Source organism: Cololabis saira, chromosome 9 (assembly GCF_033807715.1).
Source record: "Cololabis saira isolate AMF1-May2022 chromosome 9, fColSai1.1, whole genome shotgun sequence".
Classification (NCBI taxonomy): Eukaryota; Metazoa; Chordata; class Actinopteri; order Beloniformes; family Belonidae; genus Cololabis; species Cololabis saira.
In genome coordinates, this window is record NC_084595.1 from 2,589,598 (window position 1) to 2,661,686 (window position 72,089).

Here is a 72,089-nt window from a genome sequence, read left to right on the forward strand (position 1 = left end):
TGCTTTACATCATCATTTGCAGACTGAATAAAACAAAAAAACATGGCGGACATTTCTCATTTTTTAGGGAATAAAATCAATGTTTTGAGTTAGTTTCTGCATAAAAATGCATTTTGATTACATTTCTAGCGAGAAATATATATTTTACTTTCATAATATTCACTCAGTGAATGTACATAATCACTCGTTTGCCCGTTGTTGCGTTGTATCTTCAGATCTCGCCAGAATAAAGGCTGATTTATGGTTCCGCGTTACACCAACGCAGAGCCTATGGCGTAGGGTACGGGTCGATTTAACCCGGAACCATAATACAGGCTTAACGTCCCACCGTGCCTGTCACCTGTAAACCTGCTTGTTACGAGTTTCTCCACATGGCGCGGCTTGAATGGCCTAGATATTGTAGATTGATAATAGTATTTAAAAAAATGTTAAGTTTCCTTATGTGTTTGCGTGTTTTTGCCCACCTTCTATGTGAAGCTGCAACGTAAACCACGCAGTGACGTATTAAGTGGTGTCCCAATGAATAAATGAATGAAAAAAAATGTATTGGTCACCACCAAGCATGTACACTTAGGTCACGACCAAAGGGGTAGGGCTGAAGCCTCGGCTTATGAATGCACCCCCTTCTTACATTTGAATATAAATAAATACAACAAAGGAATAATAGCTAACAACAACAAAAAACATATGCATATTTACATGCATACCTATCTACTTACGTACGTACATACGTACCTACACATATATCCATACATGTACATACATACATATATACAAGCGCATTACATATCCACATACATATGTACACTACACATGCTTACACTTACATACATGCATGTATCTGCACACACATATGTTATAAATATGTTATAATACTCAATACTCAACCCATCCTTTTGTTTCCTTTCTTTATGCCATCATTCCATTACCCGGGAACAAGTCTGTACTTATCCATCATCATGTCTTTATACATTTTTTTTTTTAAATTCAACACATTTTTGCTATATTTTAATTCGTCCGGTAATGCATTCAATAACCTCACGCCACAGACAGAAATGCACCTACTTTTGCAACTGTATTCCAGATCGGTTGTTTCCAGTTGAATTGGTCTCTGAGGGCATAACCCCCCCTCTCTCTCTAAACATGGTTTGTATGCCATGTATTTCTGATCTACCAGGTCCATGAATTTGAGTGCTTTTGACCTGATGAATAATAAATTGGTGTGATCATAAAAACCAACATTATTCACCATTCCTATTGCTCTTTTTTGTATTGTGCAAACTTTCTGTAGTGTGGTCTTGCAGGCATTACCCCAGATTTCAACACAGTAAGTCAAGTAAGGTAGAATAAGCGTGCAGTATAGAGTATTCATAGATCTAAAGTTAAAAAAAATGTCTGACTTTGCTCAACACTCCGATACTTCTGGGAATTTTTAATCTTACCTGACTTACCTGTGGTTTCCAACTGAATTTATGGTCTATTATTATACCCAAAAAGGTGTTCTCATATACTCTTTCTAAATCAACTTTTTCTATTCTTAAACCTACCTGAGTTGTTAAATGTGTTTTACGGTTTCCAAAAATCATAAATTTGGTTTTGTTTAAATTCAAAGATAATTTGTTGACATCACACCACATTTTCAGTTTGCCTAGTCCAGCTGTTCCTTCTCCATTAGCCTCTGTAAACAATCATCTGAACAGAAGACAGTTGTATCATCTGCAAAAATTACATATTTCAAAATGTTCAGCACTTTACAGATGTCATTTATGTACATAATAAATCATTTTGGTCCAACTATCGACCCTTGTGGCACTCCACGTGATGTCTGCTGGCATGGACATGGCATCCCCCACCTGAACATACTGGTTCCTATGTCTAATGTAGCTCTTCAGCCATCCCAGTCCCATCCCTCTGACTCCAGACCTTTCCATCTTTTCCAAAATAATATCATGGTTTATTGTATCGAATGCTTTCTTCAGATCTATGAAAACCCCCACTGCAAACTTTTTCTCATCAACTGCACTTGCAAGCTCTTTTATAAGCTCCATCAAAGCCATCTACGTTGATCTACTTTCTCTAAAACCATATTGACAATCAATTAATAATTTATGTTTTTCAACAAAGCTGTCCAGTCTGGCAACAAAAAGTTTTTCAAGTATCTTTGAAAATTGGGATAAAAGAGAAACTGGTCTATAATTTGTGTTTTAACTTTTTATCTACAGCTTTGAACAGTGGAATTACTTTCGCTACTTTCATTTTATCTAGGAATTGAAAAGCTAGGTTACAGATGCATGTCATAGGCACTACAATAACTGAGATTACTTCTTTTACTATAGACATGTCAATCCCATTCCAGTCAGTAGATTTTCCCAATCCCTAGGGAAGATTACAAAGCCGTACCCCTTGTGGCTTCATTTTGAGGCTGAAGTGGTAGTGGGTGGGGGCTAGTGGTAGTGAGTAGGGTGAACATTGGGATTGGCTCTAAATCTCTGCATCTTTATGAGTGTGACACCGTCATGGAGGAGCGACGGCTGAGAGGACGAGGAGGAGCTCAGTCCTGTTAAAGGTCCAGGGTTTCACCAGGAGAAACATGTTCTAACGTACCTGCTGACTCTCACTAACACAAACCACCAAGAGAAACATGTTCTAACGCAGTGTTTCCCAACCATGGTCCTTGAGGCACCCCTATCCTGCATGTTAGATGTTTCCCTTCATCATCACACCTGATTCTAATTAATGGTCCTAATTAGCTTGTCATCAAGGTCTTGACACTTCTGTTGATGACACAGCCACTTGTATCACGGTGTGCTGAAGCAGGGAAACATCTAAAACATGCAGGATAGGGGTGCCTCGAGGACCAGGGTTGGGAAACACTGTTCTAACGTACCTGCTGATTCTAACACAAACCACCAGGAGAAACATGTTCTAACGTACCTGCTGACTCTAACACAAACCACCAGGAGAAACATGTTCTAACGTACCTGCTGACTCTAACACAAACCACCAGGAGAAACATGTTCTAACGTACCTGCTGATTCTAACACAAACCACCAGGAGAAACATGTTTAACGTACCTGCCGACTCTCATACCAGCCGTAGCGCATCCCAGTGGCGAAGTGTTGACAGTTGTAGATCACCGGGTCGTACACCATTTCTGTGTCCACCAGTGAACAGGCCTTATTCACGATATCATCAGCTGGACGACATTCGTATTTATAATCCAGGAGATTGCTGACTCTCCACTTGTTCTTCTTCACCACGTCCTGCAGTTTCTCTTTCAACACAACGCCCTTAATAGCCAACAACCCTAAAAGGATGAACCATGAAGAAAAGTGTTTGAGCTGCAGCTCACTGAGATGATGCTGACACCTAAAGATGCTGACATGGTTCTACGTCTGCTCTGTTGCTGATTCACACTGTTGAGCAGATGAGAACAACCTGAAACCTTGTTTGGTTTTGTTTCAGTCTGACATGTTGGAGGAACGAGGAAACTCACTGGCTGGTACGAAGTGAACGACGTTTCCACCACCAACATAAACAGCCCAGTGCTTAAAACAACCACGGGAGATCTTGATCAGGTCACCACCTTTGGCCTCCTTTTGATTAAAAAAAAAAAAATCAAGCAATCAATTCAATTCAATACAATTTTATTTGCATAGCATCTATTACAACAGAAGTTGGGATGATAAGTGGAAGAGGAGAAGTGAAGAAGGGTGAAGATCCTGCCCAGTGGATCTTGTCGGTGCAGCAGAGGCCTATAGCAGCGTATCTACCACCAAGCTGTTTGAGACTCACTAGTATAGTACATGAAAAGATTGTGTGACTACAACTGAAGGAAGCACAAATAGAAAATGAAATTTACAAACCGTGTCAAAGATTTTTTCTTTTTTCACGTCTGCTCCTTCATGTAATCTAAATCTCTGGATCTTTATGAGTGTGACACCGTCATGGAGGAGACGGCTGAGAGGACGAGGAGGAGCTCAGTCCTGTTAAAGGTCCAGGATTTCACCCCGGACCCTCACTAACACAAACCACCAGGAGAAACATGTTTTAACGTACCTGCTGACTCTAACACAAACCACCAGGAGAAACATGTTCTAACGTACCTGCTGACTCTAACACAAACCACCAGGAGAAACATGTTCTAACGTACCTGCTGATTCTAACACAAACCACCAGGAGAAACATGTTCTAACGTACCTGCTGACTCTAACACAAACCACCAGGAGAAACATGTTCTAACGTACCTGCTGACTCTAACACAAACCACCAGGAGAAACATGTTCTAACGTACCTGCTGACTCTCACTAACACAAACCACCAGGAGAAACATGTTCTAACGTACCTGCTGACTCTCACTAACACAAACCACCAGGAGAAACATGTTCTAACATACCTGCTGACTCTCAGGGCTGCCGTAGCGCAGCTCAGTGGCAAAGTGTTCAGAGTTGTACTTCAACAGGTGGTACTTCGTCTCTGCATCCACCAGTGAACAGGCATCTCTCACGATATCATCAGCTGGACGAGGTGTGTATTTATAATCCAGGAGATTTTTGACTCTCCACTTGTTCTTCTTCACCACATCCTGCAGTTTCTCTTTCAACACAACGCCCGTACCAGCCCACGACTCTAAAAGGATGAACCAAGAAGAAAAGTTTTTCAGAACAACCTGAAATGTTGTTTGGTTTTGTTTCAGTCTGACATGTTGGAGGATCGAGGAAACTCACCGAGTGTTACGAGGTGAACGATGTCTCCATCACCAACATAAACAGCCCAGTGCTGATAACCATCACGGGGGAACGTGATCAGGTCTCCAGGTTTGGCCTCCTTTTTATCCTTCAGTTAGAATAACAACATTCAATCAATCAATGATTAATTTAAGAATAGAGAGAAGACTGGTTATTGACTTCCATACAGAAGACCCCCCCCAAGCAAGGTAAAAAGAAAAATGAAATTTACAAACCATGACCGTGAATTTCCTGTTTGAAGCGGCTGAGCGCCTAGAAGCTGGAAGAAAAACAGAATCAGACACCAAAAGTGAGTTCAGAACATCAAACACATCTTTTAAGTTTGTGACCTCCAAAAACTTCTTTGCTATCAAAATATCAGATATATTTCTTTCCACACATTTGTGCATTCGTATGGTATATGCAAAAAAATTATATGTACATACAAACATATTTTGAGTTTTAAAGTTAACTAGAATTTTTCAGGAAATTTTGATATGGACATGCCCTACTGCCCATTCGTCCCCTCTTGCTGCTTTGGTTTGGGGCTGTATTGGTTGTGTAGTGGTTGTGTTTAAGGTTGTATTGGTTGTGTTCGGGGTGGTTCTATGTCAGTTTGAGGTGTTTACGGTTGTTTTGCATTAATTCCTGTGCTCCCCGCAGGGGGTGTGGTTTAGGGTTGTTAATAAACCACAGCCCCTGCTTTGGAGTTGTGTGGGTTAGGGTGATTAATAATGGCCAAGAAGTAGTTTAGGGTTGTTTATAGGGTGTTTAATGTTGTTGATAAACCTTTGGGGATGGGCCCATTTGGCAGGCCTTTTGACATAAGATTTATGTAAATCACAGCTTCATGAAATTTGAATATGTTGTAGGCCGCAGCGAGGCGAGTTTTGAAACATTTGAATCATGTCCCCTAACCTGTTGCCTAGCAACAAGTGTCCAAAGTCAAATTGACTTTTTTTTTAATTGAACGTTTAATCTTTTAAAAACTGTAATAATTGGCATGAATAGGGTGAAAGATCTTTTGCTCCGAAGTGAAACAAGTCGGGAAACATTTGAATGATGTCGCTACGATAAAGTTTGGCCGAGCAATAAGCGTCCGAATTTTCGCCTTTTTTTTGCTTTTTGGCATCTAGCGTTGCCACGGTATCACTTTTTGACTGAGAAATAGTAATGCCCATCGAGGCACGATGGAGATGCATCCAACGATGTATGCCATGCATTGGTACACGTTCCGGTTCAGGCTACGTTAACGGATAGGTTTTTTTTTCACCATGGTAAAAAACCCCATCCGAATGAATGGGGCCATTTGGCATGGATTTTGACATAAAATTTCCTTAAAATCACAGCTTCATGACATTTGAATATGTTGAAGTCCACAGCGTTCTGAGTCTGGGAACATTTGTACGATGTCTCTACGACAACCTGTTGCCTAGCAACAAGCGTCCAAATTAAAATGGAAATTATTTTCAAAATTGAAAGTGAAATATCGCAAAAAACATAATAATGTACATACATACATACATACATACATACATACATACATACATACATACATACATACATACATACATACATACATACATACATACATACATACATACATACATACATACATGACAAACAATAATTTAGTTTAGTTTCTGAACTCTTCAGAGATAATGACTTTAGTTCAGTGAGAGTTTAGTTTGGTCTAGACCAGCGGTCTCCAACCCAGGTCCTGGTTCCACCGTCCTGCATGTTCTAGATGTTTCCTGCTTCAGAACAGCCTGATACAAGCGACTGTGTCGTTAACAGACTTGTTCAGACCTTGATTACTGGCTAATGATGAATGAATTAGAATCAGGTGTTTGAGTGTAAAACATGCAGGACAGCAGCCGAGGACCAGGTTGGGACCGCTGGTCTGGATCACTCAGGGAACATTTATTCCCCAAATAAAAACAGAACGCAGTCCCTTTTAACAAATGATCAACAAAACCCTTCAAAATAAAACAGAACAATACAGGAATTAAATTAAGAATACATATTTGTACACTTACAAGACATGATGAAGCGGACGATTCAGGCCGGCTGCAACTGCTGGACTGACTGACCTGAAAGTAAGATCGTGCTCTTTATAACTCAAACAACATTCTTCCTTTTGATTACGTAAAATCATAAAATCCCCCGGATGCTCAGCCATATCCACACCCACATGTTTAAATTGTGTAAACCTTAGTGTGTTTGTGTGTGTGTGTGTGTGTGTGTGTGTGTGTGTGTGTGTGTGTGTGTGTGTGTGTGGGGGGGGGGGGGGGCTTTAATAAGTTTTATGTTTTTTAACGTTTTATGTAAAGCACTTTGTGTTGCATTTTTGTTGGAATAATTCTGTATGTAGATATAGATATATGTTGAAGTTATCGTTTGTCATGATAATGCCATAACTTTGAACTTATATATATATCTTATGCTTATTGCTTTATATGTGTTAACTGAAGCTGCTGAGAAACAGCAGCTTCAGTTTCACATCACCGCAGAGGAATGTGGGAGTAGAGCACGTCCTCTTATCAATCATTAGTTATCTTATCAATCATTATTGTGTGAACGTGTTGTTTCAAGCAGGGAAGCAACAGCCAGCGGAAGGGGAGGCCTGATTGCATCCTGGACTGGATATATTAACTTACTGCTAGTATTCTTCCATCGGATTCAAATGCTATCAGTCCACTGAATAGGAATTTATCATGTGTAATCACAGCCTTGAATGGTGTGAGTAGATGGGATACTGTCTACCCGGTAGATTTTTGACATTATTCTTTGGGTTGATAATGGCTTTCCCAGCTACTGCTGTTGAAAACGAAACTTGGGCTCAGTAGATGTTTTGTAGATGTTTTGTCACTAAAACCTAACCCTCACCCTAAACCTAACCTTAACCTTAACCTAAACCAAATTATAGCCCAGAACTGTATGCATGATTTTGTGAGGGAACACAAAAACATGGGGAGAACACGCAAACTCCACACAGAAAGGCCCTTTCACCAACTCCACCCAGGGTGTGGGCACCATGGTCATGGGGGATCTAACATACATCGCTTATGGTTTTAATTCTCATTTAAAAATACGAGACTGGCTACTGGTCAGGACAATCAAGGAAAAGGCGTGGCACTCACCCAGGTGGGAGGGATCACATCAGGTCCTATTGACCACACCAACTGCAGTCCGGATAGCTGAACCAAACACTGCAAAAAGGTGCTCTCCACCAAGTAAGGCTGGAGGACAAGTCTGGTAATAGGGTGGACTCGGACGGGTAGACCCGAAATCCAGGCACAGTTCATCAAAACAAGCGCCGCAGCCTTTGTGGCGCTCGAACCCGGAGACCGTGTTTGGGGGCTGATAAGAGGGGAGCCGGGGAAGGCGTTGAGAATGAGGGAGGTGTGGTTATCAGCAAATGTGTGTGTGTGAGAGGTAAGTCTGTGAACTTTGCCCCAGAGCTGCTCCTCAGCCATCACCCTTGATGTTATCAGACAGCCCGGTACAGTTCTGATCCAGGTCCACAGGTGTCCTGGGGGGGTGGAGGCTAGTGGGGGCAGAGCGTCTTGTTTTTATTCCTCCAGGGAGATTGTGACTGGAGCGGCCTGCCAAGCCGCTCTGCCAAGGTCAGATTAAAGAATCAACAATTGTATTTAGGACAGGCAGACTCCAGTAATTTTCTGTCTGCCTTAAGTCTCTGGTTCATCAATGGCGACTCCAAACAGACTAATTCGTGGTCAATTCCCGCCCAGCTGAGCTTCCAACTTCTCCAAGGTCTTTTCCATCCTACAAACAAGCTCAAAAACCGCAGCCAGTCTGCGATTCTGTTCAAGAATCGCATCCAGCTTGCGGTTTTGCTCCCCAACCTTTCAGTCTGACTATTGGTCGCAGAGCTTATCCCTTAAGCCACGCCGGGCAGCTCTGAGAGGACCAGAACAGCTGTCGACGACTTACGCATTAGTCCAATTATGAAGCATCTTCAACATCCTCGACCGCAAGTATGGACAGAAACACGAATCTCCACGTCTTCCAGGAGTCAATCATGTATCCAGCAGCAAACGTCCCGTCGGGGCAGGAGGGCTCTCTGTTGCCTCGACTTCTCGTCGAGAAATTTTTCAGAGGCTGTAAAAAGAGAAGCTCTAAGAGTGACAAGACAAAAAGCAGCAGCAGGTCAGATGGGAAGGGAGCGGAGCCTTCACCGAGAGCTGGAAGAAGAATCTGCATCAGAGCAGACGTAGAACCATGCATCTTTAGGTGTCAGCATCATCTCACACTTTTCCTCATGCTTTCATCCTTTTAGGGGGAGGATCAATCAGGACCCAACATCTCCACCAGCTCCAGCCGTGGTGGCAGTGTTAGTGTTGTTGGTGCGGACATCGTGTTGAAAGAGAAACTGGAGGAGGTGGAGAAGAAGGGCAGTTAGAAAGTCAACAATCTCTTGGATCATAAATACCAGCCTTGTCCAGCTGATGATATCGTGAGAGATGCCTGTTCACTGGTGGATAAAAACCTGCAGTACAACCTGTTGACGTACAACTCTGAACAGTTCGCCACTGAGATGTGCTACGGCTGGTATGACAGTCGGCAGGTACGACAGTCGGTAGGTACGTTAAAACATGTTTCTCCTGGTGGTTTGTGTTAGTGAGGGTCCGGGGTGAAACCCTGGACCTTTAACAGGACTGAGCTCCTCCTCGTCCTCTCAGCCGTCTCTCCTCCATGACTGTGTCACACAAGGATCCAAAGATTTAAATCAGCAGACGTGGTTCCAGCACCACTCTGGTCTGCTGCCTCTTATCTTCACATGAAAAGAAGAAGTGTTGCACATAAATGTTCAGAGTTGTGGATTGTTTCTGAAGGACATGAATCATCTTATCTTGTGTAAAACATGTTCTTGTTCCTCCTGCAGGTGAAGCAGCAGCAGGAATAACAGCAAATGTGTGTGTGTGAGCGGTAAGTCTGTGAACTTTGCCCCAGAGCTGCTCCTCAGCCATCACCCTTGATGTTATCAGACAGCCCGGTACAGTTCTGATCCAGGTCCACAGGTGTCCTGGGGGGGTGGAGGCTAGTGGGGGCAGAGCGTCTTGTTTTTATTCCTCCAGGGAGATTGTGACTGGAGCGGCCTGCCAAGCCGCTCTGCCAAGGTCAGATTAAAGAATCAACAATTGTATTTAGGACAGGCAGACTCCAGTAATTTTCTGTCTGCCTTAAGTCTCTGGTTCATCAATGGCGACTCCAAACAGACTAATTCGTGGTCAATTCCCGCCCAGCTGAGCTTCCAACTTCTCCAAGGTCTTTTCCATCCTACAAACAAGCTCAAAAACCGCAGCCAGTCTGCGATTCTGTTCAAGAATCGCATCCAGCTTGCGGTTTTGCTCCCCAACCTTTCAGTCTGACTATTGGTCGCAGAGCTTATCCCTTAAGCCACGCCGGGCAGCTCTGAGAGGACCAGAACAGCTGTCGACGACTTACGCATTAGTCCAATTATGAAGCATCTTCAACATCCTCGACCGCAAGTATGGACAGAAACACGAATCTCCACGTCTTCCAGGAGTCAATCATGTATCCAGCAGCAAACGTCCCGTCGGGGCAGGAGGGCTCTCTGTTGCCTCGACTTCTCGTCGAGAAATTTTTCAGAGGCTGTAAAAAGAGAAGCTCTAAGAGTGACAAGACAAAAAGCAGCAGCAGGTCAGATGGGAAGGGAGCGGAGCCTTCACCGAGAGCTGGAAGAAGAATCTGCATCAGAGCAGACGTAGAACCATGCATCTTTAGGTGTCAGCATCATCTCACACTTTTCCTCATGCTTTCATCCTTTTAGGGGGAGGATCAATCAGGACCCAACATCTCCACCAGCTCCAGCCGTGGTGGCAGTGTTAGTGTTGTTGGTGCGGACATCGTGTTGAAAGAGAAACTGGAGGAGGTGGAGAAGAAGGGCAGTTAGAAAGTCAACAATCTCTTGGATCATAAATACCAGCCTTGTCCAGCTGATGATATCGTGAGAGATGCCTGTTCACTGGTGGATAAAAACCTGCAGTACAACCTGTTGACGTACAACTCTGAACAGTTCGCCACTGAGATGTGCTACGGCTGGTATGACAGTCGGCAGGTACGACAGTCGGCAGGTACGTTAAAACATGTTTCTCCTGGTGGTTTGTGTTAGTGAGGGTCCGGGGTGAAACCCTGGACCTTTAACAGGACTGAGCTCCTCCTCGTCCTCTCAGCCGTCTCTCCTCCATGACTGTGTCACACAAGGATCCAAAGATTTAAATCAGCAGACGTGGTTCCAGCACCACTCTGGTCTGCTGCCTCTTATCTTCACATGAAAAGAAGAAGTGTTGCACATAAATGTTCAGAGTTGTGGATTGTTTCTGAAGGACATGAATCATCTTATCTTGTGTAAAACATGTTCTTGTTCCTCCTGCAGGTGAAGCAGCAGCAGGAATAGCAGCAGCAGGAGCAGGAGCAGCCTTGCACATTTAGTTCATGATCGTCGTGTGAAATGTGCTATATAAATAAATTTGCCTTGCCTTGCCTTGCCTTGCCTTGCCTTGCCTTGGGGAATGCAGCTGTGGGACTGCAGGTTCTATGAAAAGCTAACTTGCATATCAATCCATGGTTTGGTCAAATCCACATGATCTCTTTTCAGAAATGAAGCCGCCAGTTCAGACTTATTAGAAACTGTCATGGTTGGTCCTCCGGCCTTCAGTACTTTTCAGCTCACCTCTCTCCTGCTCACCCCAACTGCCAACCACGCCCACCTGGTTAGTCACGCCCACTTTGTCAGTCATCCATTCACCTGCTCACCCAGCTGCAGCTCCTCAGCAATCAAGACAGTATAAAAGCTCCACTCTCCTGCACACTCACGGCCAGATCGTTCCTTGCTCCCATGCAAGACCTTCAAGCATTCACCCTTCGTCTGATCTCCCGGTTTCAATCCTGCTTGCTCCTTACCTGCCACAACTGTCTTTGACTCCGAACCAGCCTCACCACTTCCTCTTCCTTCTCAGCTGTGCTCATCTGCTTCTGCTGACAATAAAAGTAATTACCAATCTTTCTCGTCCAGTTGGTTCTGCTCTTGGGTCCAAAACATCAGCCCTTACAAGAAACAACTTAAACAATCATCCAGGTCCCCCCCCTTAATATCCAGGTCCTGGTCTAAGTTTCTTTCCCCCTTATGATCCAGGTCCTGGTCCAGGTTTCTACCCCGCCTTATGATCCAGGTTTTTCCTCCCCTTATGATCCAGGTCCCGGTCCAGGTTTCTCCCCCCTTATCATCCAGGTCCTGGTCCAGTTCTCTTCCCTCCTAAAGGGGAGTTTTTCCTTGCCCCTGTTTGGCTTAAGGTTTTTCTCCTTTTCCTATTATAAATTGCAGAAATTCACCTCATACTGGGTAAACTAGGTCAACTACGTCACGCTCCATAGGCCTGATTATATTTTCTCAAGTCAATGATTGTTATGTTGAAAAGATCACTCCCTACTTGTACATTGTTGTTTTTGGTGGTTAGTCTTTCTTTTCATTATTTGGACATAAAACAAAAATATTATTCTGACATTTAGGACAGACAACAGATGTAAGATGTACGCATACATGAGACTTTACCCAAGTTTGGAACTTAAGGGCTTTGGGTTCCGGGAACCTAAAGTAAACCAGACCGGGTCTGGGGGCACTTAGGGCCTATGAAATACTAAGACAGGTGGAGTAAGGAGAAGTTTGTGTTTTGTCTGTTAATGTCTGGCATAACAATTTTGACTGTCCGGAGACCAAAAAAAAATTAATTTTGAAAAATAATTAAAGTTGGAATCCGGTTAAATTAAAGGGTAAATTCAAATTGAAATTTAGCAGTGCTACTCTTTTCTTTTCTTTAAAACAGAAAATAATCTGAATTGTGGTTATTCTAAAATCAAATCTAAATATATTGTGCTTAAAGATTTTAAGAAATCTCAATTCTATAGTGAGTAAAGTAAAAACTAAACCTTGAGTGGCCTACTGTTTTCCTTTTGTGAAAATCAAACTTGGAAACGTCTGAGAGAATCAACCATGGGAACAAGATTAGGCGAACCCTCTGATAGTAATCCTTCCGAGGGACCAGATTTGGAAGCCCCAAATGTAAGATACATGATAGTTAACTGTGGAAAAGAATCCATATCTCAATGTGATCTGTGGGTCAGACAACTTAAATTTCCAAAAACAGGAAGCCTGAGCGTTAAACAGCTGGAGGCTTTGCAGGTGAGACTTCAGATGACTGAGGACCAGTTAGCACTCACTAAATATAAAAATAAAAAAACTAATTGGGATAGATTGGAAAGCCTTTGAAATGTGGCTGAGTAAGGCAAAGCATAGACAGGCTCCCAAACAGTCCACGCCCCAGTGTGTGAAGCTGGACCCGGACTTGGACTCTGCCCCAACTGCCCCAACAGCCTGTTGACATTGTTGTTAAAATGATACAAATAACTGGCTTCTTGATGTGGTGTGGTCTGTGTTTGATTGATGCAATTACTTTTGTGGTACTATATTTGACCTGGATCGTATGGAAATGGGATTCTTGCCATTGCGAGTATGAGCTGTGTATGATTGGGTTGACTGTGACACAAGCGTGAAACATATCAATCATTTTTCTTTGTTTTGTCTGTCGTGAAGTCACGTACTATCACCAGAGATTAATGCGTTAAAGCTACTCTGGCTCTTTTGGCCCATTTGGCTGAACAGGGGCATAAAGCCAACCTGTCCAAACTGCAGTTTGCTGCCACAGAGGTTACGTTTCTGGGTCATGTCATTTCGGGGAAGGCCAAATTCCTCTCACCAAGCAGAATTGAGGCCACTCAAAAAATGCCTAAACCGGTCACTAAGAAACAAGTGATGTCATTTCTGGGCGTCACCAGTTATTGTCGACAGTGGGTCCTGCATAATGCTGAAATTGAGGCACCATTGGCAGCAATTGCCCATGGAAAAGGCCTAAAAGCATCAGACCCTGTTACCTGGACTGACAAGGCTGACAAAGCTTTCATTGACCTGAAACTGACGTTACAGAAGCCTCCGACACTTGGACTGCCTGACTGTTCATGACCTTTCACCCAGACTGAGGACGAAAAGGGGGGGTTACATGACTTCAGTGTTACTACAAGACCATGGGGGAAAATTGAGGCCTGTAGCTTATTTCTCATCCAAGCTTGACATTGTGGCTTCAGGCCTGCCTCACTGCCTCTGAGCTGTAGCTGCAGCAGAGAAAGCAGTTATGGCATCACGTGATATTGTGGCATACACAGATTTTACCTTGCTCGTCCTACATGCAGTATCTCTCATCCTCCTCGAGCAGAAAACCTCACATTTGTCTCCTGCGAGGTGGTTGCGTTACAATGCTGTTCTGTTGGAACTGCCAAATGTGAAGGTAAAAAGATGCACTGTTCTTAACCCTGCTACCCTTTTGCCAACAGCTGAGAGCGGAGAACCACACGACTGTGTGGCGACGATAACATCCATTTGTTCCCCAAGATCTGATTTGAGTGATGTTGCAATTGACAATACTGACTTTGATCTTTGTCTTGATGGTTCTGCTTCCAGGGATCCTGCTACGGGCAGTAACATGTGCTAAAGTAACTATGCAGTAACTATGCTAAATTGACACACGGATTGGACCATGTGTCAAAGGGGGGTATGGTGAGTGAAATACGAAGACACTGGTTCACGAGAGGTTTCACAGCTTACGCTACTGATATTTGCAAAAGATGTGTGATCTGTTCCACAAACAATGTGGGGAGGGGGTTAAAGGTACCACAGGCTGCTCACCCTCCACCAGACAGACAGTTTCAACATTTGCAGATGGATTTTATTGAACTTACACCCAGTGAAGGCAAAAAGTTTGTTTTGGTTATCGTTTGCATGTTTTCCAAATGGATTGAAGCTTTCCCCACAACAAAACCGGAATCCGCTGCAGTGGCAAAGGCTTTGATGCACCTGATAATTTCCAGATGGGGAATTCAAACAAACATCCTCAGACAAGGGCACTTCTTTTGTGAGTGCTGCACTGAATCTGGTTGGTGAGTATATGGGCATTGACATGAGGGCGCGCCAGAGAAGCAGAAATGGCCTGAGCCCCTTTGAGATCCTATTTGGGAGGCCTTTAAACACAGGGATTGTGCCCTTTAAGAGACAGCTGCCAAACACTGGCCTTTGTGAAGATAAAATGTTACGATATTGTGCAACCTTGTTGTCTGTTTTGTCTGATATTCACAAACAGGTTAAGGCTGCCCTCCACAAACCGGCAGAGACAAAACTCCATGACCTCGGAGTTGGAGACCACATTGTGGTGAAAGACTTCAGACGTAAACACTGGAAAGCTCGGAGGTGGAACGGACCGTTCCAAGTGCTTCTGGTGACGGTGACAGCAGTCAAGGTTGCAGAGAGAGCCACGTGGATTCACGCCAGCCACTGCCGACGGGTCCCTGATCCACACGCACGCCATGTACCTGATCGAGAGGCCACAGCCGTACCATCCCCGGATGCGGCCTAAGGGTGGGGACCAGCGTCCTGCTGGACATCTCCATATATTCTGCATTAACCATTCCTCAAGCTGATGTTTTCATTGATGCTGTTCTGAACTGTATTGAGTTGTTATGTCCTGTTGAAGAAATGAGAGGGAATCAAGCATTAGCCCTGTGTTACGAAGGGTTAATACATGGACAGTTGTGCCAGGACATATGGAGAGTTTTATTACTTCTACTGATGTAATCGTTTTGGGTTTTTTTATGATTTTACTTTTTCTCTCACGTTTTATCCTTACTGCTTGGTCACACAGTGCTTTTGATTTTTTTCTCTCTTTCCTTCATGGACTATTGTGCTAAATGTGATTTGGTTTGTTACTGCATATTGTTTGACGTAGATTAGTTTATATTTCATTATGGGACTTTTTTCCTCATCATATTGGAGGTTTTTCCCTTTCTTTTAGGTTAAGTGTAGCTACAAGGATGAGTCTTTTACCCTCCTCTTGTCAAGTGAGGGGAGGGGTTTTGGCTCTTCTGTACCTGTGACCTGTGATTTTCTGCCCGGGGTCTGTAACTCCCAAGTTGGAGGCTGGGTGTGCTAGCGTTTGGCTGGTGCGGGGCAGGGCACTGGGGGTCATGGGTTAGAACAGTACAAAATTTCCTATTTTATTATGGTTTAGCATAAAAATGCTAAAAAGGGTGGAATGTAATGGGAAAGTTTGGTATAACATAGTATGCTTTAAGACTGACTAATGCACAATCCTGTTTTCAAGTGAACATTCCTTTGCTGACAATTTATGTGGCCTTATCAGGGGCAGGAAGAAATATCCACACAGCATGCCTGAGGTCAAGGACCCGAAGGATCTCCTTTCACACAGTGCCTGTGGAGTTTACCAGTCATGGTTGTCAGGGTGAATTATAAGTTGTCTTTTGTTCCCAGCCTTGCTGAACTATAAGATAGTGTGTCTCTAAACATCTTCACCTCACTCACTCAATGACTGCTTCTTGTGATCAGTTGCACTGTGTGATCTCCATTCATGAATGCCTTTTATCAAAACTCCAGAAAGACAGCCGACGTGTCAAGACATTCTTTTTTTAACACTTTATTGAACGAACAACAATTTTTGCCACCACAATATTTACTGGTATAATCATGTATTTTGGACTAAATACTTTACTGGATTGTATCTACTGGACCTTTTTGACTGTAACCAGACCATCTTTGTGGGAATATTTTTGATCGGACATGTTCTATGAGGCTTCACCGGTAAGTTGTGTCAGGTTTGCAAATGTTTGTAGTGTTGATATGTACCAGCTGCTATAATTATATCCTGAAATGGTTTATATTGCTGGAATCACAAAAATCCTAGCTTTCTAAGCAAGATTTGTAAGGTTTGTACAGTGTGCACCAAATATGGACTGGACGGCAACAGGCTAATAGAGCCGTACTTTTTTTTTAGAGCCGTGCTTATTAAGGAAGTCAATATCCTGCTTATCCTGATCTGCAACCTGGGTTTTCCCACTAGCAATGACTGCATTTGGGATTGTAATACCCGTCCTTTGTGCAAAATCCATATTGGACGTAATTTCAGTATTGATATTCAAACTAACTGGCTCCTGGCTGGCTCGCCAATTCTGTAACCGTTTTTACAAAGTAGCAACAGAGCACAGGTAAATAATGTTCAATATAAATAACTGGACCAGTATCAGAAGACCTAAGTTTTTAAGAGCCAGTATGTTGAACATCAATAATGACACAGACAGCAATGGTTTTTGTGGCCACTTATTATTGCAGGTTGACAGGACAGTAAACAATACAATAACTTGTTAGAAAACAGTGTATGGAAAATAAGAAAGTCAGCTTTTTCACAACTTTTAAAAGCTTCAACGGATTAATGACATGTACTCCAAATTATATTTTCAGATAAACACTGTGGTGACAAAAATTGTTGTTCATTCAATAAAGTGTTCAAAAAAGAATGTCAGGACACGTTAGCTGTCTTTCTGGAGTTTTAATAAAAGCATTCATGAATGGAGATCACACAGTGCAGCCGATCAGACGAGCAGTCAGCCCTGAGTGAGCTGAAGATGTTTAGAGACACCCTATCTTATAGTTCCAGCAAGCTTAAAACAATGAGACAAAATTTGGCCCCCTGACACTCAACCCGGCTCCACCGCCTGATAGTGAGAAATTCCACAGGCATCGTGTCAGAGGAGCTTGACCTCGGGCTACATAAATTGTCAGCATAGTAATGTTCACTTGAAAACAGGATTTGTGCTTTAGTCTTAAAGCATACAAGACAAAATATGTTATACCAACATTTCCCATTAAAAAGGCAGTTTTTTCACAACTTTTAAAAGCTTTAACAGATGAACGACATGTTCTCCAAATTATATTTTTAGATACAAATATAAATTAAAATGAATTATTTGTTTACTTCCAAATAAAATTGATTGTTTTAAGGATTTTAATGACTAGTTTACTGTGCAAATAAAATAAACTATTTTAAAGGGACAGTTCTTATATTAAAAGGGTATCATTATAGAGCCTGGGCTACACTGGCATTGCATTGTTATTTCACTGGTGTTGCAGTAGCACTGCACTGGTGTTGCACTGGTGTTGCACTGGTATTCCACTGGTCTTGTACAAGTACTGCACTGACATTACAAGTATACTGCACTGGTACTGGACTGCTATTGCATTGGTATTTCACTGGTATTGCACTGGTGTTGCACTGGTACTGCTCTGGTAGCGACCTGATACTGAAATGGTACTGAACTGTTACTAAACTGGTATTTCACTAGTATTACACTGGTACTGAATTGGTCTGAAAATGGTATTAAAATTGTATTTCACTGGTACTAACTGTATAACTGAAATACAAGCACAAACATCACGAAATACACAAGTTCATCTTTTAATAAACCTCTAACAAGACAAACATGAAAAAAGTACATGTTTGTTTCCCAGGTCAACAATGAGCTCTCAAAAATAACAAGAACATCCTTTAAGTTGAAGTGTAACAAATAAAAGACAAAAACCTAATGTTCAGTTTAATACAATTAAACTTAAAAACAAGGATCTTTCAAATGCTGCTTTAGCAGACATTTCCTTTCTGTTGGTTTTTTTTCCAAAGACAGTTCTAGTCTTTAGTCATGCACATAAAGGAAATAACAGCATCACAGACCTGCAGCAGAGAAAACCACCGGAACATGTGGTTGTTTTTAAAAGTTGGTCTGATGTTGTAACTTTATCTCCGTATTAGTCCAGGATGGAAACATGTTGACTTTATTCCATCTTCTGGGTGTTTTTATGTTAAAGATGAGCTGATTGTTCCTCCATAACGTCTCAAAGGGGTTCAGCAGGTGTCACGTTCAAACAAGCAGAAGTTTCTGTTTCTGAGAACATAAATCAGAATCAAGAAAGTTTTGCTCTTTTTCAAAATTATTATTATTTTATTGGAAACCAAATCTATCATTCAAATCAAATCCACCTCAAGGGTCAACTGAAATGTAACAAAAGTAAATCTTCAACAGAAACACCTTTGCATGTTCACTTTTAAACAATTCAGGGTTGTTTCCTGTAACTTTGACTTGTTTTCATGTATTTCAGGAAACAAAGACACGTCAGGGTCGGAGTGGTTACTTTAAAGATGGTTTTAGTGGTTAAGTTGCCCAGAAACAGGAAGGGCCACCATAACGAACAGACCTGCAGCAGAGAGAAGCATCATTTCATCCAGCAGAGACAGAATGACACCACGACTGCAGCTCTTCATCACTTTACTGCTTCACTTTGAAGGTAAAGATCAACTCTGACTCATGTTTTAGGGTTTAATTTGATTTAAAAAGACTGTAAAAACCACTCTGAAGTTGTTGTGTACCGTTGAACGTTGCTGTTTCACTAAATGTGTTTTCTTTAATAAAACTCACCTCTGTTACAATCAGACCACTTAAAGATAACGTTACATAACTCTGAATGAATCACCAGAGATTATGTGTGTTGAAGTCTCTTCTCTGTGCTGTAAACCTAAATATGTAGGTTAAATATTTTTCTAGAGTCAGGTTGATGTGTGAAATGTAAAACTTTTCTCCAACTGTTTTTCTCTGCAGCAGGAATCAGTTATGTAATCGTTCTCCATCACAGAGCTGGAGATGACCTCGTTTTACCGGCTAACTTTGGTTCTTCATATTACCAATGTTCTGATGTTGACTGGATTCTGGATCAGTACACCGATCGATATGAAAGAGACATCATTCTTCATGGAAATATTGATAAGACGTCACCTGGAGCTGACAGGAGGAGTTTGAGCAGTAACTGCTCTCTGATCATCAACAACATCACTGCTGAAGATGCTGGTTATTACACCTGTAGAATTAAAAATATTGTTGGTCAATATCACACATATGTGTATCTGAATATATTAACAGGTGAGTGTTTTGACTTAATAACATCCAGACTGTCAGTTTGAATACTCCTCATCAACTCTGAGTGAAACGCTGTTAAAAGCTTGTGTGGATTTGTCAGCGACATGAACGTCTGGTGTGTTTGGGATCGTCCTCAACATGATGGATCCTCTCAGAGGAACTGGACCACAAACACCTGACGTTTATTTACACATTTAAATATTTGATTTTCCATCAGACAATCACTCAGTAAAACTGGATCAGTAAAATGAGGAGTTCCTCATATTCAAGTGGCTGAAATAACAGTTATTTGTCTTCTTCCAGTCTCTCCATCTCCACCAGATGTGGATCCAGGAAGGGATGGAGATGTGACATTACGCTGTTCTCTGGTGAGAGACCGTTACTGTAAGCAGAACAGCATCATCTGGGTGGATGAGACAGGAAGTGTGCTGCTTGGTGAAGGGGATGGGTTTGTGTCTGGAGGACAGAACAACTGTGTTTCTGATCTGATGGTGAAACATCAGAGACACTCCAAGAGAAGATTCACCTGCCAGGTTGTTGAAGAAGACAGAGTGAAGATAGATGCTGAATACACGCTGGACTTTACAGGTAAGACCCTGAAATCATGGAGACAATAAAAACTGGATGTCATCATTCAGACTTTACACTTTTATCAGTTAAAGTGTTAATATTAACTTTCTGATCATTTTGATGACTCATTTGGTTCCAGATTCCAGTCTGATCAATGCCAGATTGATTATTGGATGGGTGGTCCGGGGGCTGATGGTGGTTCTGGTCAGCATCGCTGCGTTCCTCATCATTTACAGGATGAAAGTTAAAAGGAACAACCCCATAAATCAAACAGGTGTGTTTGACCTGCCTGTCAGGTTGTTATTTAGTTTCTGAAGTTAGATTGAGTTAAACTCTGAAACAAAATAAAAAAACAGTGTGTTCTCAAACTGGAATAAAGCAGTTAAAGATGTGATTGTTTGTGAAAATGGCGTGGAGACTGGTGGACGACGTCCTCTGGATCTAGAAGTAGAAACTATTAGAAAGAAGTAGAAAAATGAGAAGTAGAAGTAGAAACTAGTACAAACTATTTCTTCCCTCCAGCATCACTGGAAATGTAACATACGTGACTTATTAATGAACAAGTTAATCAGAAGTTATATTATTATTAATAATAATGATAGAATAAAGATAATAAATGTGTTATCTTGTCAACTAACTCTAAGAATTTAACATTCTTTGTTCCAGATGTTCAGTTGCCAATGCAGCAGTATGTGAGTATCTTCACTAATATTTAATATTTTATATATATCTACCTTTAAAATATAAATATGTATGGAATATCCATGTTCATCTAATGTTTCCTGTTTGTCCATTTCCATCAACATTTGCTGCTGATTATTCTTGATTTTCTGTTAATAAACCTAAACACCAGAGAGTCAATCATTATTGTGGTCTTAGTTGACTAACAAGACGTTAAATAAACATTTATAGCTGATAACTTTCAAAAATGTTACTAATGGATGATTTTCGGGTTTTCATTCAGATATTGATATTAAAAGAGTTTATAATTGCAGATCAATTTCATAGGAACCATTAAGAACAGTCCATTATCATGTAAATATGATATGTATCTCCCTCTGGTGGTGAAAACATGAATTACAAGAACATTGTATGTTTCCACAGGTGAACAGGGATGAAGATGAAGATGAAGATTATGATGATGTGGTGAACTAGGAAAACGATGAAGACCTGCCTGCTTCTGTCCGATCCACAGATCAATAAATCAGCTGTTTGTGATGGAAACATTAGCGTTAGCCTGGCTACAGAGCAGCACATCGATGTTTGGTCTCTGAAAGCTCAGCCCTGTTTATGACAATCCTAGTGTTTAGTCTTCATCATTTTATGATCTTCAAAAATACTATGCAGCTTTTCCTCGGTGTCACTCCTGCATCGCCTGATGGATGTTTGACCCGCTAGCATGCTAACGATGTATTAAATCTCCTAAACTGGGATCATCTCTCTTCATTCCTGATAGTCTCATGCATATATTAATCATGTTTGTAAAATATGCTCTCAGTTCAGCCCAGACTGAACTGGTACTGAACTGGTATTAAACTGGTACTGAACTGGTATTAAACTGGTACTGAACCGGTATTGAACTTGTACTGAACTGGTATTAAACTGGTACTGAACTGGTATTAAACTGTTATTAAACTGGACTGCAATGGTGTTGCAAATTTGTTATTGAAAATATAAACTGTTAAAATTATGTCTGTAAAAAAGGCTGTGAGTGTTTTAAAACGCTGGGATCAGATAAGCAGGTTTAATAATAATAATTAAAGCTGTGATCAGATATCCCCAATATATTGTTTCTCACCTCAGTGTCAAGCCAGTTATTTATTTATTTATTTATTTATTTATTTATTTATTTATTTATTTATTTATTTATTTATTTATTTATTTATTTATTTATTTATTTATTTATTTATTTATTATGTTTATCTATGATGTTCATGATTATGTTTTAATGCCTAGTTTTGAGCTAATCTATTCAAATCTCTAGGAGGACTTTGTTAAAGTACGAGGCCTGGAAATGACCAAAATTGAGAAAAATGCCATTTTCTGTTCAAAATGCTGGACTTCCTGTATGAGATAGAGCATGGGTCCAAGAGACCTTTTTGTAGGTCTTTGTCTGATAAAATAGACACAGAAATGTCATTGCGGTAGGTCAAAGTATATTGTGGGGCTCGTCAAAAAACTTTAAGTAGGTGGCGCTATCAAGCCCAATTTTGTACACCCATGCCCGTCGCGCCCAAAATATGTCATTCTACGTGACACCTGAAGCGTGTGCAAAATTTGGTGAGTTTTCAAGCATGTTAAGGCCTCCAAAAAAGCAATTCATTTATTGGAATAATAATAATAATTAAAGCTGCAAGCAGCGATGAACGGGACCTCGCACCCATGTGCACGTTCAGGCTGCCGTGGAAGCTTGTATGACTTGCATGTAGATTCTTCAGGCCTGGACATTTAGCGGATGACACCACCCACAAGTCTTTATGTCATACCTTTCAAAAGTTATTGCAGAAAATAGGATCTATCAAATATCGACCAATCAGAAGAAGGGACTGGGCTAATTCAGGCCAATGAAGGTCAAGTCCTCAATACCGAGTCCGATGACACCACCCACATGCCTTTATCACAACCCGTTCAAAGGTTATGGCAGAAATGGTAAATGGTAAATGGATTACACTTATATAGCGCTTTCCAGCTGTACTCCTATAGCCCCAAAGCGCTTTACACTGTAAACATTCACCCACACACGCACACATCCACACACCGCTGGCCGGGGGATTCAGTGTCTTGCCCAAGGACATTTTGGTTTTGGTGGACACAGGAGGAACTAGGGAGGAACCACTGACCTTCAGGTTCATGGGCGAACGTTCTACCAACTGAGCCACCTTCCACCAGAAAGCCACCAGAAAGTAGGAACTAAAGAATATGGACCAATCAGATGAAGGGGGGAGCGCACTTTTTGGCATCTATCGTCGCCACGGTAACGCTTTTGTTTGACTGAGAAAAGTAATGGGGGTTGTTGCAGGATGGAGACTCAGATTTTGATGTATAACACACCTGGGTGCACGTTACGGTTCGCGCTGTATTAACGGCCGAAGACATGGCATAAATTGCGGAAAAAATTACAGGATTAATTCAAAATGGCCGACTTCCTGTTTGGTTTCGGCCATAGCGCCAAGAGACTTTTCTTTAAGTTGCGACATGATACAGGTGTGTACCGATTTTCGTGCACGTACATCAAACCGTATTGTGGGGCTTGAGGCACAAAGTTTTCTAGGGGGCGCTGTTGAGCCATTAGGCCATGCCCATTAATGCAAACCATTAAATATCAAATTTTTCACCAAGCCTGGCTTAAGTACAAAATTTGGTGACTTTTGGGGCACGTTTAGGGGGAAAAAGGCCCTCCTTTCGTCAGAAGAAGGAAAATAAAAATAACAACAAAAATTCCTACAGATACAATAGGGCCTTCGCACTGTAAGTGCTCGGGCCCTAATTAAATTAAATTAAAGCGTTTATCAGGCCTTGGCACTTATGACGGAGATTATAACACACAACCCTCTTAAAACACACACACACACACACACACACACACACACACACACATATAAGCACATACGTATACACACACCCTTCCCTGTTAAATCCTACAGTGAAACGTCTCTGTCTTCCTTTTTACTGCAGAGCTTAAGTCTAAAGATTGAATTAAGTAAATTGTTTTAATGGTAGAATCACGGATAAACATGTTCAAATCTGTGTGTAAGCCTGGCTAAATTAATGTCTTCATTCAGAAATTAGAATATAAATCATTTTGGGGAAAAAAGATTTGATATGGGTATATGAATAAAAGGTACATGAAAGACAGTTAAAATGCTTAAATATGGGTAAAATGTATTCAAATGTAAGATTCATATTCTTTACAGTTCAAAGATAACAAATGAAGTGCAGTTAAATGATTATAGTTTGCTTGATGTGTACATGAGCCAGACTCAGCCTAACTATTACCAACCTCATGTGTCAAAAACACTGTTATCTTTGCTTTCATTAGATGTCCTCACGGTTTCAGTCTGGGTCTCAGAACTGTATATTTCTATATTAAATTGATTAATATTCAGTTAAAAATATTGTTATACATTCATAAGCATAAATTAAAATTGCTCTAATTAAATTAATTAACTTTGTAAAACCTTTCTATAACTCTCAGTAAAATCATTCAATTGCCTTGTCAAGTCAAGTCAAGTCAAGTCAGATTTATTTGTATAGCACAATTCGTGCACACAGCAGCTCAAAGTGCTTTACATAAAAACGTTCCAATACAATCAACAATGAATTGCAATCAACATCATACAGAACACAATAAAAACATTAACAGTTGGATTAAAAAATAAAGTTAAAAATTTAAATAGAAGTAAGAAGTAAAAAGTGCTGCGGTTTAGCAGCAGTTAAAAGCAGAAGTAAACATAAGGGTCTTTAGCTTAGTTTTAAAAATAGGCAAAGTTGGGGCAGATCTAAGGTCTTCCGGGAGCTTATTCCAGCTATAAGTGGCGTAGTAGCAGAAAGCGGCTTGGCCATGCTTGGTTTTGGTCCTAGGAACAGTTAGCAGACCAGTCCCTGATGATCTTAGAGGTCTAGGGGGTTCATAGTGTAAAAGCATATCAGAGATGTACTTTGGGCCTAACCTGTTGAGGGATTTGTACACTAACAGGAGTATTTTAAAATCTATTCTATGACACACTGGTAGCCAATGCAGAGATTTAAGAATGGGTGTAATATGTTCAGCTTTCTTGGTTCTTGTTAAAACTCTAGCAGCAGCATTCTGAATGAGCTGAAGTTGTTTAATGGCTTTTTTAGGGAGGCCTGAGAAGAGACTATTGCAGTAGTCTAACCTGCTAGAAATGAAAGCATGAATAAGTTTTTCCAGGTCTTGTTTGGACATATAGCCTCTAATTCTTGCTATATTTTTCAGATGATAAAAGGCAGATTTTCTTATAGACTTTATGTGGGAGTTAAAGTTCAGATCAGAGTCGATTATAACACCAATATTTTTTACCTGATCCTTTGGCTTCAGAGATAAGGATTCAAGATGTGCAGTAACTTTGAGCCTTTCTTCTTTAGCACCAAAGGCAATTATCTCCGTTTTGTCGTTATTTAGTTGGAGGAAGTTCTGGCACATCCAGTCATTTATCTGCTTGATGCACTGACACAGTGAGTCTATGGGAGCATAGTCATCCGATGAGAGGGCTATGTATAATTGGGTGTCGTCTGCGTAGTTATGGTAAGCTATTCTGTTTTTTTGCATAATTAGGCCAAGTGGGAGCATGTAGAGATTAAATAAGACAGGGCCTAGGATTGAAGCTTGGGGAACTCCGCATGTCATATTGGTTGGGTCAGATGTGTAATTGCCGATGGAAACAAAGTAGTCCCTGTCTTGCAGATAGGATCTGAACCACTCTAAGACCGTGTCTGAAAGCCCAACCCAGTTTTCCAGTCTATCCAATAAAATTTCATGGTCAACCGTATCAAAAGCAGCGCTAAGATCAAGTATGTCAAAGAATGAATATAGAATTTATAGATAAATAATGAATAGATAAATAAAAATTAAGAATTATAAATGTCTTGTTTAAAAGTGTTTCCATTTCTATTTATACCTCTCAGCACAGGATTACATAATGTCTGTTTTGGGATAATGTGGGTGCAGTACCAATAAATGACCACAGGGGGACTAGAGAGCAAAAAGTGTGTGAAATGGCCGGGTGGTTTTCAGGGGCCCAAACTCATATTCGTCCAAAAGTGAGGACTTCAGAGAAAAACAGAGTAAAGCATCTAGAAAACCTCAGGTTTTGATTGGAAAGAAAACAAAGAGAAGACCAAAATGTCCTCACTTCCCAAAAAAGACCTCACTCTGTTGGTTAAAAACTTGCATCGGTCCTCACTAAGTAGTAAGTACAAACTCCCACACACACATGTATGCTTGTTAACCTACGTCGCAGGGCCCTAAAGTTTTTCACCAAATTATGGGATCCAACCTTTGTAGTGAGTCTACAGCTATGAAAAAAATCAGACAAGACTAAAAAAAAATCCTGATAATTAAGAGGATTTTAGATGAGGATAAATAAAAAGATAAAATGTTATGGTAAGTTTTTCTGTCAGTTGTGAGGTCTGTGTCTAACATTCACCAATTACGGGCCCTCTTCACACAACCCCAGTATTTTGGTCATCTTTGGGGTCTGGAAGGCAGGAAGGAAGGCAGGAAGGAAGGAAGGAAGGAAGGAAGGAAGGAAGGAAGGAAGGAAGGAAGGAAGGAAGGAAGGAAGGAAGGAAGGAAGGAAGGAAGGAAGGAAGGAAGGAAGGAAGGAAGGAAGGAAGGAAGGAAGGAAGGAAGGAAGGAAGGAAGGAAGGAAGGGTCTGCCTCCAACAATCAGTCATGTGAGGTCCGTGTTCACACACATTACAATATTTCCAGATTCTTAGCAGGGGACAATAGAGTTAGTGTTTTAACTTTTACCTTGTAAAAACTGCAACCCAGGAAAAAAGGTTTACAACCAATTAATTTACAAATATATATATATATATATATATATATATATATATATATATATATATATATATATATATATATATATATATATACAACATAAGACATGTTTAAGAGTTTAAGAGAACCCACAACACTAACAAAACCACTGTTTCTCCATAGTCTGATTTTATATTCTCTGATATCCAAAGTAACAGTCAGACAAAAGTAATATATATTACTATATAGTAATATATATATATATATATATATATATATATATATATATATATATAGTAATATATATATATATATATATATATATATATATATATATATATATATATATATATATATATATATATATATATATATATATATATATAATTCCCAACACATCTCCTAATGCATCAACAAATAAAAGTAGAAGAAAGGACCAGCCTTGTGTTTAGTCTCTGTTTATTAAAGTTCTTTCACTATTATTTCCGTTTCAAAGCAGTAATTTGATTTTTAATGAAGAACTTAACTGCTTTCCAGTCTCAGGTTCCTAGAACTTGAGGTTCTGCAGCGATGCAGTCCTCACAGTCTCTCTTACCAGGTACTTGGTGCATCACAATGAATTTTCTTAAATGTTTTTCCACTGCAGCACACTCTTCTGGTCTCCAGCTTCTTCTGACAGTCTGTTTTACTATGGTAAAGAGAAAAAACATATGACACGTTTCAGAACTTAGAATCTCACTCATGCCCCCTATGATAGAACATTCGGAGAGCAGCAGATTAGTTTATTGCTCGCCAAATTTCTGTGATGATGTACTTTAATATCAAAAAGTGGTGTAGAGAACCTTGAAAATTAAAGGGTGCTGAACCAAATAGAAAAAAATAGGCTTTCTAATACTTCTATGTTGTGCTCAAAGTTCCCCTTATTTCTAATATAATCTAATTGTGCATGTCTTTCTTTAGAGTTTTTTGGAAAGGTTAAAGCTTTTGCAACATCGACTTTATCGCCGTGTTTACGCAACAGATGTCTTGACATTTTCTGAACAACCTTTCCACAATATAAGCAGTGATGTTTCTTGTTGTAACTTCTTGAGCCACCCTCTGAACTGACAAAGACAGAAGACTGTTCTTCAGAAGGTGCTGGTTCATCTTCATTAACAACACTTGTCCCACTTAGAAATCTTTGAGGGGAATCTTGTCCAGTTTGAGAGCCAATCTTCTGAATAGAGCCACAATTACTGTGACTTGAAGACTTGGTACTTCTCTGTTGAGCAGATGCAAGCGTTTTCTTTTGCTTTTTTCTTTAAAAGATTTTTTTAAAAATTGAACACATTTACCCTCCATAGGAGCATTAAGTTAATTCAATACTTCCATTCCAAGGTTATTTCAAAATATAAATCTACATTCAATAACTATATTAAGCATTTGGCATTAATAATAATTAAAGTTAAAGGATAAAAAAGAAGCTTTCTGGCAGATAATAACTAAAATGTTTTGGGGGATAATGCTGAAAAAATAATGACAATATAAAAACAAGCACAGCACAAGATAGCGCAGACTGAACTATCCAAGATTCAATTCAATTCAATTCAATTTTATTTGTATAGCGTCTAATACAACAGATGTTGTCTCTAGACGCTTTCAGAGACCCAGAACATGAACCCCCAAGCAATTATTACATAAACTGCACAGGGGTTTGGGGTTTGACCGCTGGCCAGCACGCAGCTCCCGAAGCTCTGGCCTGCAAACATGCACAAAAGTGCACGTGAGACCAGTGTCTCCATAACTCTGTGTGCATGTGTGTGTGTGACTTGCCGCATGAGCCAATAAGAAACCACCGACTCACAGTGTACCTTCTGAATGAGCCAATTATATATTTATATTGTTTTTTTTTTGTTTTTGTTTTCCTCTTGTCTGCACACATATTAATGATTGATACCATGACGGTAGAAACCAAAGGGGTATATATGTGCATTCTTACTATATTTGATATATATACATATATATACTCATACATATGCATACACATACATAAATATAGTGTATAATATAGGGGAGGGGTAAAACATTAAAAAATATATATAATTACGAAATATAGACAGTATCTATAGTACATTGCAATGGAAATAAAAGTAGTGCGAAAGAAAAAAAAACGGTGCAAAAAAAGCAGGTAGAATGAGTGTGAGGTAACAGACAGATATTGGACATATTGTTATTATTATTGCACGTGTTATTATTGTCCGTTAACTACTGAGATCAGCCTGGTTGTTCAGTCTGATGGCAGCAGGGAGGAAGGACCTGCTGGAGCTCTCCATGGTCATGATGGATCTCTCCAGGGTTCTGACAGTCTCATGAAGGGTGTGGGAGACATTGTCCATGATGGATGACAACTTTGCCACCATCCTCCTCTCCCCCACCACCTCCACAGGATGGAGACTGCAATACAGGACAGAGCTAGTACTACTACTACAGTACAGGACAGAGCTAGTACTACTACTACAGTACAGGACAGAGCTAGTACTACTACAGTACAGGACACAGCTAGTACTACTACTACAGTACAGGACAGAGCTAGTACTACTACTACAGTACAGGACAGAGCTAGTACTACTACAGTACAGTACAGAGCTAGTACTACTACTACAGTACAGGACAGAGCTAGTACTACTACTACAGTACAGGACAGAGCTAGTACTACTACTACAGTACAGGACAGAGCTAGTACTACTACAGTACAGGACAGAGCTAGTACTACTACTACAGTACAGGACAGAGCTAGTACTACTACTACAGTACAGGACAGAGCTAGTACTACTACTACAGCCCAGGACAGAGCTAGTACTACTACTACAGCCCAGGACAGAGCTAGTACTACTACTACAGTACAGGACAGAGCTAGTACTACTACTACAGTACAGGACAGACCTAGTACTACTACTACAGTACAGGACAGAGCCAGTAGTACTACTACTACAGTACAGGACAGAGCTAGTACTACTACTACAGTACAGGACAGAGCTAGTACTACTACTACAGTACAGTACAGAGCTAGTACTAATACTACAGTACAGGACAGACCTAGTACTACTACTACAGTCCAGGACAGACCTAGTACTACTACTACAGTACAGGCCAGACCTAGTACTACTACTACAGTACAGAGCTAGTACTACTACTGCAGTACAGGACAGAGCTAGTACTACTACTACAGGACAGGACAGAGCTAGTACTACTACTACAGTACAGAGCTAGTACTACTACTACAGTACAGGACAGAGCTAGTACTACTACTACAGTACAGGACAGAGCTAGTACTACTACTACAGTACAGAGCTAGTACTACTACTGCAGTACAGGACAGAGCTAGTACTACTACTACAGGACAGAGCTAGTACTACTACTACAGGACAGGACAGAGCTAGTACTACTACTACAGTACAGAGCTAGTACTACTACTACAGTACAGGACAGAGCTAGTACTACTACTACAGTACAGGACAGAGCTAGTACTACTACTACAGTACAGGACAGAGCTAGTACTACTACTACAGTACAGGACAGAGCTAGTACTACTACTACAGGACAGAGCTAGTACTACTACTGCAGTACAGGACAGAGCTAGTACTACTACTACAGGACAGGACAGAGCTAGTACTACTACTACAGGACAGGACAGAGCTAGTACTACTACTACAGGACAGAGCTAGTACTACTACTGCAGTACAGGACAGAGCTAGTACTACTACTACTACTACTACAGGACAGGACAGAGCTAGTACTACTACTACAGGACAGAGCTAGTACTACTACTGCAGTACAGGACAGAGCTAGTACTACTACTACAGTACAGGACAGAGCTAGTACTACTACTACAGGACAGAGCTAGTACTACTACTGCAGTACAGGACAGAGCTAGTACTACTACTACTACTACTACAGGACAGGACAGAGCTAGTACTACTACAGGACAGGACAGAGCTAGTACTACTACTACAGGACAGAGCTAGTACTACTACTGCAGTACAGGACAGAGCTAGTACTACTACTACAGTACAGGACAGAGCTAGTACTACTACTACACTACAGGACAGAGATGGTACTACTACTACAGTACAGGACAGAGCTAGTACTACTACTACACTACAGGACAGAGATGGTACTACTACTACAGTACAGCACAGAGCTAGTACTACTACAGTACAGGACAGAGCTAGTACTACTACAGTACAGGACAGAGCTAGTACTACTACTACAGTACAGGACAGAGCCAGTAGTACTACTACTACAGTACAGGACAGAGCTAGTACTACTACTACAGTACAGGACAGAGCTAGTACTACTACTACAGTACAGTACAGAGCTAGTACTAATACTACAGTACAGGACAGACCTAGTACTACTACTACAGTACAGGCCAGACCTAGTACTACTACTACAGTACAGAGCTAGTACTACTACTGCAGTACAGGACAGAGCTAGTACTACTACTACAGGACAGGACAGAGCTAGTACTACTACTACAGTACAGAGCTAGTACTACTACTACAGTACAGGACAGAGCTAGTACTACTACTACAGTACAGGACAGAGCTAGTACTACTACTACAGTACAGAGCTAGTACTACTACTGCAGTACAGGACAGAGCTAGTACTACTACTACAGGACAGAGCTAGTACTACTACTACAGGACAGGACAGAGCTAGTACTACTACTACAGTACAGAGCTAGTACTACTACTACAGTACAGGACAGAGCTAGTACTACTACTACAGTACAGGACAGAGCTAGTACTACTACTACAGTACAGAGCTAGTACTACTACTGCAGTACAGGACAGAGCTAGTACTACTACTACAGGACAGGACAGAGCTAGTACTACTACTACAGTACAGAGCTAGTACTACTACTACAGTACAGGACAGAGCTAGTACTACTACTACAGTACAGGACAGAGCTAGTACTACTACTACAGTACAGGACAGAGCTAGTACTACTACTACAGTACAGGACAGAGCTAGTACTACTACTACAGGACAGAGCTAGTACTACTACTGCAGTACAGGACAGAGCTAGTACTACTACTACAGGACAGGACAGAGCTAGTACTACTACTACAGGACAGGACAGAGCTAGTACTACTACTACAGGACAGAGCTAGTACTACTACTGCAGTACAGGACAGAGCTAGTACTACTACTACTACTACTACAGGACAGGACAGAGCTAGTACTACTACTACAGGACAGAGCTAGTACTACTACTGCAGTACAGGACAGAGCTAGTACTACTACTACAGTACAGGACAGAGCTAGTACTACTACTACAGTACAGGACAGAGCTAGTACTACTACTACTACAGGACAGAGCTAGTACTACTACTGCAGTACAGGACAGAGCTAGTACTACTACTACTACTACTACTACAGGACAGGACAGAGCTAGTACTACTACTACAGTACAGGACAGAGCTAGTACTACTACAGGACAGGACAGAGCTAGTACTACTACTACAGGACAGAGCTAGTACTACTACTGCAGTACAGGACAGAGCTAGTACTACTACTACAGTACAGTACAGAGCTAGTACTACTACTACACTACAGGACAGAGATGGTACTACTACTACAGTACAGGACAGAGCTAGTACTACTACTACACTACAGGACAGAGATGGTACTACTACTACAGTACAGCACAGAGCTAGTACTACTACAGTACAGGACAGAGCTAGTACTACTACAGTACAGGACAGAGCTAGTACTACTACTACACTACAGGACAGAGATGGTACTACTACTACAGTACAGGACAGAGCTAGTACTACTACAGTACAGGACAGAGCTAGTACTACTACTACACTACAGGACAGAGATGGTACTACTACTACAGTACAGGACAGAGCTAGTACTACTACTACAGTACAGCACAGAGCTAGTACTACTACAGTACAGGACAGAGCTAGTACTACTACTACAGTACAGGACAGAGCTAGTACTACTACTACAGTAGAGGACAGAGCTAGTACTACTACTACAGTACAGTACAGAGCTAGTACTACTACTACAGTACAGGACAGAGCTAGTACTACTACTACAGTACAGGACAGAGCTAGTACTACTACTACAGTACAGGACAGAGCTAGTACTACTACTACAGTACAGGACAGAGCTAGTACTACTACTACAGCCCAGGACAGAGCTAGTACTACTACTACAGTACAGGACAGAGCTAGTACTACTACTACAGTACAGGACAGAGCTAGTACTACTACTACAGTACAGGACAGAGCTAGCACTACTACTACAGTACAGGACAGAGCTAGTACTACTACTACAGTACAGGACAGAGCTAGTACTACTACTACAGTACAGGACAGAGCTAGTACTACTACTACTACAGTACAGGACAGAGCTAGTACTACTACTACAGTACAGGTGCATGGGACAATTGTGAAATACGGAATAAACTGCGTTCCGTATTGTTCAATACGGAACGCTATTAAACTATTTTTTAATTTTTCTTCTTCATGGCAGGGCTTGGCTTTGTCCTGGGGAGTTAAGTTCAGCATTTACTTCAAAGATATCTGGCGCCAACTAGCGTTGTGAATGGGTATAACATCTAGACCCCGAATGGAAGACAACCCCATTTTTTCAGTCTTATTTCAATGCAAAAAACACCGTCTTATATTCGGGCCAATATGGTAATTCAAGTATTTATTATAAGAAGCAGTTTTCAACTTTAGTTTCAAGTAGTTATTTCGGCCTCAAGTGATGTATTGCTTTTATAAAAAGGTTACCATTAATGTAAATATGAAAGAGGAATACACAATCTATTTTATGTTGTTTTTAATTAATCAGAAATACATATTATCCAGTAAAAATAGCCCCACTGTGGAAATAAATAGTCCCATCTCTCCTGACGTTAGTTCTTTGGCCCCGACGCAAATCCCTAAAGAAGCCTTACTCTCTGACACTTTTGAAAAATAAAAGGTCTAGGCAAACAAAACGGTCACTGACAGTTGTAGGAACTGTTGAATTAAGTATTTTCTAAAGTATTTGAATTACTCTCAGTGTGAACAGCCGACGTTTTAAGCTGACACTCGTTAGTTGCCGGAAGTACTTTCAAAATAAAAGCGCCGTACCAGTTCCCGCACCGGAAGTTTATGTTGTCATTCAGAGATCCTCACTGAACTTCTGGACAGAGTTTGCTGCACTGAGAATAAAGGGGCTGAATAATTTTGCACGCACAATTTTTCAGTTTTTTATTTGTTAAAAAAGTTTTAAATATCCAATACATTTCGTTCCACTTCATGATTGTGTCCCACTTGTTGTTGATTCTTCACAATGTTTATGTTTGAAGCCTGAAATATGGCAAAAGGTTACAAAGTTCAAGGGGTCCAAATACTTTTGCAAGGCACTGTAGGTCTAAATGCATCTGACTTGTGCAATGGGAATTCCATTTGAGTTCAAGCCAGTAACGGTTGTACAGTTACAGATACATTTAATCTAAAATTAGCTGAACAAAGTTTACTGATCCATCATCTAGTTTGTATTATTTTAGGTCTGTAACACTAGAGGGCAATGTGCTTCCAGAACAGAGCTTTACCTTCTTCTCACTGAAGGCGGTGTGTGGGTCACACATACAGTAATAAACACATCTTTCCATGGAAGTGGCTAAACATGTCTAAGTCATTAAATGTGATTCTTTGTCCCTGTGAAACAATGGGATTGGAGATGAAGGCTCTTGTCTGATTGGTGCAGCTCTCTCAACCACCAGATCAGCTAACAATAACCTCTTGTCACTCAACCTGCCGTTCAACTCCATCGCTGATGCAGGTGCTGTACATGTTGCACAGGTAGAACTCAGAGCTGACTCTATATCGGCACTTCATTTCCGAATCATGTTAGCTGACGTGTTTTCCTTTTCCTGCTTTACATCCCAGGGACTCCGGCTCAATCGTACTTGGCTCTTTCTCTCACTGTGCAACAATCATATTGGAGACTCTGGCAACGGTATCCATCTTCATCATAAACAACACATTTGTATTAATGTATTTATATAAATAACAAATATCAAACCGCATTCTGCTTATTGCATTTAAAATGTAATTACCTTGCCCTGCTCATCATTTCCACTTTCAGATACTTTTGCGTTGAGTTTGCACTAACTCATGAAGAAGTTGTGGAGAGAAGGAAGCTGCTCCTGCAAAGAAAGCAGGCGGTAAGTGTGGTTAATACTCAGCCTTCCTTTAAACCAATCTTTATCCGCCATCATAAAAGAAAACTAGGGAAAGAGGAAGGGTGAAACACAGATTCACAAATATGAAAAGCTTTCATGGATTAATTCTGTTGCAGAATTAATCCATGAAATTTCAGGAATCTCTATCTGAGTGTTGGCAATGGGGAGAACAAAAGCCTATCCAGAAAAAAGTAACATGCTATGCTTACACACCAACATTGACAGTGAAAACTGTAGCTAAAACAGTTTAATCCTAAATTTTTAATTTATATTTTGAACAATGGATTTTCATGCCATCTGTGTCATTGCAGGAATCTTCCAGAAAAGATGAGAAACTTACTAACATCAAAAAAAGTCTAACAAGAAATACAATAGTCAGAAATAAACACTTTTTCTATTCATTATCTTGGTGAAAGCGAGTATACGTGTTTTCTCATTGCCATCTTTTAAATCTTACAGCTAAAGGAAGACCTAAAAGTAGAAAGGGACATGTCCCTTTCTACCTTTAGCACGACCTTTAGCACTGAGGTCGTCATGTCAGTTGCTCTTAGACGTCCGAAATCCAGGCTCAAAACAAAAGGTGACAAGCGTTTGCGGTGGCTAAGCTAAGCTAAACTAAGTTAAGCTAAGCTGTGGAATAGCTGCCACTAAACATTAGATCTGCTCAGACCCTAGAGGTTTTTAAGTCATCTTTGAAAACGTATTTCTTTTCATTGGCTTTTGGTGTACGGTGAATAGTGGCTTCATCTGTGAGAAGTGATTGTGCACTGTGGCAGGGTGCAGGATTGGGGCGGGGTCTGCACCGATCCCTGTATCCGCTGTCCTGTCTGTGACCCCCGTAGCAGCGAGACTTGCTACATGCACTTTGTGTGTCTGTTCTTTGCTGTCTATTTTTATTGATCATCGTAGTACGTTAGTGATTTCATTGTTTCTGCACTTTGTACTGTATTTTATTTTGGTATCGTTTCATTTTAATGTTTACTGTACAGCACTTTGGTCGACCTCGGTTGTTTTTAAATGTGCTATATAAATAAAATTGACATTGACATTGACATGTCCGTGTTCAGGAGCAGGTAGAGCTTGTGGAGAGAGTGCACCCCCTGCTGGAGGAATCAGTGTATCGCAGGGACGGACAACTCTTCTCACCTGGAAACACCACCCTGAACCTGGCAGGTTTAGTTTATTAAGAATCCCCATTAGCTGGTACCATAGTAACCAAAAGCCTAATGTGCCTTTCCACCACTTCACTGATATTTTTTCAAGTTATGGTTAAATCAAGCTTGTTAGATGCAATGTAAAGTCCATAGTAGACTTATTGTGTATCACCAGCCATTTGAGACATTAATGGACCTGCAAGATATTCATATTTAAATGATTTTTTATGGATTTGAGTTGCCACACTCACTGTGCCTAACTGTGTGACAAAATATCGAACCACGAGACGAAGACGATATTAAAACGTGACGATATTTCTCATGGACGTCAAAAGTGATCTTGCGATAAAGGAAATAGCAAAAAAAAAAAAAGACATCAGGACGTGGTATTGTTCAGTCACAGAAACACTTATCTGAATCTTATTCATTGCTCTGTTTAACCAGACGAGGGCGCTCTCTGAGTTTAGGTGAAGGGTTAGGTCAGACTCATGGGGTCATCAGGGGTCAGACCAGCAGACAACGTGGCAGAGAGACGATCGAGACGACGGACGCCAAATCACGGTTTGTCTGATAGCATTTTGGCTTCCCGTTGGAAAAAACAAACGGTGACACAGTGACAGACAATACGCGGACAATGGCCGTTTCTCAATATGCGTTCTTGTGTTCTTGTGTTCTTGTGTTCTTGTGTTCTTGTGAAACGTTATTAGTCGCCGCCCAAGTTCTGTCCCAATACCCAAGTTCGCATTTCGCCGAGAACGGATAAAATACCCGGAAGTGTTCTTGACACGCCCCTTTTACCGAGGATGCATCGGTCGGCAACTTGTATGAACTTCTCAACACAAGTATCCCAGCATGCATTTCGACAGTCAGCGAACAGCGGGAAACCGGCGGACAAAAGGTGTAAGATTTTTACAATTTTCGTATGCTATTTCATTACTAAATTCACTTCTGAATTCACTTTACGCAATAAATCAACTGTGTAGATTTCAAAATTCACTTCTGAATTCACTTTACGCGATAAATCAACTGTGTAGATTTCAAATATCGGCAGTTTTACAAATATTGATGGCTATTCAAACATTTGCTCCTACATTTTGGGAGATGAGAAGCTCCATAAATTGGCTCTCCTGCAGGCAGCGCCTGCGGGGCGAGCTCGCTGTCCAGTCGGCCAATCCAGTGCTCACAGACCCGTCTGGTTTTCCCCACAGTTACATGATGGCAGAAGGAAGTCAGACCCACAACTGTAAGATATTTTTTTTATTACTATTCGTGACACTGTTATTCTGTCATTACATTGATTTCTGAGAAAATGTAACTTTAAGTAACGTTAGTTACTCAGCCTAGCGTAATACTGTAGTTAACGATCTCTGTTATTCTGTCAATATATTCTGTGTGATGTTGTACCATTTTAACTTAAATCAAGGGACAGCAGAGGAAACCACTACCCTAATTGAGTGGCGAGCCATGAATGAAGCCCTGTTTACGGGCAAAAGAAACTTCAATCATATTCCTGTTTACATCATATGAAATATTCGATTTCTTTGACATAAACATCATGCTCCTCGTCAGTTGAAGAGAAAAACATTATTGATTATCTTGTCTGAACTGGCACCTTCATTTCTGAAGTTAGGTCATGTGGATTTGACCAAACTTTATGAAATATGAATCATGGATTGACATGCAAGTTACTTTTACTTAGTTTTTAAGGCCTGTCCCACAACTGCTTTCACGAGCTCGTTGTTGCTCCTGCTTCTCCACTGCTGCTGCTGCTGCTCCTCCTGCTGTTGCTACTACTCCTCCTGCTGCTGCTACTACTGCTCCTCCTACTAATGCTCCTCCTGCTGTTGCTGCTACTAATCCCACTCCTGCTGCTGCTGCTCCCACTACTGCTGCTATTCCTGCTGCTGCGTCCTTCACCTGCAGGAGGAACAAGAACATGTTTTACACAAAATAAGATGATTCTTGTCCTTCTGAAACGATCCACAACTCTGAACATTTATGTGCAACACGTCTTCTCTTCATGTGAAGATAAGAGGAAGCAGACCAGAGTGGTGCTGGTACCACGTCTGCTGATCTAAATCTCTGGATCTTTATGAGTGTGACACCGTCATGGAGGAGCGACGGCTGAGAGGACGAGGAGGAGCTCAGTCCTGTTAAAGGTCCAGGGTTTCACCCCGGACCCTCACTAACACAAACCACCAGGAGAAACATGTTCTAACATACCTGCTGATTCTCACTAACACAAACCACCAGGAGAAACATGTTCTAACGTACCTGCTGACTCTAACACAAACCACCAGGAGAAACATGTTCTAACGTACCTGCCGACACTCAGGCTTGCCGTAGCGCATCTCATTGGCGAAGTGTTCACAGTTGTACTTCAACAGGTTGTACTGCAGTTCTGCATCCACCATTGAACAGGCATTCTTCACGATATCATCAGCTGGACGAGGTGTGTATTTATGATCCAGGAGATTGTTGACTCTACGGTAGTTATTTTTCACGTCCTGCAGTTTCTCTTTCGACACTTTGCCCTTACCAGACCAAAACCCTAAAAGGACCAACCATTAAGAAAAGTGTTTGAGCTGCAGCTCACTGAGATGATGCTGACACCTAAAGATGCTGACATGGTTCTACGTCTGCTCTGTTGCTGATTCACACCGTTGAGCAGAGAGAACAACCTGAAACCTTGTTTGGTTTTGTTTCAGTCTGACATGTTGGAGGAACGAGGAAACTCACCGGCTTTTCCGAAGTGAACGACGTTTCCACCACCAACATAAACAGCCCAGTGCTTAAACAAACCACGGAAGAACTCAATCCGGTCTCCAGGTTTGATGTCCTTTTCATCCTTCAGTTAGAATAAAAACATTCAATCAATCATTAAAGTGATGGTGTGACTACAACTGAGTCGACCCAGTTCTTGGTTTTAACTGGTGTTGAACAAAATTAAAGAATAGTGAGAAGACTATTAAAGAATAGAGAGAAGACTATTAAAGAATAGAGAGAAGACTATTAAAGAATAGAGAGAAGAGAGGTTATTGACTTCCATACAGACAGACCCCCCCCCATGCAAAGAAAGAAGCAAAACAAAATTTACAAACCGTGTCAAAGTATTTGATGATTGAAGCGGCTGAGCTACTGGAAGCAAGAAAAACTAAAACAGACACCAGAAGTGAGTTCAGAACATCAAACACATCTTTTAAGTTTATGATTTCCAAAAACTTCTTCTTCGCTATTAAATATCAGATATAATTTTTTCCACACATTTGTGCATTCATATGGTATATACCAGTGATTCTTAACCATAGGGCCGCGGCCCACACTTGGGCCGCGAGCGCCACCTAGTGGGCCGCGAAAAAAAATCAGTTTTGTACGTGTGGGCCGCGAGGGCCGCGGGACTGCATAGCAACTCCCAACCAAATGAGGAGAAGAAGACCCTCAGCTAGATGTACGTGTAATAGTAAGAGAAATGGTGTGTATTTATAGAGAAAATCATTCATTTTGCAGTAATGAGTAGGTAGGTTTAGATCCGCCAGGATCAGGGATCGATTACTTGGGTCTGCGCCCAGAGCGAGCGAGCGAGCGCGCGCGCGGGGTGATCATTTATCCTGACGCGTCCCCGCGGCCGGGGAGGTCGGTGCCGCTCGGGCTTGCGGGCTCCGTCGTTTACTGCTGAAGGATTGTACATGTAGATGTGTCTGCTGGACTGGACTGTTGTTCGGGCTTTCTCAAAAGCATCGGAAAGTGACACGGCTGCAGCGGCCAGAGACATGTTTAAGACATGTTTGGGTCCACATACAGCTGTGAAGCAGCTTTCTCCACAATGAACATAATTAAAACTAAATATCGTTCCGGGCTCACCAATGAGCACCTTCACATGTATGAGAACCTGACACCAGCCAGCCCAGATTTAAAGTCCTGGCAGGAGAAATTAGTTCTCTCACTGAACGATAGAAAGTGGGGGCATAAGATTAAGGGGAAGAAAGAGAAACTGCAAAACTGTTCAATTGTTAAGATGTGTTTATATTAATTTATTATAAAAATGTGTTGAGACAATTAACAAAGAAAAGGGGAAATTCAAACTGCTGGTAAAGAAATAAAATAAGATAGCATTCGAAAAATAAAATAAAATCTATTTTATTTTTAAGAGAAAAAATGTGTAATTGAAGTTACACATGTTAATGGACAAATATGTACTTTTTTAATATAACAGTCAGATGCAGATGTTGATACAACTATGAGGCTACTTGAATATATATATATATATATATATATATATATATATATATATATATATATATATATTTATTTATTATGATGTTATTATGATGTTCTGGACCTTCGCTTGAGTATATTTTCTCTAAATGGACCTCTTAAAGTTGAATACCCCTGCTATACAGTGTTAATATTTAACGGGCCCCGGGCCACTCTGTTCTGAAAAAATTGGGCCCCAAGGTCAGAAAGGTTAAGAACCCCTGGTATATACGAAACAATTATATGTACGTACAAATGTATTTTGAGTTTGTAAAGTTAATTAAAGCAAATAAACAAATTACTGAAACTGTTTAAAAAAGTTAGTTTTTCCTAAATATAGTTTTATAAATTTACAAACCGTAAACCGTAGCCCCTCCTTAAACCGCCACCTTACTGTGGTGGAGGGGTTTGTGTGCCCGAGTGATCCTAGGAGCTATGTTGTCGGGGGCATTACGCCCCTGGTAGGGTCTCCCATGGCAAACAGGTCCTGGGTGACGGGCCAGACTAAGAGCGGTTCACAGCGCCAATCATGAGGAACAAGACATCAAGGACCGCTACGTCTCCCGGATCGGCGTCACCGGGGCCCCGCCCTGGAGCCAGGCCTGGGGTTGGGGCTCGTAGGCGAGCGCCTGGTGGCCGGGTCTTTGCCCGGGGGACCCGGCCGGGCTCAGCCAGAAACAGCGACGTGGGCCTGCCTTCCCGTAGGCCCACCACCCGCAGGAAAGACCGTGAGAGGCCGGTGCTATGTGGACTGGGTAGCAGTCGTGGCGGGGTGCCTCGACGACCCAATCCCTGGACCAAAACCCTCACAGTGGGGACATGGAATGTCACCTCGCTGGGGGGGAAGGAGCCGGAGCTTGTGCGTGAGGTTGAGAGATACCCGCTAGAGATAGTCGGGCTCACCTCCACACATAGCTTGGACTCTGGAACCCAGCTCCTTGAAGGGGGCTGGACCCTCCACTACTCTGGAGTTGCCCAGGGTGAGAGGCGGCGGGCTGGTGTGGGCTTGGTTATAGCCCCCCAGCTCAGCCGCCATGTGTTGGAGTTCACCCCGGTGAACGAGAGGGTCGCTTCCCTGCGCCTTCGGGTCGGGAAATAGTCTCTCACTGTTGTTTGTGCCTACGGGCCGAACGGTAGTGCGGAGTACCCGGCCTTCTTGGGGTCCCTGGGAGGAGTACTTGATGGTGCTCCAACTGGGGACTCCATTGTTCTACTGGGGGACTTCAACGCTCACGTGGGCAATTACAGTGATAACTGGAGAGGCGTGATTGGGAGGAACGGCCTCCCCGATCTGAACCCAAGCGGTGTTTTGTTGTTGGACTTCTGTGCTAGTCACAGTTTGTCCATAACGAACACCATGTTCAAGCATAAGGGTGTCCATCAATGCACGTGGCACCAGGACACCCTAGGCCGGAGGTCAATGATCGACTTTGTTGTTGTTTCATCTGACCTTCGGCCGCATGTCTTGGACACTCGGGTGAAGAGAGGGGCTGAGCTGTCAACTGATCACCACCTGGTGGTGAGTTGGATGCGCTGGCGGAGGAGGAGATTGGACAGACCGGGCAGACCCAAACGGATTGTGAGGGTCTGTTGGGAACGTCTGGCTGAGCCCTCTGTCAGGGACATCTTCAACTCCCACCTCCGGGAGAGCTTCTCTCAGATCCCGGGGGAGGCGGGGGACATTGAGTCCGAGTGGACCATGTTCTCTGCCTCCATTGTTCGACGCCGCGGTTCGGAGTTGTGGACGCAAGGTCTCCGGTGCCTGTCGTGGCGGCAATCCTAGAACCCGGTGGTGGACACCGGAAGTACAGAATGCCGTCAGACTGAAGAAGGAGTTCTACCAGGCTATGTTGGCCGGTGGGACTCCCCTCAGTCCCACCGGCCTCCCCTCAGAAGAGCTGGAGGAAGTGTCTGGGGTGAAGGAAGTCTGGGCATCCCTGCTGAGGCTGCTGCCCCCGCGACCCGGGAACGGATAAGTGGAAGAAGATGAGTGAGTGATGATGATGAGTGAGTTATAAATCCTAATATAGTAAAGCATGAATATTCACTTTGACCTACCAAGGCATTATTGTTTGTGTTTGTGTATGTATATATATATATATATATATATATATATATATATATATATATATATATATATATATATATATATATATATATATATTCATTTCAATTCAATTCAATTTTATTTATATAATGTCTAATACAACAGATGTCTCTAGACGCTTTCCAGAGATCCAGAGCATGAACATAAATATATTTATAAATATGAATATAATCCCCCGAGCAATTATTACATAAACAATGGCAGGTAAAAACTCCCCTTTAGGAGGGAAGAAACCTTGAGCAGGACCAGGCTCATAAGGGGGGACCCTCCTGCCGAAGGCCAGAGTGGGGGAGTCGGTGACGTCAGCAGCACAGCAGGCATGTGGAAGCAGCAGCAGGATGACCAGAAGGGGGGGACGCAGGCAGGCGGAAACAGCAGCGGGATGACCAGAGGGGGGGGTGGGGGGGGCCCCAGCAGCACACAGCATACATCCACGTAGGCAGGTGGAAGCAGCAACGGGATGACCGGGGATGGGGGGTGGGACCGGGAACACAGGCCAGAACCCAGCTCCCGAGGCTCCGGCCTGCAAACATGCACAAAAGAGAAAAGGGGGGGCAGCACAAGAAACTACAGGAGCTCTGGACAGAACGATAGCTATGAGACATTTATAAAAATGGAAATGGAGAAGAGAGGAAGAGAAAGGGAGAGGAGAAGAAGGGTGAGAGGCACTGCCTAGCGGATCATGTCGGTGCCCCCCTGCAGCATAGGCCTATAGCAGCATATCTACCGCGAAGCTATATTTGAGACTAACTATTATAGTCTTGTTCTATAGCTGCAACTATGACTACTAACTCTAACACACTAGAGTTTACACTACCTAGAGATTGACCAACACCAGCTAGAGGTTTACTAAACACTAACTATAGGCTTTACTAAACAGAAAGGTTTTAAGTTTAGTTTTAAAGGTGGAGGTGGTGTCAGCCTCCTTAACCCAGATTGGAAGTTGGTTCCATAGTAATGGTGCCTGATAGCAGAATGCCCGCCCTCCAAATCTACATTTAGATACTCTAGGAACTACGAGTAAACCTGCACTCTGAGAGCGGAGAGCTCTGCCAGGAACATAAGGCACTATCAGGTCTTGTAAATACTGCAGAGCTGAGCCGTTTTGGGCTTTATATGCAAGTAATAAAATTTTAAATTGGATTCTGAATTTTACAGGTAGCCAGTGGAGCGACGCTAACACTGGAGAGACGTGATCTCTCCTGCTGATTCCTGTCAGCACTCGTGCTGCTGCATTCTGGATCAGCTGGAGCCTATTCAGCAAATTACTTGGACATCCTGCTAATAACACATTACAGTAATCTAGTCTAGAAGATACAAACGCATGAACTAGTTTTTCTGCATCACTCTGCGAGAGGATTTTCCTAATTTTTGCAATATTACAGAGATGGAAAAACGCTATTTTACAAACCTGATTAACATATGGTTTAAACGACAAATCCCGAAAACAACACCAAGGTTTCTCACAGTTGCTGGAAGCCATCGCAACACCATCTAATCCCTTCCTAAGATGCTCTGGGCCAAGAATGATAACCTCTGTTTTATCTGAATTTAGAAGAAAGACATTTCTGGAGATCCAGTCCTTGATGTCCCTAAGACATGCCTGAAGTTTAACCAACGGTTCTGTCTCATCCGGCTTCATAGACAAATAGAGCTGCGTATCATCAGCATAGCAATGAAAGTGTATGCCGTGATTCTTGATTATACTTCTCAATGGCTGCATGTATAAACTGAACACGATTGGCCCTAGCACTGAACCCTGCGGAACACCATAACAGACCCTTGACTGTTCTGACGAAACGTCATGTACATGAACAAACTGGAACCTGTCAGATAGATATTATTTAAACCAACGTAGAGCTGTCCCTTTAATCCCAACAACATGCTCTAACCTGTGCAGTAAAATGCCATGATCTACAGTGTCAAAAGCAGCACTGAGGTCCAGTAGAACCAATATGGACACTAATCCCTTATCTGAGGTCCAGTAGAACCAGTATGGACACTAATCCCGTATCTGAGGCCATAAGAAGGTCATTCATGACTCAAACCAGTGCTGTCTCTGTGCTATGATGCATTCTGGACCCTGACTGAAAGACTTCAAACAGATCATTTCTATACAAATAGTCACATAACTGGCTTGACACTGCCTTTTCCAGAATTTTAGACACAAATGGAATGTTGGAAATTGGCCTATAATTAGCTAAGGTGTCTGGGTCAAGAGAAGGTTTAATTACTTCCACTTTGAAAGCCTGTGGTACATATCCTAAGCTTAGGGATAGGTTGATTTGGTCCAGTATTGTCGCACCAATAAGAGAAAAAACATTTTTGAATGGTCAAGTCGGGATGGGGTCTGACATACATGTGGTAGACTTAGCTCTATTAACGAGTGAAGTCAGCTCAGGGAGGTCTACAGGATCAAAACAGTCTAGAGTCAAGTCAGAGCCTAGGGAAGTCGCTAAAGCTGAAGAAACGCCCACAACCGGCTTGTTGATTTCTTCTCTAATTCTCGTGATTTTACTGTTAAAGAAGCTCATAAAGTCCTCACTACTGAGAGCTGCAGGAATGCACGGCTCCACAGAGTTGTGACTCTTTGTCAGCCTGGCTACAGTGCTGAACAGAAAACGTGGGTTACTTTTGTTATCCTTTATCAACGATGAATAATAAGCTGTTCTTGCTTTGCGAATGGCTTTTTTATATACTATTAGAATATATTTCCATTCACGATAGGAGTCTACAGACTTACAAGAGTGCCACTTCCTTTCCATTTTACGCACGTTTTGTTTCAACATACGAATATCTGAATTATACCAGGGAGTTAAGCTCCTGTGGCTAGAAACACTCCTTTTCAAAGGAGCAACTTCATCTAAAGCTGAGTGCAACAGATCAGCAGTGTTACTAACAAGAAAATCAACATCAAAATCAGAGGTAGAACCCAGGTCACTGGCCTCTATTGCTTCAGTAGAGGCTTCACTATTTTCCACTGTCGCAAGATGAGCAATGGCCTCCCTAAATTTAGCAATAGCTTCATCAGACAAACATCTGCTAAAATAATACCTCCTGCCCTGCACTTCAACATCGACAACATTAAATTCAAACGTTATTAAATAATGGTCGGATAAAAGGGAGTTTACAGGTGACACCAACAGGTCATCAGTTTCAACACCGTAGGTGAGAACGAGATCGAGAGTATGATTAAAACAATGCGTCGGCCCGTCCACTTTTTGTGAGATACCCATTGATTCTAGAAGAGAATTGAAAGCTAAATTAAGATTATCGCTTTCAACATCCATATGAATATTAAAATCACCCACTATGATGAATTTATCTGTACTGATCAATAATCCAGAAAGGAAATCTAAAAATCCAGACAGAAACTCTAGATAAGCACCAGCAGGGGGCCGGTACACTACCACTAACACAACTGGCTTCTCTGATTTCCAACTCGGAAATTTCAGACTAAGCGTGAGGCTTTCAAATGTATTATAATTGGACTTAGGTTAAATTTTTGTTTGGAGACTGGAGTTATAAATTGCTGCGACTCCTCCGCCTCGGCCCGTGTTTCTAGGAATGTGATGATTAAAGTAGCCGGGCGGAGTTGATTCATTCAAACTAACATACTCTTCCTCCTGTAACCATGTTTCTGTTAAGCAGAAAATATCACTCCTACTCTCTGTAATTATATCATTTACTAACAGAGACTTGGAGCTTAACAATAGTATATTTAGTAATCCGCATCGAATTTTTCGGTCTCTTATTGGTACCAAATGTGCATTGGTTTTAAGTGTTACAAGGTTATTTTGGTTAACGCCTCTATGACGCCGCACCTGGTGAACTTTTGGAAGGCGGGGAACTGCAACCACTTCTATTTTGCTAGGCACCTGGTTAGAGTTGCCAATTACATCATGTAATCCTATAGTTTTAGAGTCGCCAATTACATAATGCAATCCTACAGTTTTGTTGGCAGGCGTTGGTCCTCGAGAAGCAGCAGAGAAGTGTGTTAAACTACAGCTCTGCATCCTGGCCTGGACCCTGCATTGTCAGGGGGAGGGTCTAATATAACAGGCCAAATTACTAGAGACAAGAGCAGCACCAGCCCGGGTGGGATGAATGCCGTCTCTTCTAATCAGACCGGGCTCTCCCCAGAACGTTTCCCAATTGTCAATAAAGGCCACGTCGTTTTCTGAACACCACCGATTCAACCAGCGATGGAGCGAGAGCATGCGACTAAACATGTCATCGCTGCTCAGATTGGGAAGGGGACCAGAGAAACCCACGGAGTCCGACATGGTTTTGGCGTAGTTACACAGCGAGACAATATTCATTTTAGTGACTTCCGACTGGCAAAGACGGGAGTCGTTAGCTCCGACATGGATGATAACTTCACCATATTTACTGTATGGGGTAATGATAAGTTTTCTTTTGGTTTGTAATTACAGTAGATTTATATTGTTTATGTTGTAATTTGGATCTCAAATTTGCATATTTATTAGTAATCATTTTGCATTGATGCTAATTGAATGTGTTTAGGTTAACCATAGAACTGGAATACACTGTTTGGTTTGTGTTTATTTAGTGACGCTGTACCTTTAAGAGCTGCTGCTGAGCTCTCCAGTCAGTTAAGAGTTTTTCAGCTACAGAGTTTTTCAGCTACAGAGTCAGTACAGAGTTGAGTAGCAGTGGAGCGACACGGTTTCTTACCCGTAGCCTGTCGTAAACTGAATTGAATGTTCTTGTGGATTAGTGAGTTTGTAAATAAATTTTTGTTTTTCATAACTTGGATTCCATGGGATTTTTTAAGAACAACGGAGTTTGGGACTTGGACCGGAGTAAACCATAGCCTACTGCTAACTAGAATCTGCCTGTACATTAGTAAGAAACCTTCTCCCTGTGGTTTTGCCTGTGGATTGAGAGGATATTGGAGTTGTGGATTCAGGAAAGGAAAGAAAAACACGGCTCAAGTAAGTGCTGTTGCTGCTGGATAAAGCTGAGATCTGGTTGGAGAGCCTAGTTACAATAGCTAGTGCTAACGGCCAGCTAAAGACCCGCTAACGGCCAGCTAACGACCTGCTCACGGCCCGCTAACGACCTACTAACGGCCCGCTAACGACCTGCTAACGGCCCGCTAACGACCCGCTAACGGCCAGCTAACAACCCGCTAACGACCCACGGAGGGGGCGCTAACTATCTGTGGATGTTTATCCTTTTATGCTTTGGACATTGGAACACTTGACTGTTTAGCTCTTAGCGGCACTGGAAAGGCCTAATCTTGCATTAGGAACCATGGAGAATCAAGGAGATTCAGCCTCACTGGAAAAACGGACAGTGAAACCTACAGTCAAAGCTATGGAGGATGCATTACAGAAGAAAAAAGGGTCAAGAAAAGCTGCTCTAGCTCAGCTTACAGCAAAGAAGAACAAGATGCTGTGTTTAATGGATGATGATAGTAATTTGGAATTGATCAAGAACAGGTCAGTGATTGAGTTTCATAAGCTTTTCAAAGAGTTTTGTGAGCTCAACATTTCTGTTAAAGAGTTGCTTCAGAAAACTGCTCCAGAAGAAGTGACTAGTGATCAAGACACGTGGTTTAAACCAAAGTCTGATACTTTTAAGAGCTTCAGTGATAACGTTGAGTTTTGGATAGAACAAGCTCATGAACGTATGAAGGAAGCAAGGGAAGTGGATGAAAGTGTTAATCCATCTGATAGTGTGTCAGAGGTATCATCACAAAGATCTAACAAGTCTAAGGCAAGTTCCTCAGCTTCATCAGCACGCTTGCAGGCACAACTGGAAAAGGCTGCACTTTTAGCAAAGGCAGCTACACTGAAAAAGAAGACAGCCTTGGAAGAGCGAGAATTAAAGTTTAAAGCTGAGAAAGAAGAACTTGAGCTTCAGGCGGCTTTAGCGGCTACAGATGCTAAACTTAAAGTTTTGAAAAGGTATGAGGAAGAAGATGCTCAACAGAAAGACAAAAAACAGTTTAAGCCACAAAAGAAACAAACGGCTATAGAACGGAAAAGATATGGAAAATCTGAACCCCTACATCCATCAGCCATAAGCGAAGATGATGACGACGATGACGACGATAAATCTTCTGTATGCAGCATTCTGAGCAGCAGTTCTGCCGACAGTGTAACAAGTGCACAAGCCTTACCAATGGGAAGACGACAACAAAGAGACGTTATTGAACTACTGATAAAGCATCAAAAACTGTCTACCCTGCCACCACAAAGCATTCCGATCTTCAAAGGAGATCCTTTGGAATACAGACTCTTCGTCAGAGCATTCGAACATGGTGTCGAAAGTAAAACAGAGAGCAGCAAAGATCGTTTGTACTTCATGGAGCAGTACACAAGCGGACAACCCAGAGAGTTGATACGAAGTTGTCTACATATGGATCCAGATAGAGGTTATAACAAGGCAAAGAAACTTTTAAAGGAACATTTTGGAAACGAATACAGGATCTCTGTGGCATACATTGACAAAGCTCTAAACTGGTCTACTATCAAGCCTGACGATGGTGAAGGTCTAAATGCACTGGCTCTCTTCCTCACCAGCTGTAACAACGCCATGTCAGATCTGGATTATATGGAAGAGCTGGATAATGTAGCCAACATGCGTGCCATTGTCAACAAGCTTCCATATAAACTAAAAGGGAAGTGGAGGGGTGTTGCCTTTGACATCCAGGAGCGCACATCCAGAAGACCCAAGTTTAAAGATCTCGTCAAGTTCATCAACAAGCAGGCTAAGATTGCACTAAACCCTTTGTTTGGGGATATAAAGGACAGCACCAAGGGACAATCAAGGCCTCCAGTAAACCTCACGTCTGAGAGAAAGAGTCACAAGACAATCTTTTCCACATCTGCAACACCTGTGAGTACTGAACCAGATGTTAGCACAGAGTCAACGCCAAGCAAAAGGGGTGCTACAAGCTCTATCAGCGCTTTCACCAAGCCCTGTGTTTTTTGTCATGGTGAACACAGCATGGAACAATGTAAGAAGCTGAGGAGATCGCTTCACAAAGAGAAGATAGACTTTCTCCGGGGGAAAGGACTGTGCTTCAGTTGCTTGAAGCATGGACACATGAGCAAGTCTTGTGAGGAGAAATTGAGCTGTGAGGTCTGCTCTTTGCCTCATCCCACTGTTCTGCATGTGAAAAGCAAGGAAAAGGCTACGCCTAAAGAAGGATCAACAGACAATTGTGAGCTACAGTCTGTGATCAGTGGGTTTGTGGACAAAGCAAACAAAGCATGTTCTGATACAGGGGCCGGGGACACAAACAGCATCCTCGCCATTGTTCCAGTACAAGTGAAAGCGCAGAAAGGCAACAAGGTGGTTATGTCGTATGCTTTTTTAGACCCAGGCAGTACAGCTACCTTTTGCACCGAGGAGCTCATGAATGAGCTCAACCTTAGTGGAAGGAAGATTGACATTCTCCTAACAACCATGGGAGAGCAAAAGACTGTTCGCAGCCATGTTGTGACAGGCATGGAGGTGTGTGGCCTGGAAGGTCGCAACTTCATCGATCTACAGGAAGTTTTCTCTCAAAAGACTATCCCAGCTAACAAAAGGAACATTCCACAGCAGGAAGATGTGGACAGGTGGCCTCATCTGGAGCAAGTGAGAATTCCCCATATCGACGCAGAAATAGGTCTGCTGATTGGGACCAATGTGCCTAGGGCAATGGAACCAGAAGAGGTCATCAGGAGTGTCAACAATGGGCCTTATGCTGTGAAAACCGTCCTTGGATGGACAGTGAATGGACCGTTGAGAGAAAATAACTGTGAACCTGCTGGAAATGGGAAATACGTTACCTCTAACAGGATATCCGTGGCTAAACTGGATGAGCTGTGGAATCAACAGTTCAAATATGACTTTCCTGAGAGTAACGAAGAGAAGTTGGAGATGTCCCAAGAAGACCTCCAATTTATGGACAATGTGTCACAGTCAACCAAATTGGTGAAGGGGCATTACTGCATCGGTCTACCACTAAAGAACAAAGAATTGAAAATGCCTAACAATCATGTGGTAGCAGAACAACGGGCTCTAAACCTGAAGAAGAAGCTTCTCAAGAATCACTCGTTCCGAGAGGAGTACACTGCCTTTATGAGTGACATGATCAGCAAAGGCTTTGCAGTGAAGGTCCCTTATGAAGAGCTGAGCCGTAACGATGGGAAGGTTTGGTACATTCCACACCATGGAGTGTACCATCCGAAAAAACACAAGCTGCGTGTTGTATATGACTGCGGTGCTTCTTATCGGGGAGTCACATTAAATGAGGAACTTCTTCAGGGACCCGACCTCACCAGTTCCTTAATTGGAGTCCTCACCAGATTCCGTCAAGAACCTGTGGCCACCATGGCTGATGTGGAAGCCATGTTCCACCAGGTAAAGGTTCCACAAGAAGACACTGACCTCCTTCGGTTCCTGTGGTGGCCTGGTGGAGATGTGAAAGGACCATTGGTGGAGTACAAAATGGTTGTGCATCTTTTTGGTGCTACTTCATCACCGAGTTGTGCGAGCTACGCCCTCAGACGATGTGCCGAAGACAACAAGGATCTATTCGAGTCTTCAGTAACCAGCACAGTGTTATACAATTTCTATGTCGACGACTGCCTTAAATCAGTCAGTTCTGAAGAAGAGGCAGTGATGCTGTGTCGCAATTTGAAGGCCATCTGTCTGAAGGGAGGCTTCAAGTTGACGAAGTGGATTAGCAACAGTCGGGTGGTACTGGCGGCTATCCCAGACACAGAAATGGCGAGAGAAGTAAAAGATCTTGATCTGGACCAAGATTCTCTCCCTATTGAACGAGCACTGGGAGTACAATGGTGCGTCGAGTCCGACCAATTCAAGTTTCGGATCGTCATTCAAGAAAAAATTCCCACCAGAAGAAACATCCTCTCCCTGGTGAGTTCAGTCTATGATCCGTTAGGCTTCTTGGCTCCGGTGGTCCTAACGGCAAAGAAAATCTTGCAAGAACTCTGTAGGTTAAAGCTAAGCTGGGATGATGTAATTCCAGATCATCTTGCTCAAAAATGGTTGGAGCGGATCAAGGATCTGCAGTTGCTCGCTGTTTTTGGAGTTGATCGGTGTTTCAAGCCAGCCAATTTTGGAAAAGCTACACATGCACAACTGCATCACTTTTGTGACGCTAGTGAGGAGGGCTACGGCACGGTTACCTACTTAGTTCAGCACAACAGCAGAGGCCATGTCCATAGTGCGCTTGTCATGGGGAAGGCAAGGGTTGCCCCACTCAAACCCACCACTATCCCACGCCTGGAATTGACAGCGGCAACCCTGGCTGTGCGCATGGAGAGGTTGATGAGGAAGGAACTGGAGCTGCAGCTTGCAGACTCAATGTTTTGGACAGACAGCACGGCTGTGCTCAAGTACATCAACAATGAAACAATGAGATTCCGCACATTCGTAGCCAATAGAGTGGTGGAAATTCGGAAGGCGTCAACACGATCTCAGTGGGTACATGTAAGCACGCACTTGAATCCTGCTGATTATGCATCAAGAGGACAGAAAGTGAATCTCTTCGTGCAAAATCGAGCTTGGATCTTTGGACCTGATTTTCTCAAACAGTCGTCCGACAACTGGCCAGAGAACCCTGATCGTCTGACTGATCTGAATGCTGCTGATCCAGAGATCAAGAAACATGCTGCTGTAAACGCTCTTGCAGCGGAAGAAAAGGACGACGTCATGCAGAACCTGATCAAGTACTACTCCTCATGGATGCGCCTTAAGAAAGCTGTGGCGTGGATTCTTAAGGTGAAGAACAGATTGCTCTGCATGGTCAAGAAAAGAAAGGAGCAAGGAGCTATGATTGCATTGTCGGATGCAGATGACAAAGAACAAAGACAACAGATACGCAAGTTTAAGAGGAACTACAAGATGAACCGTGGCAGAGAAATCCTCACAGTGGATGATCTGAGAGAGGCTGAACTTGAGATCATTCGTCACTGTCAGAGAAGAAGATTCCAAGACGAAATCAACTCTCTCAAGAAGGGCAAACCCATCAAAAAAAGTAGCCACATATACAAGCTAAACCCAGTTCTGCAAGATGGTATTCTGAGGGTCGGAGGTAGGCTTCACCGCTCATCCATGCCAGAAGAATCGAAACATCCTGCTATCTTGGCTAAAGACCTTCGAGTGTCGGAGCTCATCCTTCAGGAGGTCCACAAGGAAGTAGGTCATGGTGGACGCAACCACGTCCTATCCAAGCTGCGTCTGAAATATTGGATTCCGAAGGTCAGTGCAGCAATAAGGACAGTCCTATCCAGGTGTGTTGTGTGTCGACGGCTGCATGGTGCTACTGGACAGCAACAAATGGCAGACTTGCCACGAAACAGACTCTTACCTGATGAACCGCCGTTTAGTAGAACTGGAGTGGATTATTTTGGTCCTTTTGAAGTAAAGCGAGGAAGAGGTACTGTGAAGAGATATGGAGTTATCTTCACTTGCCTAGCCATTCGGGCAGTCCACTTGGAAGTGGCTGCATCCTTAGACACATACTCCTTCATTAATGCGCTTCGCCGATTCATCGCACGAAGAGGTCAGGTGTTGGAGCTGCGTTCGGACAACGGAACCAATTTTGTCGGGTCTGAGCGAGAGCTCAAGAAAGCTATTCAAGCATGGAACACTTCTAAGTTAGAAGAGACTTTGCTTCAGCGAGGCATTAGATGGATGTTTAACCCCCCAGCTGCCTCTCACCACGGTGGAGTTTGGGAACGTTTGATCAGGTCCATCAGGAAAATCCTCAATGCTACCCTGAAGACTCAAAATCTGGATGAGGAGAGCCTCCAGACATTTCTGTGTGAAGCGGAGGCCATCGTTAATGGAAGACCCATTACTACCCCTTCCAATGACCCCAACGACCTAGAGGCACTTACTCCGAATCACCTCCTGCTACTGAGGACCTAGCCATCTCTACCTCCAGGACTTTTCCAGACAGCGGATCTCTATGCACGCCGAAGATGGAAGCAGGTCCAGTACATGGTGGATCTTTTCTGGAAACGATGGACGAGGGAGTACCTGCCAGAGCTCCAAATACGCCAGAAGTGGTCAAGAGTGTCGCGCAACTTCGTGCCAGGAGATGTTGTGTTGTTGGTGGATGAGACTGCACCGAGAAACTCCTGGGTCATTGCCAAAGTCATCGAAGCGGTGCCGGATGAACATGGACTGGTTCGTACGATTCGTCTGAAGACCAAGACTGGTGAACTCTTGAGACCCATCACCAAAATCTGTCTACTTTTGGAAGCAGTATGAAGCAGAGGTTTAAGCTGGACTGACTGCAGATTTGAAGAAAGAAGACATAACTCAAGTTTGTTTTTGAATCTGTGGTTACCCCATGGTTACTTTATTCTTGTTGTTTGTAATTGTTTCTAAAGTTAGAGAACAATTAGGGGCCGGTGATGTATGGGGTAATGATAAGTTTTCTTTTGGTTTGTAATTACAGTAGATTTATATTGTTTATGTTGTAATTTGGATCTCAAATTTGCATATTTATTAGTAATCATTTTGCATTGATGCTAATTGAATGTGTTTAGGTTAACCATAGAACTGGAATACACTGTTTGGTTTGTGTTTATTTAGTGACACTGTACCTTTAAGAGCTGCTGCTGAGCTCTCCAGTCAGTTAAGAGTTTTTCAGCTACAGAGTTTTTCAGCTACAGAGTCAGTACAGAGTTGAGTAGCAGTGGAGCGACACGGTTTCTTACCCGTAGCCTGTCGTAAACTGAATTGAATGTTCTTGTGGATTAGTGAGTTTGTAAATAAATTTTTGTTTTTCATAACTTGGATTCCATGGGATTTTTTAAGAACAACGGAGTTTGGGACTTGGACCGGAGTAAACCATAGCCTACTGCTAACTAGAATCTGCCTGTACATTTACGATTACCCTTTGCCATCAGCTTCAAATTTGCTTCAATGTCTCCCGCTCTGGCCCCCGGGATGCACCTAACTATGGTCGCTGGAGTCGGCTTCACATGCCGGACTATGGAATCTCCAATCACCAGGGTCGGCTTCTCAACGGGTGTGTCGCTGAGTGGTTAGACACATAAAGCGAGTGGTGTCGTTCTCTGCGCCCTTTAGGACTGCGCTTCCTACGAACCGTCACCCACCGGCCCTGACTGGCCGGCTGCTCGGGAGCTGCTCGGGAGCTGCAGGGGAGCGGCTAGCAGCTGCTGCTACAGGCCGGTCCGCCGCTAGCTTAGCCTGATTAGCTGAGGAGGCTATCGGACTATGGTGACTATTAGTGCTGGCCAACGATTAAAATGTTTAATCTTAATGAATCCATGATTTCTGTAATTAACTATGCAATTAATCTGACAATCATTTTTTCTCTAAAATTTCAAGGAAAAAGTGAAAGAAAACTGTATGCTGAAATGTCGGTAAAAAAGATATTTAGTAGCATCCACAGGCTTTTATTTAACAGAAAGTGCATCATCAATATTTGCAGCCTCTACAGGGGCAAAAAGTAACATAGTGTCTGTTCTAGACAGTCAGAATGTACAGTAGCCTGGAACCAGAAAGACAGAAGGTCTCTGTGTCCCAGGGGGCAAGAGCATTCTGGATGTTTTAGACAGAACTTAGAAGTAGAACATAAGCAATAACAAGAAATATCAAGTCAACAACAGTAGGTAATACAGCAGGAAAAAAGAAATACCAGCTGGTCAGACCTAAGGAAAATAAAGAAGTCTGGGTCGTGTGCTGGGATCGATCCAGTGTGTTTTGCTGTTAAAAGATACCTGAGGCTCCAAGAACGTTTATGGAAATTTCCCCTCTGGGGGACTATTAAAGGATTTCTTATCTTATCTTATCTTATAGTAGCTGAATACCTTACTACAGTGGACACAAATGATCAACAAAACCCTTCAAAATAAAACAGAACGATACAGGAATGAAATTAAGAATAAATATTTGTAGACTTACAAGACGCAAACCTGCCCATTGCTAATGCTTCCGGCGCTGTTGCTTCCGTTACTCCCGGTGCTGCTACCGATGCTGCTACCGGTGCTGCTGCTGCATCCTTCACCTGCAGGAGGAACAAGAACATCTTTTACACAAAATAAGATGATTCATGTCCTTCAGAAACGATGCACACCTCTGAACATTTATGTGCAACATATCTTCTCTTCATGTGAAGATAAGAGGCAGCAGACCAGAGTGGTGCTGGAACCACGTCTGCTGATCTAAATCTCTGGATCTTTATGAGTGTGACACCGTCATGGAGGAGAGACGGCTGAGAGGACGAGGACGAGCTCAGTCCTGTTTAAGGTCCCGGGTTACACCCCGGACCCTCTTAAAGTTTTAGTTGAATACCACAGCTATAAAGTGTTAATATTTAATGGGCCCCGGGCCACTCTGTACTGAAAAAATTGGGCCCCAAGGTCAGAAAGGTTAAAAACCCCTGTTCTAACGTACCTGCTGACTCTCACTAACACAAACCACCAGGAGAAACTGTTGGAATTATGGTACATAAGTTAACATGCTCACTATTGACAGAATAAATGATAAACACAGCTATTTGCTTACGCCTGTGACACACTGATAAAACAAGGCTGACTTAGTGATTGAAAAAAGCTGCACAAGAAGTCTTCACTTTATCAGCATAAAGCAGAAGTCTGCAGAGAACTTCTTGTTACAAACAAAAACATGTACAAGTTATACTTTTCTATTGACTATGCAGTCAGCTGTGTAAACCAGGCTGTGCCCAGAGTGAATAAAAGCAAAGAAGGCAGCAGAGATGAGTCAGAGTAAGTTTGAGATTTGAGATGTACTGTGTCTCTTTTGTCTCCATAAAGTGCGGTGTTACGAATGTTATGGGTCTGAACCTAACAGAAACATGTTCTAACGTACCTGCCGACTCTCAGGCTTGCCGTAACGCATCTCAGTGGCGAAGTTTTGACAGTTGTACTTCTCCAGGTCGTACTCCAGTTCTTTATTCACCAGTGAACAGGCTTGCTTCACGATGATATCAGCTGGACGAGGTGTGTATTTATTATCCAGGAGATTGTTGACTCTCCACTTGTCCTTCTTCTCCACGTCCTCCAACTTCTCTTTCAACACTTCGCCCTTACCAGCCCTCAACTCTAAAAGGACCAACCATGGAGAAAAGTGTTTGAGCTGCAGCTCACTGAGATGATGCTGACACCTAAAGATGCTGACATGGTTCTACGTCTGCTCTGTTGCTGATTCACACCGTTGAGCAGCTGAGAACAACCTGAAACCTTGTTTGGTTTTGTTTCAGTCTGACATGTTGGAGGAACGAGGAAACTCACCGTGTGGTACGAGGTAAACGATGTTTCCATCACCAACATAAACAGCCCAGTGGTTACTCCAATCATCACGGGAGATCTGGATCAGGTCTCCAGGTTTGACCTCCTTTCCATCCTTCAATTAGGATAAAAACAATCAATCAATCATTAAAGAGATTGTGTGATTACAACTGAAAGAATGATAGAAACAAACCAGTCGACCCAGTTGTTGGTTTGAACTGGAGTGGAACAAAATTAAAAAATACAGACCAACAACCCCCCCCCCCCCCCACCACAACCCACCACCCACCCACCAAAAGCAGAAATAAAAAACGAAATTCACACACCGTGTCTTTGAATTTCCTGATTGGAGCGGCCGGGCTGATGGGAGCTGGAAGAAAGCAGAATCAGACACCAGAAGTAAGTTCAGATCATCAAACAAATCTAATAAAATCTAATATAGTAAAGCATGAATATTCACTTTGATCAACCAAGGCTATATATATATATATATATATATATATATATATATATATATATATATATATATATATATATATATATATATACAGTATATATATATGACTATCTATATGCCATTTCTTTGACCGTAACGTGCAGGTGTGTTATACATCAAAATATGCGTCTCCATCCTGCGATGACACGCATTACTTTTCTCTTTCAAAAGTGTTACCGTGGCAACGGTAGACAGCAAAAAGACCTTCATTGTTGGAAACTGCACTCGCGATCTCCCGTTCATTGCTGCTTGCAGCTTTAATTACTGTTTGTTACATAGCCGAGCGGAGCTGAGCGGACTAGAATATCTCTCGTTGCTAAGTCGTATCTCAGGTCCGTCCTAGTTACTGGAGAATCAACACTGTGTCCATTAAGGAGCTTATGGTGAACCAGATAGTAAAAACTACCAGGTTCTTATGGGACGGTAGTGATTGTTCCAGGGATAAGTCAGACCCTGACGGTCGGTCGGTCGGTCGGTCGGTCGGTCGTCACCAGCTTGTCATCAACGTCTGGATAGTTCTGTTGATGACACAGTCACTTGTATCATGGTGCAATGAAGCAGGGAAACATCTAAAACCTGCAGGGACACCGGCCCTCGAGGACTGGAGTCCGACACCCCTGATCTAGAGGAAAACAAACCCCCAGACAGCAGAAGTTAGTTCTGAACATCCAATAGAACAAAGAACTCTTCAGAGTTAATGACTTTAGTTCAGTGAGAGTTTAGTTTAGTCTCTGAACTCTTCAGAGTTAATGACTTTAGTTCAGTGAGAGTTTAGTTTGGTCTAGACCAGCGGTCTCCAACCAGGTCCTGGTTCCACCGTCCTGCATGTTCTAGATGTTTCCTGCTTCAGAACAGCCTGATACAAGCGACTGTGTCGTTAACAGACTTGTTCAGACCTTGATTACTGGCTAATGATGAATGAATTAGAATCAGGTGTTTGAGTGTAAAACATGCAGGACCAGGTTGGGACCGCTGGTCTGGATCACTCAGGGAACATTTATTCCCCAAATAAAAACAGAACGCAGTCCCTTTTAACAAAGGATCAACAAAACCCTTCAAATAAAACAGAACGATACAGGAATGAAATTAAGAACAAATATTTGTTAGACTTACAAGGCATGATGAAGTGGAGGATTCAGGATGGCTGCAACTGCTGGACTGATTGAACTGAAAGTAAGATCGTGCTCTTCATCTTTATCTCTTCATCCAGGCAGCAACAAATGCATGACTGCACACCGGCCACACATTGTCTCTTTTTATCAGAAACCTGGCTGGGAACTGACGCACCCATCCTTCTCACTGAGGCCTCTACCCTTAATTTCAACTTTTTATTTTCTTTTAGGAGGGGCAAAAAAGGTGCTGGTACTGCCTCTATTACTGTAAACGTATTAATAATGAAAGAAATCATACTACTCAGCTACACTGCATTTGAGTACCACGCCTTTGTTTTTAGTACCCCTCGTATTTTATGTATCACAATTTACAGACCACCCAAGCATTCTACGTCTTTTATTAGTGAATTTTCAGACTTACTGTCAATCATGCTCACCTCACACCATCATCATCATCATCATTATAATAACTGGTGATTTTAACTTACACTTATGGCGCTTTTATACTAGTACCTACTCAGCGCGACTCGACTCGCCCCTGTTGCTTTTACGCTACGCGTGGAGGCGTGTGGAGGTGGGTGGAGGCGTGTGGAGGTGGGTGGAGGCGTGCTGAGTAGATACTTTTCTGTAGCTGCTCTGTCGAGGTTCTAAGCCGCTGAGTCGGGCTGTGATGTCATCACACTCCAGGCCACCGATTGGTCGGGAGGCCGTCAGATGTTTGAATCAGGAAGCGGGAATCAGCACAAGAGCAGCTCGCGGCTTCCTCATTTTCGCCGACATACAACGGTAGCAGACGTCTGTTTCATGATCCAACTCTGAGGGTCAGATGTTCATAAACCTGGTGGCTGACGAGAGAATTAAAAAGGGATCTAGACGGTGATAAGGAACGACCAGATCCACCAGAAGCTCTTTCACTTCATAGCTGCTCACGGCTCCAACTGACTTTTCAGCAGCGCCGAGACAAACAAACAAAAAAAAAGCGTCGCTGCTTGAAGCTTCTCTCACTCTCATTTTTTAACTTGATATGAAACACAAGCCACAGATCCAGCAGCACATCTATCATCTCCTCCAGGTTCTACATCTTTAGTGTTGTTGTTTTCTTCATTTAGATACGTCTCAGCAGCTTCTCCAACCTCCTACTTCTGATCTGGGTGTCTAAAATCAAACGAGGAAGCAAGTCGAGTCATGCTGAGTAGGTAGTAGTGGAAAAGCGCCAATAGATAACAGAACATCACCTGGTTCAGAAGAACAGCTCCACGCCCTGCAGGCACCTCAGGCTCAGAACCAGCTGAACAGTTTTTACTGCAGGTTCAACAATCAGGCCAGCAGCCCCCCCACCCCTTATCCCACCACCATCACCCACCCCCAGCACCCCCACCCCCACCACCATCACCATCACTCCCCCCTCCCACCCAGCTACCCGTATATTCACAGCTCACCACAGCCAACCCCCCCCACCCCTGTCTACCACCCCCCCCTGTTTTGAAACAGCTGCAACATTAAATAATGGAATAAGAGTTTTGCTTTTCCTCTCTTCATCAAGAATAGTAGTAAAATGACTCATCCGTACTGGGTTACCTTAAATGACCTGTTGACAACAGTAGGGAGGCGGCGTGTTACGGCTCAATGGTTGACTGCCTGCCTGCCTGCCTGACTGGTTTGTGATGCTCTACAAATAGCTCATAACAGATCATTTTACATTATCTTGTATTTGTATCTCACCTCATCTGTCTTTTGTCTTTCTGAAGTAAGTTAAATGTCTCCTGAAGAAAAAAAAAAGAATTGGCTGCAAATTTTCTCTTTTCATTGTATATTTGCTCTTTGTATTGCACCAGTCACCACAACAAATTCATTGTGTGTGTTTAACAAACTTGGCAATAAACTTATTTCTGATTCTGATTCTGATGTCACTAAAAACCTGCAGGACCACCTGTAATCTGGGATCAGACTGACAGGAGGAATATGGAGAATAAGGGGAAAGAAACGTATGGAGAGACTGGTGTTGCAGCATGTCAAGGCCCACATCTCACCTGGCTATGACCAACATCAGTTCCCCTACAGGTCCAACAGCTCCACAGACGACGCCATCTCCATCGCCCTCCACTTTGAGAGCCCCAGGACAAACGTCACGATGCTGTTTGTTGACTTCAGCTCAGCATTCAATTCCATCAGCCGACTGGTCAACAAACTGCAATCACTGCAGCTTGGAACCTCCCTCTGTCTGTGGATCCAGGACTTCCTGACTAACAGACCCCAGCATGTCAGGATGGGAATCTCCACATCTTCCACAATCACCCTCTACAATGGTGTTCCCCAGGGCTGTGTCCTCCACTCCAAGGGGTGGAGGCGTGCTGAGTAGATACTTTTCTGTAGCTACTCTGCCGAGGTTCCAAGCGGCTGTGATGTCATCACACTACAGGCCGACCCATGCAGCCATTGGGAAGTATAATCCAGAATCATGGCATACACTTTCATTGCTATGCTGATGATACGCAGCTCTATTTGTCTATGAAGCCGGATGAAACAGAACCGTTGGTTAAACTTCAGGCATGTCTTAGGGACATCAAGGACTGGATGTCCAGAAATTTCTTGCTTCTAAATTCAGATAAAACAGAGGTTATCATTCTTGGTCCAGAGCATTTTAGGAAGGGATTAGATGGTGTTGCGATGGCTTCCAGTGCAACTGTGAGAAACCTTGGTGTTGTTTTCGATCAGGATTTGTCGTTTAAACCATATGTTAATCAGGTTTGTAAAATAGCGTTTTTCCATCTCCGTAATATTGCAAAAATTAGGAAAATCCTCTCGCAGAGTGATGCAGAAAAACTAGTTCATGCGTTTGTATCTTCTAGACTGGATTACTGTAATGTGTTGTTAGCAGGATGTCCAAGTAATTTGCTGAATAGGCTCCAGCTGATCCAGAATGCAGCAGCACGAGTACTGACAGGAATCAGCAGGAGAAACCACGTCTCTCCAGTGTTAGCGTCGCTCCATTGGCTACCTGTAAAATTCAGAATCCAATTTAAAATTGTATTACTTGCATATAAAGCCCAAAACGGCTTAGCTCCACATTATTTACAAGATTTGATAGTGCCTTATGTTCCTGGCAGAGCTCTCCGCTCTCAGAGTGCAGGTTTACTCGTAGTTCCTAGAGTATCTAAATGTAGATTCGGAGGGCGGGCGTTCTGCTATCAGGCACCATTACTATGGAACCAACTTCCAATCTGGGTTAAGGAGGCTGACACCACCTCCACCTTTAAAACTAAACTTAAAACCTTTCTGTTTAGTAAAGCCTATAGTTAGTGTTTAGTAAACCTCTAGCTGGTGTTGGTAAATCTCTAGGTAGTGTAAACTCTAGTGTGTTAGAGTCAGTAGTCATAGTTGCAGCTATAGAACAAGACTATAATAGTTAGTCTCAAATATAGCTTGGTGGTAGATATGCTGCTATAGGCCTATGCTGCAGGGGGGACCGACATGATCCGCTGGGCGGTGCCTCTCACCCTTCTTCTCCTCTCCTCTTCCCTTCCTCTCTTCTCCATTACCATTTTTATTTATTATAAATATCTCATAGCTATCGTTTTTGTCCATTGTGCCTGTAGTTTCTTGTGCTGGCCCCTTTTTTCTCTTTTTTGTGCGTGTTTGCAGGCCGGAGCCTCGGGAGCTGCGTTCTGGCCTGCGGTCCCGGTCCCCCCTCCCCCCCATCCCCGGTCATCCCATTGCTGCTTCCACCTGCCTGCGTGGATGTCTGCTGTTGCTGCTGACGCCCCCCCCCCCCCCCCCCCCCCATGTGTATGTGTGTAAGTATATATGCATATGTGTGTGTGTGTAAGTATACATATGTATATATATATATATATATATATATATATATATATATATATATATATATATATATATATATATGTATACACAGTATGATGCGTGTGTGTATGTATGAATGTATATGTGTAGGTATTTGTATGTACTATTGTATTATTGATTATACAAATACTGTATGATACTGTACTAGTTTATATAAGTCATAAGTTCAGGCTTCAGTCTACACCTTTTGGTCCTTGGTGATTAGCTAGAACTGTATAAAGATTATATATATATATATATATATATATATATATATATATATATATATATATATATATATATATATATATATATATATATATATGAATGAAAGAAAGAATGAATGAATGAATGAATGAATGAATGATATATATATACGGTAGAACTATCAGGCTATGAGAACAGACTATGAGAACAGAATTGTAGTTTGTAAGTGGTTGACACGTAGATATTTTAGATTTCTTGTCTGAAAATGTCAGATACTGGACCTGGGTTGGGCTGGTGGGACAGCGGTGGAACATTTCCTGTATTTTCAAGTCCAAAACTTGACAGGTCTGCAATTCTAGTCTTCATTTTTGTTATTATACGTCATATTTATACATAAATATGACGACAATCAATGAAGTATTCTAAAAGTATTCAAAGTACAGTAATCCCTCATTTTTCGGGTTACGTTCCAAAAAGAACCCGTCATAAGTGAAATCCGCGAAGTAGCAACCTTTATTTATTTATTTATTTATTTGACTGAGATAATGGTTTTATTTTCCTTTGTATTTTGCCAGGAAATCATGAAAAATAAAACCCTTGAGTCATTTAATCAAATAAAAGTTTACAAGCAGGAATAAAGTAATTACTACATTTAAATAACCTTTTAAGATACATGCCAGGAAACAGTTCTCATTCAAATAGACTTAGAGACGCCTCATTATTGTAGCTGACAGGAACAACAACAGCAATTAAAGTTTGTACCTCTTTTCATTCTAATCACTATAGTAGATGATTGGCTCTACAAGGAATATGCACTTTGCATGTGAGTAATTAAAGGCAATCAATGTACCAATGAACCAGAAACACTTCATCACTAAAATATGACGACTAACTGGATGAAAAATCAGCTGACGGCTGAACTTGAACCTGTGCTGAATATTTACTTTTACAGGTGAAGATTTGTGGCGCCCTCTAGTGGACAACAGAGTTATTGCATCACTGTGTCTGGATTTTCTTATTGTTGCTAATAAGCTAAATATATAAGCAATATAATATATTATATTATATCATATATATGGCATCATATGTTGCTAATATCTGCAATTTAAGCACGGAGATAAAATCCTGCAAAGAAAAAAAATATAAAACACAAATGACCAATGACCAAAAGATGTTTTTCTCACTTCTGCAAGAGCAACATGCTATCCTGGCACGCATTTGTCTTCACGAGCAAAAACAAAAACAAAAACTAAATAAAAACACGAGAGACAGGTCTCTTGCAGATGTGCATCGTGTTTTTTAACATTCCAAAGCCTTGTCACATCTTTTTAATTATAGGGCTCCTTACAGTTTTAAATGGAAAAATGTTACATTCCTCACTAGTTCAAGCCATATTTGTTTTTTTTTTTTTTAATTCTGTTTTCATTTAGAACAGCAGTATTCCATCTTACACGTTTTTACATTCAATCTTTAACTTAAATGATTTTGTCCCTACTGTCTTCCAGGCGTTTTTCATGAACAGTAATCAAAAACAATAACAGAAAAATAAGAACAAAACAGAACCAGGGAGCGCATCCATGTTTACAATCATTACATCACATAAAAAAATAGTTGACATGAAATCAGATGTGATTGGTTTCACATACTCAGTCCATTTGGGCCAGATCTTATAAAAGTTTTCTTTCTCAACCTTGAGGGAGGAAGAGATTGGAGGGTTACACGCAGGGGCGGAGCAGGGGTCCCAGCCTAGGGGGGGCGAAGCATTCTAGATGGGCCCTTGTGGCCTAAACATCCCCGTTAAAACATAATCGATAAAAAAATGCCACAAATCAGCCCCTCTGACACACAACCACAGCAGCAGCAACACAGTCAGAACCTTCACATGAGGTTCTAGCACCATGGATTTTGCCACTTATTATGCCAAACCTAATTATAAGCCTAATGCAGACTTAAAGATATAGGTATCAAACTGGAGATAAAAATCTAATGACATCCAGTGATGTCTATGGAAGCTCATTTCTGCCAGTAAAAGAAAAAAATAAGATGAAATCTTAGCCTTAAAAATAAAAATATCCCCACGGTAAGTCATAATTATGACATAAAAAGTCATAATTTCGACTTTCTATCTTATAATTTCGACTTTTTATCTCATAATTATGACTTATCGTGGGGATATTTTTATTTTTAAGGCGAAGTTTTCATCTGAGCCATAGATGTCGGATTCGCCAAGTAGCACAATTCAGACACACGTGTTCAACCTACACGACAGTTTACAATGTGCAACATGTATTTAACACAATCAGACACGGCGGTCAAACAGTAACAAACAATATAGGAAAGGTCATATATTCAGCATTATGACAATGTTATCAGAAATAATTAATATTATGACAGCTTACCAATGATGGTTTCATCCAGCGATGGGCAGAAAACCACAACAAAAAATAATCCCATCTGGGGTGGGGAGCTCATGGTGGGGAGTAGCACATTGAACGATCCAAAATGCAAAAAACTTTAATATTAAAACTTGTTCAAATCCGAACTATTTCCGAACCATCAGCCGGTTCTCCATCGCCGCAAACCTTTTAATCACTTTGCTCTTATCAACGGCGAAGTCCCTCTCGATTGAGAGATAGTCTGGCCTCATCCATGCAGCCTCATCCTTAAAAAGTCTCAAATTCCATTTTTGCTAAAATAAGGCATTTAAATGTCTTAATTTGTCTTAAATCTCAATCCAAGGGTCTTCATTTTATTCATTAAAGAGTTTATTTCATCGTTTTGAGGAGAATCTCCTACGGATGTCCTAAATCTGTGTTGCCAGGTTGGGCAGGTTTCAGCCCAATTGAGCTGAAAAATATATATTTGGGCTGCTTTTCCTGGTTTTTACTAAATATTTAGGAGAAATTATCAACAAAAAAAGTTTCCATTATGGCAGAGAAAAGTAAAAACTTACACAATAAACTCACTGATAATACATTTGCTTTAATCTACTCAATTTTATTGTAGTTTTTGTTTGGAGCCTGAACTTTTTTTTAGGGTATTTAGTAATGTGAAGATGAAATGTAATACGCATTTAAAAATGTATAGTTTTAACAGAGAATGTAAGATTCGGGCTGGTTTTTCATTTTTTCGGTGGGTTTTACGTTGCATTTGGGCTGGAACCTGTCAGATCTGGCAACCTCAGCAGTGGATTTCTTAATGACTCGTCTTTTTGGTCACAATAAACTTGCTCTCATCAACGGCGATGTCCCTCTGGATTGAGAGCAAGGTGAGGTTTGATTGTCTGATCCGTAGGCTCTGCGTTGATGTAACGCGGACCATAAATCAGCCTTAAACGGACAACGTGCGTCTGCGAACCCGTGCATGACAAGGAGACACACACGGGGAGAAGGGACTATTTCTTTCATTTTTATTTTTTAAACAACTTTATCCTTATGAACACAAGTTTTATACAGTCCATCTTTCCTTATTTTATTCAGAACACTTTTTTTTTTCCTCTTCGGAGTGGGCCCCCCCTGCCCCCCCGCCTGCTCCGCTAGTGGTTACACGGTAACCCAGGTTCTCTGAGTGGAGAGACTGACTCTCCACTACAGATTAATTTCATTTATCTGTATGGGAACTGACCTCGAACGAGGCAGTCTCGTGGAATACCTCTTTAAGACACACATACTGGTGGCCCTGCCTCCATGCCAATCACGGGGCTACATAAGCCCCCCGTGGGCAGTGCCACCCTGATTTAATTTTTGATTGACACGACGTTCGGAGCGGCTCTTGTGTGGAGAGTCAGTCTCTCCACTCAGAGAACCTGGGTTACCGTGTAACCCTCCGTTCTCTTTCGTGTTCGAGACTGACTCTCCACTACAGATTAATTTCATTTATCTGTATGGGAACGCTGTAAGACACACCGCGGAGAACGAGCAGACCAGCCGCCCCGCGGCAGCCAAAGCGGTTCAACCCCAAATGAGCCCGCCTATCGAAAAAACTCTGCCAGCAAAAGCCGTATAACTCGTGGCCTAGGCGCAAGACGCAACCTAGGCCCAGCTGACCCCGCCAGGCGCAAAAGGTCAGTCAAATAAGACGTCACGGCCTAGGCGCAAGACGCAACCTAGGCCCAGCTGACCCCGCCAGACGCAAAAGGTCAGTCAAATAAGACGTCACGGCCTAGGCGCAAGACGCAACCTAGGCCCAGCTGGCCAGACGCTGGCCAGACGCTTTATTGACTGGCCCAGTCAATAAAGTAAAATAGCCGGCCAGACGCACGGCTAGCCGAAAACCCAACATCACCCCGAGCCAAACCGAGGCGACCGGAGGCACGGTGAGAACGAGCTGTTCTACTGCGCAGCGCCCAGGACACGCTCCGCGAACGGAGTGCCGGCTGCCATATTCATGCAGTAGAACCTAGCAAATGTGGAGGGCGCAGACCAAGAGGCTGCCGCACAAACTTCGGACAACGAGGCACCCCGCCACAAAGCCCATGAGGTAGAGACGCCTCGCACCGAATGTGCGCGCACCCGGGTCGGGGCCGGCTTGCCCGCCTGCCTGTAACCCTCCAGAATCGTCTCCACGACCCAATGAGACAGCCGGTCCTTCGAGACCGGCTGACCCCTACAGTTAGGCCGATAACAGACGAAGAGCTGGTCCGTCGCCCTGTAGGCCTGAGTCTGCTGAATGTAGGCCCTCAGGGCCCTGACAGGGCACAAGGACGTCTGCAATTCGGCGTCCCCACCCTGCGGGGGATTGAAGGGGCGCAGGACCAAGGACTGACTAGCCTGGGACTCCCACACCTTCGGTAGGAAAGCTGGGTTCGGCCGCAGCTCCACCCCAGCATCACCCGGCAGGAACCGGCAGCAGTCTTCATGGACCGACAAGGCATGGAGCTCTCCTATCCTCTTCGCAGACGCGATAGCCAGCAAGAAGGCCGTCTTGAAAGAGAGCCACTGAATCTCGACCGACTCCAGGGGCCCAAAAGGTGCGTGACGCAAGGCCGCCAGGACTAGTCCCAAATCCCAAGGAGGGGGGGGCGGTCTCGGCCCTCTAAGTGAGGGGCGACCCCGACGGGCGCCCCGAAGGAACCGGGCAATAAGGGCGCAACTGTCCCCCGACAGCTTGCGCGGCCCGACACGGGCTGCCTTTATGGCCGACACCATCCCCCTGAGAGTCGAAGGGGACCTACCCGCCTCCAACAGTCCCTGGAGGAACAGGAGGACGTCACCAGCCCCACAAGTCAGAGGATCTAACTGCCTCGCATCACACCACGATCGGAACACTCCCCATCTGTATACGTATGCCCTCGTCGTAGACAGAGCCCGGGCCCCCTCCATAGTGCCCACTACAGCCGGGGCCAACCCCATGGCTAGAAACTCGGCCCTTTCAGGGGCCAGGCCCAGAGCTTGAGACCCCGGGGAAAGGGATGAAAGAGAGTCCCGTGGGCTTGCGACAGGAGGTCCCGGCGCACCGGAAGCTCCCAGGGTTGACCCTGGAGAAGGGGCGCAATCGCAGAGAACCAGAACATCTGCGGCCAATAGGGAGCCACCAATATGAGGCTCACGCCCTCGACCCGGACTCTCTGAAGGACCGAGTGAAGGAGAACAAAGGGAGGGAAAGCGTAGAGGAGACCCCGGGGCCACTGATGCGCCATCGCGTCTGTGCCCAGCTAAGGGTCGTCCCTCCCCACGGAAAAGAACAGGGGACAGTGTGTTGTCGCCCTGGACGCAAACAGATCGGCCACTGCGGTACCGAACCGGTCCCAGATCTGTTGCACCACCTGGGGATGCAGTCTCCATTCCGTGGCGAGGGGGCCCCCCCGAGAGAGTCGGTCCGCAGCGACGTTCACGACCCCCGGCACGTGCATCGCCCTCAGGGACTTGAACCGTGGGTGAGCCCAGTCCCATAGTATCCGCGCCATCCTGCAGAGGCGAGGGGAGCCCAAGCCCCCCTGCCTGTTGACATACGCTGCTGCCACCGTGCTGTCTGTTCGCACCAGCACATGGCGGCCCGCCAGGACTGGCCCGAAGTGGAGAAGCGCCAGATATATCGCACGCAGCTCCAACACATTGATATGCTGGGCCAACCAATGACCCTGCCAGCGACCGCTGACGCCGCTGCCCTCGTGGACCGCACCCCAGCCGACCGGGGAGGCGTCCGAAGACACCACCTGGCGACGCACAACAGGGCCCAGTGTGTTGCCCCTTGTCAACGTGGCGGGCTGCTCCCACCAAAGGAGAGCCAGCCGCATCTTGCGTGTCACCGACACCCTGGCCTGCCCGTCTCTTTGTGGACAGAGACCCAGTCCCAGGAAGCGCCGTTGTACCGGCCGCATATGCAAGAGCGCCAGGGGCACCACGTGCACCGTGGCCGCCATCAACCCCAGCAGGCGGAGGCACAGCTTCCAGCGCACTCTGGCTCCCAGCCGAAAGTGAGACAAGCACGTCCTGATGGCAGCCTGTCTCACCAGAGTCAGGGACAGTGTCCCCGCCCTGGAATCCACACACATGCCCAGAAAGTCCGTGGACTGCGACGGCTGAAGCCTGCTCTTTGCCAGATTGAGACGCAGGCTCAGGAGATCCAGATGCCGCCGGAGTCGAGCAACGTTGTCGCGACATAGCTCCGCTGAGCGGGCACAAACCAGCCAATCGTCCAGATAATTCAGGATGCGCATGCCCTCCTGACGCAGGGGACCCAAGACCGCATCCATGCACCGCGTGAACGTGCGCGGGGCCAAAGAAATGCCGAATGGAAGGACACAGAACTCGTAGACTTTGCCGTTGAAGGCAAATCTGAGGTAACGTCTGTGACCCTCCCAGATTGGAACTTGGAAGTAGGTGTCCTTCAGGTCGATGGTGGCAAACCAATCGCCCGGAAGAACCGCCTGACGGACCCTCGGCACCGTCAGCATCCTGCAACGCAGGGGTCTCAAAAATCTGTTGAGCCCACTCAAGTCCAAAACCGGTCTCAACCCCCCATCCTTCTTGGGGACGAGAAAATAACGGGAATAGAACCCAGCCTGCCGGTTGATCTGCGGCACCTCCCTGATGGCTCTCTTCGCCAGGAGAGTGCCGATCTCCGCCGCCAAAACCCCTCTCTGCTGTGCGTCTGTCACTACCGTGAGGGTGACGGACTCTGTTTGTGGGGGCTTGTGCAGAAACTGCGTCCGATACCCCTGGGTCATGGTGGAAACTACCCAGGGGTCGGCCCCGATTGTCCCCCAGAACAAGGTCTGAGCCAGGGGACGGCAAGAGGGGGCTGGGCCCCACCAACTGTCAGGGACGAGACGAGGCCGCACGGGGACCCTTGCCCCGACCTCGACCCGAACGCTGCCCGCGTCCCGCGTTCCCGCGCCGAGCAGCATCCAGCTGGACCCTCAGGTCGCCCTGATCTGACTGCCGTAGTACCGGCTGCCGCCGCGGCGCCACCTGGGGAGCCCTGAAGCCCTGCCCGCGGCCCCGTCGTTTCTGGAGGCCTCCTGACAGGTCTTTGGCACACTTGCGGGCCTCTCGGGCCTCCTCGAGCAGTGCCTTGGCGTCCGGGCCGAACATGGCAGACGGCACCACCGGCAGCTTAAACAGCACATTCCGGTCTTCCGTACCAAACGACGATTGGGACAACCACAGATGGCGCCTTGCCAGCCAAACCGAGGCTGTGGCCCTACCGGACGCCACCGCCTGCTCCTGCATCAGCTTCGCCGAGAGCGAGGACACCCGATGCAGCTCAGCCGCTACACTGGAGTCCCCGCCTACCAGTCGCTTGGTTAGGTGGCGCTGGTACAGAGCCAGGATGGACCCCGTATTGACAAGCTTAGACTGCACCGCCGTGGTTGCGTGCACTCTAGTAAGCAATGCGTCCAAGGGCTTAGTGTATTTGCCCGAGCACTTCGGCTGCCCCAGAACCGATGCGGAGGGGGGGGTGAAGAAAGCCCTCATGGACTGATCCACCTCGGGAGCCGGCCCACAGCCAATCTTCTGACTGTCACTCACGTTTGAATGTTGTCTACACATCCCTGACCACCTGCGGGCCTTGGACGGGTCAGTCCACTGCCGGAGGACAATATCCTCTACATCCGGCAGTAACGGGACCATTCGGGGGCGTGGCTGCTCCTCATCCTCATCGGCAAACCGGGAGGCCCCCCGGCGATGCTCGGTCGGCAGCTCGACGCCCAATGCCTGAGCGGCGCGAGCCATGATCTCATGCAGGAGAGGTGGAGGGTCCCTCTGCTCCTGGTCCTCCCCCTGCTCTTGCTCCGCCTCCCCCTGTTCTCCTTGACTGAAGGGGTCTTCTCCCTCTGAGTCAAACCCAATAATATCAACCTCATACACTGACTCCGCCGCATCGTCCATAGGCTGCTCGACAGGCTGCTCGGTCACTGAGGCGGCATCAGAGTCTGATGCGGGCGGCGGCACGGACACCGTAGCCTCCGGAGGTGGTGTAAACAATGTGCCGTCCCCCACCGACCGCCTTTGTCGTTTGGCTGGAGCCGGACCACCGCCCGAGGGGTCCAGAGAGAATGACTCAGCTCTAGCTCTCCTCACCCTGGCTGGCAAGATGAAGCAGCTCATACATGCCGATGGGTCCCGCATGGACATACGGGCATGTTCCGGTCCCAAACACAGCCGGCACATGTCATGGGCATCCTCTGCAGGCATCCTGACTTCACAGGTCTGACATAAGGGAGCCTGTGAACCGGGAGTGGCCATTGTTCACAGAGGTAAACTGTATTTATATAATATATATATATATATATATATATATAGATATATATAATACAGGAGAATCCTGTATATATAAATGACAGTGGTAGCCAACCTACAAACTCAACGCGTTGCCGCGGTGTAGGCTGCTAACACCGTTGCAACAATAATATATGTCTATGTGTGTAAACCACACCATATATATATAACGCCAGGTAACAGCCAGCAAACCGCAGCACAGGCAACAGTGCCCTCTCGTGGACACCGGCCGCAGTGTGGCCTGTGCTCACCCCTCCCGCCGACGCCGACGTCACGCGGAAGCGGAAGACAGATGCCGGTGCTGCTGCTAATGCTGTCCCCTGGTCGTTTGTTTACAACGTGAAGCGTGTTGTACACGGCGCCACGAGCGCTCCACCAACTAGGTCGGTTTCACGCTGAGGAACGCCGCGTACAGTCAGTTCGTGAAGCGCCGACTACCAGGTTTCCCCCACCTTAGGCGGGTTTAACACAAGCAGTACGACGCGACGAGTCAACGGCGACTACTGCACCTCCCCTGCCTGAGGCGGGTTCGGTACAATGTCCCGCTGTTTGACAAGGCAACAGTGCTTCCCCCGCCGCCGGCGGGTTCGACTACCGTGCCCGGATTTTCTATGGGAATATCTGTACAGCTGGGACCCCAAAGGATCCTGAGAGGAGCCCCGCAGGACCTGCTCTCTACACACAGGTAAGCTATGATTCACAGAAACGCTTTGAGGTAACCCCACGTCTGCCAACGTGGAAATCAAATGAATCAGGGTGGCACTGCCCACGGGGGGCTTATGTAGCCCCGTGATTGGCATGGAGGCAGGGCCACCAGTACGTGTGTCTTAAAGAGGTATTCCACGAGACTGCCTCGTTCGAGGTCAGTTCCCATACAGATAAATGAAATAAATCAGTAGTGGAGAGTCAGTCTCGAACACGAAAGAGAACTTCTCCATAACATAGATCTGGTAAATGATCCCAATCCAGTCGTCGATA

At 43.6% G+C, this 72,089-nt stretch overlaps 1 protein-coding gene across 1 annotated transcript; it reads right to left on the reverse strand.

The window, feature by feature from the left end:
- Nucleotides 1-1,648: 1,648 nt before the first annotated feature.
- LOC133450821 (phospholipase A and acyltransferase 5-like) lies at nt 1,649-58,367 on the reverse strand. Its single transcript, XM_061729726.1, has 7 exons — nt 58,346-58,367; nt 4,964-5,007; nt 4,728-4,836; nt 4,397-4,629; nt 3,497-3,596; nt 3,075-3,307; nt 1,649-1,678 (listed from the first exon to the last, which is right to left on the reverse strand). The coding sequence occupies exons 1-7, from the start codon at nt 58,350-58,352 to the stop codon at nt 1,649-1,651; spliced, it is 756 nt and encodes a 251-aa protein (XP_061585710.1). The 5' UTR covers nt 58,353-58,367.
- Between the last annotated feature and the right edge of the window lie 13,722 nt (nt 58,368-72,089).

Coding starts and splice junctions, on each gene's coding strand:
- LOC133450821 (XM_061729726.1), bottom strand. Junction 3,597..4,396: donor GCAGCCCTGAGAGTCAGCAG/GTATGTTAGAAC, acceptor TTTAATCAAAAG/GAGGCCAAAGGTGGTGACCT. Junction 3,308..3,496: donor CGTTCACTTCGTACCAGCCA/GTGAGTTTCCTC, acceptor TCATCCTTTTAG/GGTTGTTGGCTATTAAGGGC.